At 37.1% G+C, this 63,266-nt stretch overlaps 5 protein-coding genes across 8 annotated transcripts in view; 3 read left to right on the forward strand and 2 right to left on the reverse strand.

The window, feature by feature from the left end:
* wdr4 (WD repeat domain 4) overlaps positions 1–425 on the reverse strand; it is a 9,851-nt gene extending 9,426 nt beyond the window's left edge. The window contains exon 1 of the mRNA XM_046845337.1: positions 310–425. Within this exon, the coding sequence (XP_046701293.1) occupies positions 310–392 (83 nt within the window). The 5' untranslated portion in view covers positions 393–425. The remainder of the gene's footprint in view (positions 1–309) is intronic.
* A 994-nt stretch (positions 426–1,419) lies between these two features.
* On the forward strand, positions 1,420–11,548 carry si:ch211-140m22.7 (uncharacterized protein LOC570370 homolog). The gene is made up of 6 exons (XM_046845889.1): positions 1,420–1,900; positions 2,872–2,971; positions 4,394–6,082; positions 8,522–8,585; positions 9,723–9,847; positions 11,110–11,548. Exons 1-6 carry the CDS (start codon positions 1,856–1,858, stop codon positions 11,139–11,141), a joined length of 2,055 nt encoding a protein of 684 aa, XP_046701845.1. The 5' UTR covers positions 1,420–1,855; the 3' UTR covers positions 11,142–11,548.
* Positions 11,549–30,847: 19,299 nt separating this feature from the next.
* ndufv3 (NADH:ubiquinone oxidoreductase subunit V3) lies at positions 30,848–36,633 on the forward strand. 2 transcript variants are annotated; one of them, XM_046845902.1, is made up of 4 exons: positions 30,848–30,933; positions 31,693–31,798; positions 32,644–33,687; positions 36,291–36,633. In XM_046845902.1, the coding sequence occupies exons 1-4, from the start codon at positions 30,889–30,891 to the stop codon at positions 36,464–36,466; spliced, it is 1,371 nt and encodes a 456-aa protein (XP_046701858.1). In that variant the 5' UTR covers positions 30,848–30,888; the 3' UTR covers positions 36,467–36,633. The 2 variants fall into 2 exon arrangements, with proteins under 2 accessions (XP_046701858.1, XP_046701859.1); XM_046845903.1 differs by having other exon boundaries at positions 31,693–31,792.
* Positions 36,634–37,538: 905 nt separating this feature from the next.
* pknox1.1 (pbx/knotted 1 homeobox 1.1) lies at positions 37,539–47,266 on the forward strand. 3 transcript variants are annotated; one of them, XM_046845837.1, is made up of 11 exons: positions 37,539–37,606; positions 39,424–39,521; positions 40,199–40,320; positions 41,273–41,444; positions 42,379–42,549; positions 42,809–42,890; positions 43,408–43,505; positions 43,600–43,731; positions 43,815–43,891; positions 44,576–44,748; positions 45,965–47,266. In XM_046845837.1, exons 2-11 carry the CDS (start codon positions 39,468–39,470, stop codon positions 46,153–46,155), a joined length of 1,272 nt encoding a protein of 423 aa, XP_046701793.1. In that variant the 5' UTR covers positions 37,539–37,606; positions 39,424–39,467; the 3' UTR covers positions 46,156–47,266. The 3 variants fall into 3 exon arrangements, with proteins under 3 accessions (XP_046701793.1, XP_046701791.1, XP_046701792.1); XM_046845835.1 differs by lacking the exon at positions 37,539–37,606 and adding an exon at positions 37,645–39,297; XM_046845836.1 differs by lacking the exon at positions 37,539–37,606 and adding an exon at positions 37,645–37,864.
* Positions 47,267–48,541: 1,275 nt separating this feature from the next.
* Positions 48,542–57,709, reverse strand: tmprss3a (transmembrane serine protease 3a). Its single transcript, XM_046844931.1, is given in 13 exon segments — positions 48,542–48,792; positions 49,563–49,714; positions 50,045–50,187; positions 51,417–51,458; positions 51,461–51,511; positions 51,669–51,838; positions 52,088–52,253; positions 52,914–52,960; positions 54,287–54,415; positions 55,535–55,658; positions 55,751–55,885; positions 57,261–57,501; positions 57,611–57,709. Coding segments are annotated over 13 exon segments (1,515 nt in total). The 3' UTR covers positions 48,542–48,776.
* Between the last annotated feature and the right edge of the window lie 5,557 nt (positions 57,710–63,266).

Genomic DNA, 63,266 nt, shown 5'->3' on the forward strand with positions numbered 1-63,266 from the left:
TTTGAATTTTAAATCGCTCTGCATTTATATACATTGCTCCATTAAAACCTCAACATGTCGTGAACACAATTCTCCACTAAAAAGTGTGGGGGACGAATTTACTTTTTATAAAAAGTCGGGGGACATGTCCCCCGCGTAATCTACGCCCCTGAATATACATAACTCATATCTCATGTCAAAATCAGTCCTGATCATCACCAGGAGGAAGATGAAACCTAATTTATTTCCGACTTGCATAAGTAGATTTTAGGTTCATATTTACACTTTACCCTGAGACTCATATCTGAGACACAATCTGAACAATCAGACCTGTTTTCTTTGATATCCACAGCTAGTAAATAATGTGAGCTGCTCATCACCAGCCATTCTCCCGCACAGCACACAGCAGCCATGATCGCTACTTACTCACGTGGTAAGAGCCGGTCGCATATTTAATACGTCATCCATATGGACTGCGCTGTGATTGGTCAATGATCTTTATCGCTACACTGCTCATTTAATAATAGAATTCATAAACTGAACACTGACAAACATAAAACTATATAACAACTAAGAAAATCGTATGTTTGTGATAAGAATCGAATACAACTGAATAGTCAAACGGAGGAATCATTCGAGATAAATTGCAGGATTTGGGAATAAGGTTAAAAACATTATTTTATTTTGTAAGATGTTTTTTAAATTTGTAAAAAAAAAAATTTTTTTCACTTAAAAAAAATAAAGAAATAAACAAACTAAAGAAGCACCGAACAATCAGAGGTTTTGTTGAAGGAAACAACGCTGCCTCTACAGCGTCACTCGGGTTGCCAGGTCTCTAAATAATTAGTAGAGGCGTATGAATGCCAGTCCAAAACTTTTCAGAGCTGTAAAAAAATTTTATAAAGATCATGAACCTCATCGATACTGATTTCAATTCATGAATTCATTATTTAACAGTGCATGATTATTTTTTTATTATTGTCTATGCCTGAAGTTTCCCACTATTAAAACACATTATGCCACGATTTACAGACTCCGTTGGGATTGCTGTCATAGGAAGATAATTATTCCCTGGTTGGTGTAATCTTGCCAGATATACACCATTTCCACCTGATCATTTGCTGATTCAAAAGATTTAATTTTCTGAAATGTCTGTATGTATTGAGCGATTGTTATATACATATATGGCAACCCTTCAAATATATCCTGTATTGTTATTACATAAGACCTACATATAAAATACTGTTGCTCTCTTTAAATATAAACAGTGAAGCATTATGGTAGTTCATTGGTGTAATTAAGACATTTGAGTGAACTGCATAATCAGTTTGCTTTCATGATTAACAAAATGTAAAAGAAAAAGAAAAAAAGTGCAAAATAAGGGAAGATGAGAAAATAAGGGAAGGTGGGAGGGGTGAAGTAGGATGGGGGCGTTTCCTCTGTTTCTCTAAAGCCCAGGCTCAGGGATTTTTGCTCTGAGTTGACCTGCATTTGATCAGATAATTAAAACAAGTCTTCACTTTTTGTTAGGGGGATTTTTTAGCTGAAGCTTTGACCTGCTTTGATTTATTTTTTTCTTGAAATAAACCTCATATAGGCAGTCGTATAACTCACAGTACTCACAGATTAGTGATCATGCATTCACTTTGACAGGTTTTAAACGTTTTCCTGCATGCAGTTAAAACACAGAATATATTTTATTATTTTATTAGAATTATGTTCTGTGTGCAATGGAAAGAACACTGGGGCATGTATTAATAGGACACAAACACACTGCAACAAGTTTGGCAAGTTTGATGATATTTAAATGCACTTTTGCATAGAAGGGTTTTAAACAGCAAGGCTTATTTTCCACAAGTTTTTAAAGAGCACAAACATGGCGGCTTCCTTGCTCATGTTTGGACGACTGGGATCTCGAAAGGTAACAAACTAAAAATCATTTTTTTTGTTTTTATTTGTTGCTGCGGTTAATCTTAATACAGTTAATACGGTTAAACCAGCCGCAGATTGATAATACCACAGTCAAGTCAGCCGCACTTTATTTTGCTTTGCGCGTCTAATCGTGCACTTACGGTACGGGTGGTGGGCGCGGTTGAAATAGATGTAAATACGCTTCAGAACGGCTTTTCTGTTATAGAAAGGTCATAAAAAGACATAAAAAAAATTAAAATAATGTATTGCTATTTTTCATAAAAAAACCACAATACAATTTCGTATTTATGGTATATATATAATATCAATGCACATATGAAAACACTCTTAAAATATCTTTACTGTATAGTGGTTAAGACTATACAGTAAAATATAAAAGCAAAATCACCTTTATTTTACCTTTATTTAAATGTTTGCTTAATCATTCAATTGATCTTTACTCAGAGTAACCCTGAAAATCACTGAATTCATTTTCAGCTCGTTCTACTGTACAATTTTCAAGAAACATAAACATCACTGCATTTGAATCACAATATTCAAACACTCATAAAATATTTCCTTTTATAGGTTTGATATAGGATCTTTCAAAGAATTCTATATAATAATAAATCATAATAATATATTAATACTTTAAAGAAAAAATATAATCAATAATTATCTGTTAAAACTGTCCATCTGTGTTGTGTCAGTCAGTACCATGGTTTGTCTTGTGTTATACACTGGAATGCATGTTATAAACCCTTTAATGTTACACATCATCATCAACTTCCTAGGACACTTTAATTAAATTGTAAATAAAAGTAAACCTTATAGGTAACCTTAAAGTCCAACCTTTTTATATATATATCGATATGCAAGCTGATCTGTTTCATTCCATTGCCATGATATGAATACAGATCAACAACAAAAATATGTGCAGAATTATCAACTGGAATACACTAATTTCCTTTCTTTTATTAGGTCCTGCAGGCAGACAGCTTGAGTGTATTACAGAAAGCCAGAGCAGTTGCTTTCAGTTCAAAATCCGGGGAAGGCAAAAAGTCTAAAAAGTCCAACACAGGTATGCAGAATGAATGCAGTGTTTTATTTTTTATGTTTTGAACTGTTGGATCACACTGTATTTAACCATCATATCATATGTGTCATTATTGACAATCACAATCCATATTTAGTATGCAGTATTATTATTACTCTACTCGTCTGGAAATACTTTCAGCTAGATACTGGTGCATGGCTGTGGGATTTGTGCCTATTTAAGCATCAGGTGCTGCTTTTGGGAAAGAGTATACCACGTGCACAGTCAACGTTCCAGGTCATGCCTTTATGCAGGACATGTTTTTCACTTTTAACTTGGCAAACCATGTGTTTATATATCTTGATTTGTGCTCAGGGGCATTGTCATGTTAGAACAGGTTTGGGCCTCTGGATTTCTATACAGTTGTGTGCTTCCAACATTGTGTGGACAGATTAAAAAATGAATATGATGGTCAGATGTGTATAAATATAAGGTTTAGGACCAAATAGTGTTCATCTTAACAGCTTATTTAAAGGGTAAATCCAGCACTTCCTATATATAAGAAATAGAAAATGCACATAGAAAAGAAATCAAGATCTGATAAAGACCTGTTTTAAGCTGCTAAATGACTTTAATGGAAACGTTAAAGTAGTTTCACTGAAACGTTGTTTCAAATGAGTTTCTCACTGATTACATTTTTATCGTTTTACAACAAATTCATTATATTTGGACATTTCTTTAAAGATTGAGTAAAAAAAAATTGTATATTTACATTTTTTTTAAGAATATTGCATGATATAGTCCAAAAGATTATTTTAATGAAAAGGCAACAAAGCAGTATTATTTCCTACAACAGTTGTACAATGGCAAAAAATGGTGTTTATGTGTACTACAGTATGGTACCCACTAAAAATGCCATACTATATCAAATAAAAACTGTCTATAGTAAATATCATCTGAAAATCCCTCCAGTATGTTCCTAAGAGTTCAATTCCATTTAATTCACTTCACTTCAGTTTAATTGCATAGTGCATTTAACAGTGGATTTTGTCCCAGAGCATATTTACAGAAGTATATTGATTATACGTTTATCCCTAATGAGCAAACCAGTTGTGACAGTGGTGGTGGTAATAGTGGAATGGCAGTCCACCTAAAACTAGAATGATCAATATTTATATGCAGGACTAAAGAACATCTGAATAAAGAAAGAAAATGAAAGGCAGGATAGATCTAGTTTATTCACTGAGATCAGTTATTCATTGAGAAAGAATAAAAATCTTCTAAAAAGCCTTTAGCACCACAATGTTGATTTTGTTTTTAGTGATTTATAATACATGTTGTACTGTATTTCTTTAAGCACCTACTTCTTTAATGGTTAGAACTAGGAGTTGAAATAATGAATGAAATGTATGAATATAAATAATCTAATCTATCTGTTTGCCTATATGAATTTTTTTTTTGTCACAGGAAAGTCCACATCAAAAACGTACTTTGATATAGATAAACTTATCGAACATAAATCCTATCCAAGAAATACCAAGGAGGCTGTAACACCTGCTGCTGCAGCTTCCGCCACTGCTGGAACTGTGTCTGCAACTGCTGCAGCCGTTCTTCCGCAAACTGCTGAATCCATTACTGCACCTTCTCCAAGTGAAACTGTTTCAGAGGTCTGTCCAGCTGCAGTGGAAACCACACCTATCAATAAGGTTGCTGTTGTTCAACCTGCTATGGAAGCTGGAGCAGCAGTTGAAGAGGTCACAGCCGAAGTTGAAGTAGAAACTTCACCAAGTGCTCAAGCTGCTGTCCCTGTTGCTGGAATTGAACCTGTTGCAGAATCTGACACTCCTTCCCCAGCTAAAGCTAAATCCATTGCAGAAACAACCACAGAAGAACCACAGAATGCTCTCATTGATGCAGCCCATGCAGAAGCTCTTGAAAAAGTCATGGCTCAAGCAGCTCCTGCCATAGTTGTTACAGAAGTTACTGCAGAAGTTCCAGACAGTGCAGCCTGTACAGGGGTTGCTCCTGGAGTTACAGCTGAACCAGCAGCTGCCGCCGCTGCCACTGCTGCCAGAACTGTGTCTGCAACTGCTGCAGCCATTCCTCAGCAAACTGCTGAATCCATTACTGCACCTTTTCCAAGTGAAACTGTTTTAGAGGTCTGTCCAGCTGCAGTGGAAACCACACCTATCAATGAGGTTGCGGTTGCTCAACCTGCTATGGAAGCTGGAGCAGCAGTTCAAGAGGTCACAGCCGAAGCTGAAGTAGAAACTTCACCAAGTACTCAAGCTGCCTTCGTAGCTGGAATTGAACCTGTTGCAGAATCTGACACTCCTTCCACAGCTAAAGCTAAATACATTGCAGAATCAACCACAGAAGAACCACAGAATGCTCTCATTGATGCAGCCCACACAGAAGCTCTTGAAAAAGTCATGGCTCAAGCAGCTCCTGCCAAAGTTGTTACAGAAGTTACTGCAGAAGTTCCAGATGGAGCAGCCTGTACAGGGGTTGCTGCTGGAGTTACAGCTGAACCAGGAACTGCAGGTGTAGCTGCCCCTACAGAGGTTGCCCCGGTATTTACACCTAAAGTAAACCCTGCTACAGCTGCCTCAGAAGCTACCCCAGAAGTTAAGAATGAAACAATCACCAATGAATTTGCCTTAGAATCTAAAATTGAAGCAGCCCACACAGACGTTGTCCCTGTAGATATAGCAGAAATGAGCCCAACAAAAGTTATCCCAGAAGTTAAGATTGAAGCAGCCCCTATTGGCATTGCCCCAGAAGTGGCAGCTGAAGCAGGCTCCACTGACATTGCCCAAGAGGTTACAGCTGAAGCAACCCACACAAAAATTGCAGCTGAAGCTGCACCTTCTGTAGAATCTGAAGCTTCATCTGTTCCAGAATCTGTTATCGAGACTGTCATGGAAGCTGCTGCTGAAGCAATAACCAAAGCCATTGCAGAAACAATCCCTGTCGAAGCTGTTGCTGAAGTAGTGGAAGCAATTGCTGAAACTGTAGCTGAAGTTGTTGCAGAAGCTTCAGTAGAAGATGCCCCTATAGTTATCAGTGAAGATGCCCTTGGAGAAAAGCTGGATGACATTGCCAATGTGATCACAGATCCAGCAGAAACTCCTGTCACAGTGGATGCGCCTGAGGGTAGTCACCACCATCACCTCCTTTTTTGACTGATTCTCAATATTCATAATGAATAAATAGTTTTTTTTTCTTTTTTTAAGTCACTGCTACACAGCATAATTAGATCACATTACATAAAAAACATTCTTGTTTTTTGCCTGGTGTTTGCCTCACTACAATGTTACATTCAGTCTTAGGGTACAAAGCATGAATTTTCATTGCATTTATGTTTTATCACTGCACTTCAAAAGACAGTCCTGTCATCTTACCAAGTGGAAATAACTTGAATATAATCACATTTAGCTAGTATTTTCATTTCCAATATTGCTTCAAATAGTCTTTTTCGAAAAGATAATAAGTATATATTTCTAGAAAGAAGCAAAATTATTTGTCATTAGAGTAAAAAAACAAAAAGCTTAATACTGTCCAGAAAGTGGTTTAATGAGCTAATATTTGGTTTATTTTACTGGTATAATAAGTAATATTAGACTTTTGTCTATTTTTAAAATATTTTGATAAGATTACTTTTTTGCAGCATGACCTGCATTTATTTGTTTAAATGACAAATGACACTCTTTAACGTTCTTTTTTTTTTTTTTTCTTCCTTGTTACTTATGCACATATGCATTTTATTTTCTATATAAAAGCATGCTCCCTATTAAATATTAACATTTTAAAATAAGTATTCATTAAAATAATGCAAAAAGCAAAGAAAAATATGGACAAAAAGGCACAAAGCAATCTTCAGTTCTTAAAGTTTTATGCTATTTGAATAGTCCTTAAGTCTTCACTAAGATTATTTTGAGAGTCACAGGCATGGCCATTTATCATATACAAACCCGATTCCAAAAAAAGTTGGGACACTGTACAAATTGTTAATATTAACAGAATGCATTGATGTGGAAGTTTGAAATTGACATATCAAATGTTTAAACTGAGAAAATGTATAATTTTAACGGAAAAATAAGTTGGTTTTAAATTTAATGGCATCAACACATCTAAAAAAAAGTTGGGACAAGGACATGTTTACCACAGTGTGGCATCCCCTCTTCTTTTTATAACAGTCTGCAAACGTCTGGGACTGAGGAGACAAGTTGCTCAAGTTTAGGAATAGGAATGTTGTCCCATTGTTGTCTAATACAGGCTTCTAGTTGCTCAACTGTCTTAGGTCTTCTTTGTCGCATCTTCCTCTTTATGATGCGCCATTTCAGTACCCGGATCCTTCTTCTACACAGCCATGATGTTGTAATTGATGCAGTATGTGGTCTGGCATTGTCATATTGGAAAATGCAAGGTCTTCCCTGAAAGAGACAACGTCTGGATGGGAGCATATGTTGTTCTAGAACTTGGATTTACCTTTCAGCATTGATGGTGCCTTTCCAGATGTGTAAGCTGCATGCACACATGCACTCATGAAACCCCATACTATCAGAGATGCAGGCTTCTGAACTGAGTGCTGATAACAACTTGGGTTGTCCTTCTCCTCTTTAGTCCAGATGACATGGCGTCCCAGTTTTCCAAAAAGAACTACAAATTTTGATTCGTCTGACCACAGAACAGTTTTCCAGTTTGTGGAAAACTCAGTCCATTTAAAATGAGCCTTGGCCAAGAGAAAACGCCTGCACTTCTGGATCATGTTTAGATATGACTTCTTTTTTGACCTATAGAGTTTTAGCTGGCAACGGCGAATGGCACGGTGGATTGTGTTCACCGACGATGTTTTCTGGATGTATTCCTGAGCCCCTGTTGTAATTTTACATTACCGTAGCATTCCTGTATGTGATGCAGTGCCGTCTAAGGGCCCGAAGATCACGGGCCTCCAGTATGGTTTTCCGGCCTTGACCCTTACGCACAGAGATTGTTCCAGATTCTCTGAATCTTTGGATGATATTATGCACTGTAGATGATGATAACTTCAAACTCTTTGCAATTTTTCTCTGAGAAACTCCTTTCTGATATTGATCCACTATTTTTTGCCACAGCATTGGGGGAATTGATGATCCTCTGCACATCTTGACTTCTGAGAGACACTGCCACCCTTAAAGGCTCTTTTTATTCCCAATCATGTTGCCAATTGACCTAATAAGTTGCAAATTGGTCCTCCAGCTGTTCCTTATATGTACATTTAACTTTTTCGGCCTCTTCATGCTACCTGTCCCAACTTTTTTGGAATGTGTAGCTCTCATAAAATCCTAAATGAGGCAATATTTGGCATGACATTTCAAAATGTCTCACTTTCAACATTTGATATGTTATCTATATTCTATTGTGAATAAAATATAAGTTTATGAGATTTGTAAATTATTGCATTTCTTTTTTTATTCGCAATTTGTACAGTGTCCCAACTTTTTTGGAATCAGGTTTGTATATTAGATAAACAGTAAGCATATTCAGATAATGTTCTGTTTGCAAGAATATGTGATAATTGTTATGCTGATAATTGTCTTTTTTTTCTTTAAGCTGGTTTGGACCCTATTCAGAAACTTTTTTTGGATTCCATTCGCAGCTATTCCGCAAAGAGCATGTAAGTGTGTCTCATTCTGATGATGGTGTGTCCAAATAATCTATTTCCATAGTATTCATACTATTAACTCTAACTATTTAACTCATTATCACAATTTGTGAATTTATTAAAGGGAGTTGATAGCTTAGTGCAGAGGTGTCAAAATCTAATTGTGCCAAACTTAAAAACTGGGATGGTCACGGGCCAAACTCAATATTTATTGAAAGATTGACTGCAATTGTGCATGTTTTACCTTCTCTCCAGATATGTATTGTTGAACCTTTTTATATGGAAACAAACTTTAGTTTTGCGTAAACATTAAATCTGGAACAACCAAAGCATAATATTATAAACACATGAGAAATTACATTCACAGTCAATGCCTTGAAATAGAAATAGTCTTTCTCTTTTTAGATGCAAGTGCATCAGGTCTGGGTTTAGGCTCTGAGCTGAGGAAATCCTCAGGATTGAGTGAAGATGTTCATCAGTGAGACTCCTAAATGGTGTTTTGTTCATCTTCATCAAAGAGAACAGTTTCTCACATAGATATGTGCTGCCGAACATAGAGAGCATTTGAGCAGCTTGGGCACGGAGTTGTTTCAGTGTGTCGGGGAGGAAACATGGAAACTGTGCAGCACACACAGAGTCGTACTTTGACTTAGCGTGTACTGGAGTTCAATCAGCTCCATTTGGAGGTTGGTTGGTGCACTTTACACGTCAACCACAAATGGATTACTGAGCAGTTCAAATCTGCATTTCCCGGTTTCAAAGTCTGTAAATCGCTGGGTAAACTTCAGTGTTTTTCAGTGGTCTCGACTGACGCGCCAACGCACTAAGAAAGCATTCTGGGATATATAGTATTAGCGGTGTATGTGCTATATACTGGCAGGCTAGCTCTAATACACATTTAATATAATCTTGCAGGCCAAATCTAAATCTGGCCCGCGGGCCTGAGTTTGACACCCCTGGTTTAGTGGATAAGGCATTGGTCTTTGGATCTGAAGGACATGAGTTCAAATACAAGCTATGCAAAGATGCCACTTCTGGGCCCCTCAACAAGGCTCTTAACCCAAAAGCTGCTCATTTGTTTGAGTGAGATAAATGCAAGCTGCTATGGATGAGGGATTTTTTAATCTGTGTGTAAAACTGCATGATCAGGGAAATTGGTGGTCCAGTTGATGCAGGTCCGGAATACCACAAGGCTCTGCAAGAGGAAATCAGCAAACTACGAAGATTATATGGTGGTGGAGACCTAGACTCATTCCCAGAGTTTAATTTCCCAGGTGGGTCAGTGATTTATTAAAGTATTACCCTTTACTAAGCTTTATTGTGTTTGTGTTTATCATACACAAATGGATGCACTCAAAAAATACAATTTTGAGTAAATAAATTCTGTTATTGCTTCTATGAATAGTGTTCAGTTTCAGTATTACTGAGGTAGACCTTATTCTGTGTGAACCTTACATAAGATTTACCTTCAATAGCCCCAAGCTACTTGCTCATCCCAGTCACAAAGCATTTATGAAAACGATGTTCTTGCTTGAATGAGCTCATACAGTCTAATCAACCATGCGAGTTAACGAATGAGCAAAAGCTACATGATTCAGCACAAGCAACGCTAGTAAACATATCAGAACTTGCGCAATAGTATAACGTATGAAATTATAACTACATCTTTTTTCATTCTCTACATACAACATTGATATTTTCTCTGTGAAAATTCTTTGTATATGTGATGTCTGTGTTTTTCTTAAACAAAGCTTGGGACTTCACCAATGAATTCCAAAGGCAGACATGAGACACCTTATAGACACATGACACAGCCATTTTATTGACCTTGTAAAAAGTTAAATCTCCACATAAGGTGGTTACTGAAAAAATATTAGCCAAAAAATACAGCATGCCAAAAAGAAGGGATACCTTTGGCATGCTACATGTATAAAAGTTTTTCACTTGAGCTTAAACACATAAATAACCTTTCTTGTACTTGAGTGTCGATGCTATTTTTGTTCAATTATATTGATGGATCAATAAAGACCTCTCTAACTACAAAACAACTCCATAATTTTACAAACTCAAAAACACTATGTTTGGTTTGTTTTAGTTTAATTTTAAATAACAAAGATATAGAGTAGTAATGTTTTGATAGTTGATCTGTAGTGAAACAAAATTTTAGGTTCCCTGGTGGTCTAGTGGTTAGGATGCAGCGCTCTCACCGCTGCGGCCCGGGTTCTTGCGGATCATGAATATGGATGATCTGCTGTGGCGACCCCTAATGGGAGAAGCCAAAAGAAAGTTATTACTTAGAAAAGGACTTAAGCCTAGTCCACCACTACTAAGATCCATGTACATTTTCAAAGTGGTAAATTACATATAAATAAAGATAAAACTGCACTGCTTATTTTTAGAAGAATCAGCTATACCTGTATTAAATATAAACACAAAGCTAACCATCATGTTTAATGACCACATTTAGTAAAAAAGCCTGAGCCCAGTGTCAGTGTTAAGCAAGCCTTTAATTATTATAACTTCGTTTTTCTTACAGAACCAAAGCTGGATGAATTTTCTTCCGAATGAAACAACGAGTTCACACTCTTTTGCCTCAGCCTGGGACTAATACGATAACTTTGTTCTTGTTTGCTCTTTTTCGCAATATATTTTTATTTGACTGTGAAGCCTTTTCAACTTTCAGATAAAAAGCATCTATTTGTAATTCAATTTGTAATTTTTTTTGCAGAATTTTTTTTATTCACTCTCAATACCTAGTTTAATAATATAGTTTACTTTACTTCTGGTTCTGATAGATTTGTTTGTGAGCATTTGTCACATTATTTGATAATTAGCACCTGTATAAAAACCTACACTTAAACTTTACACTGTTTTATTGTATGTCATACAAGGTTGATTTGTTCACAGTCTTTTGCTTTCCTCATTTATGCAATGTGTATTTGTGTGTGAACTTTAAATAAAATTTCGTATCAGAATGCCATCATTTAAGTATAGTCTTTGCCATTGGCTCCAGTAAGCTTTTGTTGCTGGGTCTTAGGGCGATACATCTTCCCAGGAGGGTCGTCCCTCGCCTTCCTGTATAGGAGCTATATCAGCATCCGCTGCTTGAGCAAAACGCAGTTCTTCAGCAGTCCACCCAGAGAATGTAGAAATACTGGTGGTGATGGCAGGCTGCACTACCCCCACTGCACAAAACTCCGGGGTAACAGCTGTAGGTACATTATTTACCAGTTCAAAGTCAAAATCACACTGGTCTGCCTGGTGACAGATCTGAGGGATACTAGAGATTGGATTCTTGAGGTTGCATGGGCAAGTTGTACGGCATCGCCTCCGCGAAAGTACGTCAGCGTTGTCATGACAGCGGCCAGGGCAGGGGACAACTCTGAAGACATACTCCCACAAGCTTCTCAAGCCACCTGGCCAACTGTCCCATGACCTCTTCAACTGCTGCTCCAGCTTCCATAGCAGGTTGAACAACAGCAACTTCATTGATAGGTGTGGTTTCCACTGCAGCTGGACAGACCTCTGCAACAGTTTCACTTGGAGAAGGTGCAGTAATGGATTCAGCAGTTTGCGGAAGAACGGCTGCAGCAGTTGCAGACACAGTTCCAGCAGCGGCGGCAGATGTGGCAGCAGGTGATGCAGCCTCCTTGGTATTTCTTGGATAGGATTTATGTTCGATAAGTTTATCTATATCAAAGTACGTTTTTGATGTGGACTTTCCAAAAAGGAAGGCATATAGGCAAATAGATAGATTAGATTATTTATGTTCATGCATTTCACTCCCTAGGTTTAACCACTAAAGAAGCCCAATATTGAGTAAATTAAACAAATTAAAAAAGGATTAGTCAAAGTGTTGGTGTAAATGCTTACAGTACAAATATATTATAAATCACTGAAAACAAAATCAACATTGTAGTGCTAAAGGCTTTTTAGAAGAGTTTTATTCTTACTCAATGAATAACTGATCTCAGTGAATAAACTAGATCTATCCTGCCTTTCCTTTTCTTTATTCAGATGTTCTTTAGTCCTGCATATAAATATTGATCATTCTAGTTTTAGGTGGACTGCCATTCCACTATTACCACCACCACTGTCACCACTGGTTTGCCTAATTAGGGATAAACGTATAATCAATATACTCTGGGACAAAATCCACTGTTAAATGCACTATGCAATTAAACTGAAATGAAGTGAATTGAATAGAATTGAACTCTTAGGAACATACTGGAGGGATTTCCAGATGATATTTACTATAGACAGTTTTTATTTGACATAGTATGGCATTTTTAGTGGGTGCCATACTGTAGTACACATACACATCATTTTTGCCATTGTACAACTGTTGTAGGAAATAATACTGCTTTGTTGCCTTTTCTTTAAATAATCAAAAGGACTATATCATGCAATATTCTTGAAAATTTTAATTATAAAAATTTTTGTACTCAATCTTTAAAGAAATGTCCAAATATATTGAATTTTTTATCAAAACGACAGAAATGTAATCAGTGAGAAACTCATTTGAAACAACGTTTCAGTGAAACTTCTTTAACATTTCTTTTAAAGCCATTTAGCAGCTTAAAACAGGTCTTTATCTGATCTTGATTTCTTGTATGAATATGTGCATTTTCCATTTCTTATATATAGGAAGTGCTGGAATTACCCTTTAAATAAGCTGTTAAGATGAACACTATTTGGTCCTAAATCTTATATTTATACACATCTGACCATCATATTCATTTTTTAATCTGTCCACACAATGTTGGAAGCACACAACTGTATAGAAATTCAGAGGCCCAAATCTGTTCCAGCATGACAATGCCCCTGAGCACAAATCAAGATACTGTGCATGTGGCATACTCTTTCCCAAAAGCAGCACCTGATGCTTGAATAGGCACAAATCCCACAGCCATGCACCAGTATCTAGCTGAAAGTATTTCCAGACGAGTAGAGTAATAATAATACTGCATACTAAATATGGATTGTGATTGTCAATAATGACACATATGATACGATGGTTAAATACAGTGTGATCCAACAGTTCAAGACATAAAAAATAAAACACTGCATTCATTCTGCATACCTGTGTTGGACTTTTTAGACTTTTTGCCTTCCCTGGATTTTTAAATGAAAGCAACTGCTCTGGCTTTCTGTAATACACTCAAGCTGTCTGCCTGCAGGACCTAATAAAAGAAAGGAAATTAGTGTATTCCAGTTGATAATTCTGCACATATTTTTGTTGTTGATCTGTATTCATATAATGGCAATGGACTGAAACAGATCAGCTTGCATATCGATATATATAAAAGGTTGGACTTTAAGGTTACCTATAAGGTTTACGTCTATTTACAATTTAATTGAAGTATTCTAGGAAGTTAAAACTGAGGACACACCAATCCCACTGTTTTCTTTGTTGACTAATAAGTCAATTTACTTTTTTAAACTGATAACACATCCTTGATACTGGACCATACCTGTATTCACATTTACCCACTCAAAACAAGCATCTGTCACCAAATGATGTGTAACATTAAAGGATTTATAAAATGCATTCCAGTGTATAACACAAGACAAACCAACCAACAAAACAGTAAAAAAAAAAAAAAAGGGTTTTAACATCAAGACTTGGTGTATAATGCTGTGTATCTGCTTTAGAGTTTCTACTGGTGTTGAATTGGATTTTTAGTCCATGAAGTGTTTATACCATGAAAGTGAATGGTACTGACTGACACAACACAGATGGACAGTTTTGATCTAATAATTATTGATTATATTTTTTCTTTAAATTATTAAAATAGTATTATTATTTATGATTATATAGAATTATTTGAAAGATTGAGCAAACCTTTAAAAGAAAATGTTTTATGAGTGTTTAAATATGGCGATTCAAATGCAGTGATGTTTATGTTTCTTAAAAATTGTACAGTAGAACGAGCTGAAAATTAATTGAGTGATAGTCAGGGTCAATCTGAGTCAGTGTCAGCGCCAGAGAATACAGAATGAGGGGGCCTTATGAAGATGATGAGAGGAAGAAGTACATTTTTGAAGAACAAAGTCCTTCCATTGGGCGCTGAAACCACGCCTGCAAAAATGACCTCTTTTTAGTACCAAACACGCGTGTTGGATACGCACTTAGTACGACTTGCATAGGTCCATCTATCCCCAAATCATCCGGGCAGGTGGCATCATTCTGGCTAGAACCAGTAGCTCTGACATCACCGAGTCCTATCACCTGGGCGATGACATTCTCATCAGCGGTGTTAGTCATACTTGAACTGAGCCGATCAACAGTTTTCTCTGTTGAGGTGGAGAACCATTTTCTTATATCCATTGTTAAAGATTTTTTAATTAAAATAGTGTTATGGTAAATGTTTTAGACAAACTTTAGAATAACGATTTCACTGACCATTTAGCCTACTGATTTACGTTACTGATGTAGTGGCAGCGTGTATGTAATTGGCTGATGTTATCACTGCATTATGGGTTAGTAATTTTTTTTTTTTATTTATTTACGTATACTCTTCATTCTTTACAGCGGTATTCAATTTTATTAAGATTAGCTGCAGCAACAATAAAAACAAAAAATGTGATTTTTAGTTTGTTACCTTTCGAGATCCCAGTCGTCCAATTCTGAGCAAGGAAGCCGCCATGTTGGTGGTGTCAGAAAAGAAAAACTCTTTATATAGAAATTTCAAGATGCCGGAGAACACATCTGAAAAGTCAGACAGTCACATGAGACTAAAACATCCTCAAGGTAAAAAATTTTATAAAATGTCATTTTTGATTCTTGTTAAGTTATGCATAATAGTGTTGTATGATTAAGACCCGAGCTTTGGTTTGGCTTGCATTTTAGATTTTTTCCAGCTATTTGGGGTTAGGAAGAACCAATAATTATAATAACCAAATATTTTTTGAACATGAAAAAAAATTATGTCCACTTATGTGGACACTCGGTCTGTATCTACAGAAAACAATCAAGACACCATTGTGTAACAAAGTGCAAATATAATTTATTTACAGTCTGAGCACTGTGCCTGAACATTTTTCGTTGTTACTGTCCCAAATCCCTTTCAGTAAGCAGGCCCACATGTTGCTATGAGACACACTTATCACAGCAAACAGCGAGAGCAACCAATCCATTTAGTAGTGGGGTGGAAAATGAACATATACATGACAGTAGAATTAATACATGGAGCTATGCGCACAGTACACCAGAATATTTAATTTACCCACACTCAACATGCACAGTTAATAGCCAAACGGATGCTTCAAGGCACACCCACAAGAAACCGCCAGCCCTGTAAATATCATGTCCATGCGGCTCAGTCATCTGTCATCAGGCAGTGAAGAGGAGTGCAATAGGCATAGTGAAAGGGTTACCATACTGCAACCAGGTCAATTTGATGGCTCTACCTCATGGAGAGAGTTCCTAAACCGCTTTGAGGATTGTGCGAGAGCTAATCATTGGTCCGAAAGGACTATGACTGTGCAGATGAGGTTTTGTCTGGTAGGTGCCACAGGTGCAGTGATCCACAAGAATCCCCGTTCCGGCCGTTGGAATCATGGCCGCATAGTAGAGGAAGTTGAGGCTGCATATGGTCCCTCGTCCGAACAAGCTGCTGCCTTTGAAATAGAGTTAAGGCAGAGGGTCCGCAAAGCAGGTGAGCCACTCCATGTGCTGATGGATCACATTTATAAAAAAGTCTACATTGCTTATGCAGACCGCTCTGAAAGAGAACAAGACTCTATTAGTGTTGAGGTGTTCACTAATGCCATGGGAGATGCTGATATTGTGCAAAGACTGCTGGAAGAGCGACCACGTACTCTGGCCCGCGCCTATGAAATACACAAGAGTTATAGAACTCGAGCAGCTGCAGTGTGTGAATGTCCAGACCAGGGTGGGGGTGACGAGGAAGATGCAATGCTGTCAATCCCTGTGTGGAGGGAGAAAAACCACTCAAAAGCAGAATTCAAACCTCACCCACAATAATTTATGAGGAGGGGTAAAATTAATTGGGAAGAGATTATCTGTCACAACTGCCAAGGCATTGGTCATATGAGGCGGAACTGTCCTTCGTCCAGGCTCAACCTGGAAAGTATGACTCCAACCCTTCCTCTGCCTTTCGGGACCCAGCCTGCTTCCACAGTTTTCAGAGTCAAGGGGAGTGAGCCGGAGATGTGTATCCATATGCTGTTGTATGACATGGAAATATGAGCCCTGTTGGACAGTGGTGCCAGTAGGAACCTGTTACCTCAGATTTGCTATGAGGCCATCGATGCTGAAACTATCCACTGTACAGGCCCTGCAAGGAATAAATCCTGCAAATGTTGATGTCTTTGGGGAAGTGGACGTTCCAGTGCACGTTGGAGCCCACACAGTCAGTGTTGATTTCATTGTAGCAGATGTAGCCAAGGGCACTAAATCCAAATCAAATCAAATCAAATCAAATCAAATCAAATTTTATTTGTCACATACACATACATACATGCCCCATTCTGGGGCATCCTTTCTTGGGCATGTCTTGACTTCAGCAGTCAGAAGATTGTATTGTTCGCTGAGCAGATTCCGTATTTCAACCAAAAGAACAAGCCCAGGGTGCACATGGTCCGCATAGCATGCACAGCTGTCCTTGAAGCAGGACGTGAATACATCGTTCCAGGCAATTCACATTTCCGGGGGCAAGTACAAGGCAACATACTGCTGAGTCCGACTAAAGGCTTCACGGAGAAGCACCAGGTGATGGTGACACGGATTATAATTGATGCCAAACTAAGTAATCGAGTGCTCGTGAGACTGTATAACCCAGGTACCATTGCTGTGAAGGTGAGGACAGAAGTAATTGCTTGGAATCTTTCAACCTGCCCATGTGGTCCAGGCCAAAACTACTATGCCACCCTTGGTGGGTCTATTCCCCTTTGTCCCAAGTCACTTACAGTCACTGTTTGCAGAAAGTACAGTGGATCTGAGGAAGACAGAACAGCATGAGCTCGCAAAGCTGCTCCAAACTTACGGTGATGTTTTCTCCACTGGACCCACAGACATTGGACGCACAAACCTAGTGCAACATGATATTCAGATCTGGCCTAACCCACCTGTGAAACAGCAACCACTTGAATGGCTTTTGAGAAACAACAAAGTGCCATCGAACAGATTAAACAGTATTTGGAGGCTGGCCTAGCCTCCCAAAGTAATAGCTGCTGGGCTTCACCCATTGTAATTGTGCAAAAAACGTACCAGGCACTAAATGAGTGCACTATAAAAGACGCTTACCCACTCCCAAGGATCCAAGACACACTAGATACACTCTACACAGCAAGGTGTTTTAGCACATTGGACCTTGTTTCCGGGTACTGGCAAGTGGAGTTGACCCCACAGGCGAGACAAGCAGCTGCGTTCCTAATGGATCGTGTTTTGACGGATGCGGTGGGATACCTACCTGGATGACATCTTTGTGCTAGGCAAGGATGTAAAGGAAGTGCTCCAGTGCTTGGTGCAGGAACCCGAAATTGAAACCCTCAAACTGTTGTCTCTTGTGGTCTACCTGGGCCACATCATCTAAGAGCAGGGGATAGCCACTGACCCCGAGAAAGTGCGAAAAATTAGAGAATTGCCACAGCCCACAAGTGTTCTTATGGAAAACCTAAAACCACATCTGCTTATGAATAACATTTTTTAAATGTATCAGTCAGGATTTCGGCCTCATCATAGCACAGAGACGGCGCTAGTTAAGGTGGTAAATGACCTGTTATTGGCCTCTGATCAGGGTTTTGTCTCCTTACTTGTTTTGCTCGACCTTAGTGCAGCTTTTGACACCATTGATCACACTATACTGCTTGCTAGACTTGAGAATGTTGTAGGAATAAAGGAACAGCTCTCTCTTGGCTCAGGTCTTATTTGACTGATCGCTATCAGTTTGTGGATGTAAATGGTGAGTTCTCCACGCCTATGAGGTAAAGTTTGGTGTTCCTCAAGGATCTGTCTTAGGCCCACTGCTTTTCTCTTTATATATGCTGCCTCTTGGTGAAATTATTCATAAACATGGGATTCGCTTCCATTGCTATGCTGATGACACACAGCTGTATATTTCAGCAAAGCCAGATGAGAGAGATCAGCTTAACAATGTTGAGAAGTGTGTAAAGGACATTAGACAGTGGATGCTTAATAACTTTCTTCTGCTCAACTCAGATAAGACGGAAGTACTTTTACTAGGACCACATGCAGCTAGAAGTAAACTTTCCGATTACGTAGCATCTCTGGATGGTGTTTCTGTTTCAGCATGTACGGCTGTCAAAGACCTTGGTGTGATTATTGACCCGAGTCTTTCCTTTGAGTCTCACGTGAATAATATCACCAGAATCGCCTTCTTTCACCTTAGAAATATTGCTAAGATTAGAAATATGATGTCGTTACAGGATGCAGAAAAACTGGTTCATGCTTTTGTTACTTCTAGATTAGACTACTGTAACGCTTTACTGTCTGGGTGTGCGAGTAAGTGCATCAATAAGCTTCAGTTAGTCCAGAATGCAGCAGCAAGGGTCCTCACTAGATCTAGGAAATATGACCACATCACCCCTGTTTTAATCAGTCTACACTGGCTCCCAATCAAATCTCGCATTGATTATAAAATATTACTACTGACGATAAAGCACTCAATGGTCTCGCACCGCAGTATCTGAGTGAACTTCTGTACCAGTATGATCCTCCACGCCTACTTAGATCAAAAGGTGCTGGCTATCTGTTGGTTCCTCAAATAATGAAGACTACAGCAGGGGGCAGATCTTTCTCTTATAAAGCCCCACAGTTATGGAACAGCCTTCCAATCAGTGTTCGGGACTCAGACACAGTCTCAGTGTTCAAGTCGAGGTTGAAAACGTATTTATTTAGTCAAGCCTTTTATCAGTAGATTTCTTAGGTAAAGGCACAGATCTGGAGGAACATGGATATAGAGTGTTTGGTGAACTGGTATATTTGTATGCTGTCGTCCCTCACATTCACACGCTCACTCAGGTTTGTTGACGGTGGTGTGGTGGGTCGCCTCTTATCCCAGAGATCCCTCATGTCTGTGTTACCTTCTGGTTCTCCTTTTAGTTATGCTGCCATAGCGAGTCTTGCCGGAGTCCAAACTGCACAGTGACATTAACTTTCATACACCAATAGTTACACTTAATAATCCATATCCTTCTCTTCCCGTCACCCTCTCTCTCTCTCTCTCTCTCTCTCTCTCTCTCTCTTCGGTCGAGTTAAACATGCTCCTGAGGCTCCAGTGACCAGTGTTCCTGCCCCTCTCCTCCTTGGATCTTCACACTTCTGTGCAGCTCGGGACGGTCTCTTAATTCGGAGTAGAACGGGTGCTTTGAGGACGGATTGGACTGTAGTTGGTGTCGGCGGTCTGCTGCACTGACTCGGAGTGCAGTTTGCTTCTGATCATCATCACTGTACCCCACAACATTGTATATCTGCTTCAAATGGACATTTGGTGCAACCCAGATGAGGATGGGTTCCCTCTTGAGTCTGGTTCCTCTCAAGGTTTCTTCCTTATGCCATCTCGGGGAGTTTTTCCTTGCCACAGTTGCTCATCAGGGACAAACATACTTACAAAGAACATATTTATGTTTAATCACCACATTATCTGTGTAAAGCTGCTTTGAGACAATGTTCATTGTTAAAAGCGCTATACAAATAAAAATGAATTGAATTGAATTGAATTGAATTGTTCACGAAGTCTGTCAGTTTGTGGGGCTCGCATCCTACTACAGACGTTTTGTCAAAGACCTCACTGCAGTTGCAAAGCCCCTTTATAACCTGTTGAGAAAACATGCTTGATTTCACTTGACCCCTGAGAGCCAACAGGCCTTTGATGAGTTAAAGGAGCTGCTCACTACTACCCCCATCCTTGGCTACCCAATGGACAGTGGTAACCTTGTTCTTGACACAGATGCCAGCAACTTCGGAATTGGAGCTGTGCTTTCTCAACTGCAGAAAGGTGAGGAACGTGTGCTAGCATATGCCTTAGAATCTAAAATTGAAGCAGCCCACACAGATGTTGTCCCTGTACATATGGAAGAAATGAGCCCAACTTGAGTTATTCCAGAAGTTAAGATTGAAGCAGCCCCTATTGGCGTTGCCCCAGAAGTTGCAGCTAAAGCAGGCTCCACTGACATTGCCCCAGAGGTTAAAGCTGAAACAACCCACACAAAAATTGCTGAAGCTGAAGCTGAAGCTGCACCTTCTGTAGAATCTGAAGCTTCACCTGTTCCAGAATCAGTTATCGAGACTGTAATGGAAGCTGCTGCTGAAGCAATAACCAAAGCCATTGCAGAAACAATCCCTGGCGACGCCGTGGCTGAAGTAAAAACTGTAGCTGAAGTTGTTGCAGAAGCTTCAGTAGAAGATGCCCCTGTAGTTATCAGTGAAGATGCCCTTTGGAGAAAAGCTGGATGACATTGCCACTGTGATTACAGATCCAGCAGAAACTCCTGTCACAGTAGATGCACCTGAGGGTAGTCACCACCATCACCTCCTTTTTTGACTGCTTCTCAATATTCATAATGAATAAATAGACATATTTTACTTTATTTAAGTCACTGCTACACAGCATAATTAGATCACATTACATAAGTACATTATTGGTTTTTGCCTGGTGTTTGCCTCACTACAATGTTACATTCAGTCTTAGGGTACAAAGCATGAATTTTCATTGCATTTATGTTTTATCACTGCACTTCAAAAGACAGTCCTGTAATTATAGCAAGTGGAAATAACTTGAATATAATCACATTTAGCTAGTATTTACATTTCCAATACTGCTTCAAATAGTCTTTTTCTAAAAGATAAGCATATATTTCTAGAAAGAAGCAAATGTGTTCGTCATCATAGTAAAAAGAACAAAAAGCTTGATACTGTCCAGAAACTGGTTTAATGTTGCAGCGTGACCTCCAAGATTTGCATTTATTTGTTTAAATGACAAATCTTAAATGACAAAGTTACTTTTTTTTTTCTTCCTTGTTACGTATGCACATTATTTTCTACAATAAAACATGCTCCCTATTAAAAAGTAACATTTTAATATAAATATTCATTAAAATATAGCAAAAAGAAAAATATGGAGAAAAGGCACAAAGCAATCTTCAGTTTCTAAAAGCTTTTATGCTATTTGAATAGTCCTCAAGTCTTCAATAATATTATTTTGTGCGTCACATGCATGGACATTTATCATATATATTAGATAAACAGTAAGCATATTCAGATAATGTTTTGTTTGCAAAAATATGTGACAATTGTTATGCTGATAATTGTCTTTTTTTTTTTTTTAAGCTGGTTTGGACCCTATTCAGAAACTCTTTTTGGATTCCATTTGCAGCAATTCTGCAATGACCATATAAGTGTGTTTTATTCTGATGAAGGTGTGTCCAAATAATCTATTTTCAAAGTATTCATACCATTAAATATAAATATTTCATTCATTATCACAATTTGTGAAATTAAAAAAGGGAGTGTCAAACTCAAATTCACAGTGGGCCAAAATTCAAAACTGGGACCAAGTCGTAGGCCAAACTCAATATTTATTGAAAAATTGACTGCAATTGTGCATGTTTTACCTTCTCTCCAGATATGAATGAGATGTTGAACCTTTTCATATGGAAACAAACTTTAGTTTTGCGTAAACATTAAATCTGGAACAACCAAAACGTAATAATATAAACACATGAGAAATTACATTTTAAATAAAACACACATCAGTAGTATTCGTTTATTATTATTTCTCTCTTTCTCTCAATCTATAGCCTTTCGAGTCCCTTTTTAATGTAAATCTTTTTTCCCAGGCCAACAACGAAACAACCAAAAATAATAATAATTTCCTTTAATTAAATTAAGGCAACCTTTCAACTATTAACAGTTCATGCCTTGAAATAGAAAAAGTGCATAAAGACAACACTAATTCAAGCTCAGTTTGCTACACTCTGATTTACTCTGACTGGTTGAAGTCAGATACCTGCATCTCTTCTTCGATGCAAGTGCATCAATGTCTGGGTTTAGGCTCTGAGCTGTGGAAATCCTCAGGATTAAGTGAAGATGTTCATCAGTGAGACGACTCCTGAGCGGTGTATTGTTCATCTTCATCAAAGAGAACAGTTGCTCACATAGATATGTGCTGCCGAACATAAAGAGCATTTGAGCAGCTTGGGCACGGAGTTGGGGCAGTGTGTCGGGGAGGAAACATGGAAGCTGTGCAGCACCCACAAAGTCGTACTTTGACTTGAGCTTGTCACTACACTGAAGTTCAATCAGCTCCATTTGGAGTTTGGTTGGTGCACTTTACACGTCAACCACAAACGGATTACTGAGCAGTTCAAATCTGCATTTCTGGGCTTCAAAGTCTGTAAATCTCTGGGTAAACTTCAGTGTTTTTCAGTGGTCTCGACTGATGCGCCAACGCACTTAAAAAGCATTCTGGGATTTGTAGTATTAGCGGAGTATGCGCTATATACTGGCGGGCTAGCTTTAATACACATTTAATATGATCTCACGGGCCAAATATCATTACACAATTGGATTTTCCCCGTGGGCCTGAGTTTGACACCCCTGGCTTAGTGGATAAGGCATTGGACTTTGGATCTGAAGGACATGAGTTAAAATACAAGCCATGGAAACATGCCACTTCTGGGCCCCTCAACAAGGCCCATAACCCCAATAGCTGCTCAGTTGTATGAGAGATAAATGCAAGCTGCTACAGATGAGGGATTTGTTTAATCTGTGTGTGTATAAAACTGTATGATCAGGGAAATTGGTGGTCCAGTTTATGCAGGCCCGGAATACCACAATGCTCTGCAAGAGGAAATCAACAAACTACAAAGATTATATGGTGGTGGAGACCTAGACTCATTCCCAGAGTTTAATTTCCCAGGTGGGTCAGTGATTTATTAAAGTATTACCCTTTACTAAGCTTTGTATGTTTATCATACACAAATGGATGCACGCAAAAAAATACTACAAAAAATTGATCATTATTTTGAGTGTACAAATTGTGAATAAATTCTGTTATTGCTGTTTAAACTTCTATGAATGGTGTTCAGTTCCCATTTCAGTATTACTGAGGTAGACCTTATTCTTTGTGAACCTTACATAAGATTGACCTTCAATAGCCCCAAGCTACTTGCTCATCCCAGTCAAAAAGCATTTATGAAAACGATGTTCTTGCTTGAATGAGCTCATACAGTCTGATCAACCATGCGAGTTAACGAATGAGCAAAAGCTACATGATTCAGCACAAGCAACACTAGTAAACATATCAGAACTTACACAATAGTATAACATATGAAATTATAACTACATCTTTTTTCATTCTCTACATATAACATTGAAATTTCTCTGTGAAAATTCTTTGTATATGTGATGTCTGTGTTTTTCTTTAACAAAGCTTGGGACTTCACCAATGAATTCCAAAGGCAGACATGAGACACCTTATAGACACATGACACAGCCATTTTATTGACCTGGTAAAAAGGAAAAAATAAGAGAAAAATCATAGTAAAAAATACAACATGCCAAAAAGAAGGGATACCTTTGGCATGCTACATGTCTAAAAGTTTTTCACTTGAGCTTGAACACATAAATAACCTTTCTTGTACTTGAGTGTCGATGCTATTTTTGTTCAATTATATTGATGGATCAATAATGACCTCTCTAACTGCAAAACAAATTCATAATTTTACAAACTCAGAAAACACTACGTTTGGTTTGTTTTAGTTTAAAGTTAAATAACATAAGGATATAGAGTAGTGATGTTTTGATAGTTGATATGTAGTGAATCAAAATTTTAGGTTCCCTGGTGGTCTAGTGGTTAGGATGCGGCGCTCTCACCGCTGCGGCCCGGGTTCGAGCCCCGGTCAGGGAACTGACCCCATTAGGGTTGCACAAGCCAGTGCACTCTAAGTGCTGGTCCCAATCCCAGATAAATGGGGAAGGTTGCATTAGGAACGGCATCCAACGTAAAACATGTGCCAAATCAAACATGCGGCTCATGAATACGAATGATCTGCTGTGGTGACCCCTAATGGGAGAAGCAGAAAGAAAGTTATTACTTAGAAAAGGACTTAAGCCTAATCCACCACTACTAAGATCCATGTACATTTTTAAAGTGGTAAATTACATTAAAATAAAGATAAAACTCCACTGCTTATTTTTAGAAGAATCAGCTATACATGAAATAAATATAAACACAAAGCTAACCATCATGTTTAATGACCAGATTTAGTCAAAAACGCTTGAGCCCAGTGTCAGTGTCAAGCAAGCCTTTAATTATTATAACTTTTTTTCTTACAGAACCAAAGCTGGATGAATTTTCTTCCGAATGAAACAACGTGTTCACTCTTTTATGCCTCAATCACAAATACGATAACTTTGTTCTTGTTTGCTCTTTTTTGCAATTTATTTTTATTTAACTGTGAAGCCTTTTCATCTTTTAGATAATAAGCATCTATTTGTAATTAAAAAAGGAAAAAAAAAAAAAATAATATATATATATATATATATTTTTTTTTTTTTTTTTGCAGAGTTTTCTTAATTCTCTCTCAATACCTAGTTTAATGATATAGTTTACTTTACTTCTGGTTCTGATAGATTTGTTTGTGAGCATTAGTCAAATTTTTTGATAATTAGCACCTGTATAAAAACCTACAGTTGAACTTTACACTGTTTTATTGTATGTCATACAAGGTTGACTTGTTCACAGTCTTTTGCTTTCCTTATTTATGCAATGTGTATGCTATTGTTTTCTATATTGTTTGTATAGTCTTTGCCATTGGCTCCAGTAAGCTTTTGTTGCTGGGTCTTAGGGCGATACATCTTCCCAGAAGGGTCATCCCTCGCCTTCCTGTATCCACCTCTGGATAGGAGCTATATTAGTATCCGCTGCTTGAGCAAAACGCAGTTCTTCAGCAGTCAACCCAGAGAATGTAGAAATACTGGCGGTGATGGCAGGCTGCACTACCCCCACTGCACAAAACTCCGGGGTAACTTCTGTAGGTACATTATTTACCAGTTCAAAGTCAAAATCACACTGGACTGCCTGGTGACAGAGCTGAGGGCTACTAGAGATCGAATTCTTCTCTAGCAGTGGCCAGGGCGATGGACAACTCTGAAGTCATACTCCCCAAGCTTCTCAAGCCACCTGGCCAACTGTCCCTCTGGTTCTCTCATCCTCAGCAGCTACTGAAGGCTACTATGGTCTGTGCATATGGTGAAGGATCTGCCAAACAGGTACTGACAGAAGTGTGCTGTGAAATCCACTACATCTTAGACTTCTCTTCGTGTGGTGAAGTAAAGAGCAGAAGGAGTGGCAGATTCTGCAACAGGTTCAATTCCAGCTAAGAAAGCAGCTGGAGTACTTGGTGAAGTTTCTACTTCAACTTCGGCTGTGACCTCTTCAACTGCTGCCCCAGCTTCCATAGCAGGTTGAACAACAGCAACCTCATTGATAGGTGTGGTTTCCACTGCAGCCGGACAGACCTCTGCAACAGTTTCACTTGGAGAAGGTGCAGTAATGGCTTTATCAATTTGCTGAGGAATGGCTGCAGCAGTTGCAGACACAGTTCCAGCAGCGGCGGAAGCTGCAGCAGCAGGTGTTACAGCCTCCTTGGTATTTCTTGGATAGGATTTATGTTCGATAAGTTTATCTACTGTATATCAAAGTACATTTTTGACATGGACTTTCCTGTGACAAAAAGGAAGGCATATAGGCAAACAGATAGATTAGATTATTTATATTCATGCATTTCACTCCCTAGTTCTAACCACTAAAGAAGCACAATATTTACTTAATATTGTGCTTCTTTAGTGGTTAGAACTAGGGAGTACAAATGTATTATAAATCACTGAAAACAAAATCAACATTGTGGTGCTAAAGGTTTTTTAGAAGATTTTTATTCCTTCTCAAATCAAATCAAATCAAATTTTATTTGTCACATACACATACATAGAGGGTACGACATGCAGTGAAATGCTTATTACGACGGTCCGGCATGAGGGAATAGGATGGGGAGAAAACTAATACAAAGAAAAAGAAGACTGATAAATTATAAAAACTATATAAAATAAAATATAAGAATATATAAGATATAAAGATAGATATATCTGTGAGAGAAAAATATGTATATACAAAAAATGCTAATGGCAGTAAACAGTGAAACAGTAGACAACAGTAAACAATAAACAATAAACTATTTAAAGTGGTTTCTTAACGAATAACTGATCTCAGTGAATAAACTAGATCTATCATGCCTTTCCTTTTCTTTCTTTATTCAGATGTTCTTTAGTCCTGCATATAAATATTGATCATTCTAGTTTTAGGTGGACTGCCATTCCACTATTACCACCACCACTGTCACAACTGGTTTGCTCATTAGGGATAAACGTATAATCAATATACTTCTGTAAATATGCTCTGGGACAAAATCCACTGTTAAATGCACTATGCAATTAAACTGAAGTGAAGTGAATTAAATGGAATTGAACTCTTAGGAACATACTGGAGGGATTTTCAGATGATATGTACTATAGACAGTTTTTATTTGACATAGTATGCCATTTTTAGTTGGTGCCATACTGTAGTACACATACACACCATTTTTTGCCATTGTACAACTGTTGTAGGAAATAATACTGCTTTGTTGCCTTTTCTTTAAAATAATCTTTTAACTATATCATGCAATATTCTTAAAAAAAATTTAATTAAAAAATTTTTTTTCTCAATCTTTAAAGAAATGTCCAAATATAATGAATTTGTTGTTAAAACGATAAAAATGTAATCAGTGAGAAACTCATTTGAAACAACTTTTCTTCTTTAACATTTCCATTAAAGTCATTTAGCAGATTAAAACAGGTCTTTATCAGATCTTGATTTCTTTTCTATGTGCATTTTCTATTTCTTATATATAGGAAGTGCTGGATTTACCCTTTAAATAAGCTGTTAAGATGAACACTATTTGGTCCTAAACCTTATGTTTATACACATCTGACCATCATATTCATATTTTAATCTGTCCACACAATGTTGGAAGCACACAACTGTATAGAAATCCAGAGGCCCAAACCTGTTCCAACATGACAATGCCCTGAGCACAAATCAAGATACATAAACACATGGTTTGCCAAGTTAAAAGTGGACAAACATGTCCTGCATAAAGGCATGACCTGGAACGTTGACTGTGCACGTGGCATACTTTTTCCCAAAAGCAGCACCTGATGCTTGAATAGGCACAAATCCCACAGCCATGCACCAGTATCTAGCTGAAAGTATTTCCATACGAGTAGAGTAATTATTAATATCACTTTTTAGACTTTTTGCCTTCCCTGGATTTTGAACTGAAAGCAACTGCTCTGGCTTTCTGTAATACACTCAAGCTGTCTGCCTGCAGGACCTAATAAAAGAAAGGAAATTAGTGTATTCCAGTTCATAATCCTGCACATATTTTTGTTGTTGATCTGTATTCATATCATGGCAATGGAATGAACCAGATCAGCTTGCATATCTATGGTTATAAGGTTGGACTTTAAGGTTAACTATAAGGTTTACTTTTATTTACAATTTAATTAAAGTATCCTAGGAAGTTAAAACTGAGGACACACCAATCCCACTGTTTCCTTTGTTGACTAATGAGTCAATTTATTTTTTAAACTGATAACACATTCTTGATACTGGACCATACCTGTATTCACATTTACCCACTCAAAACAAGCATCTGTCACCAAATGATGTGTAACATTAGAGGGTTTATAACACCAACCAACAAAACAGTAAAAAAAAGAAGGGTTTTAACATCAAGACTTGGTGTATAATGCTGTGTATCTGCATCAGGGTTAACACTGGTGTTGAATTGGATTTTTAGTTGACTGAAGGGTTTATACCACGAAAGTGTATGGTACTGACTGACACAGTTTGAACAGATACTTATTCATTATATTTTTTCTTTAAATTGTTAGATTAATTGACTGAATTAGCAAACATATAAAGGAAGGTGTGAAAATTTTTTTTTTGTTTGTTACCTTCAAGATCCCAATGGTCCAATTCTGAGCAAGGAAGCCAGCATGTTTGTGCTCTTTAATATGGCATGAAAATTTTACACATTTTTTGTAATTTCCTTTCTTTTTTGATTTACTATGCTGCTTAACTTGAGGTGAACATATGTGAACAATAGGACTTAGCTTCATTAAAAATGTAAAAATAATAGCAAAAAATTTAACTGTGAAAACATACATTTACAGTAGTTTACAACAGTATAAATTAACATTGCATGTGTGATAAATAACTTTACATTGATTTTTATTTTATTTTTAAAAAAAGTGTCAACACCAGGACCAAGCTTTCAAGGACAACCCAAGCAAGGTCGAAGAGTGCGCTGAAGGGCTGCTCAACTGACCTCAAACCTAGCCCAGTTTGAGCCTGAGGAGGAAACTGAGCAGGACAGAGAAGGCTGGACCACACTGGACTATGTAAACCAGTATATTGATAAAGATTTAATGAAACTGATTGTATACTGCTCCAATGCAACAACACTAGCTAGGAGTGGGTACCCATTCAGCACATCAGTTGACGAAATGTTTCATTTTTTTGGTGCCTCAATTTTGATGTCCTGTGTCCCGTACCCACAAATAAGGATGTACTGGTCCAGCGCGTTAAGATTCCCAGCAATCACAGAAAGATTCACACGTGTCAGATTTTACAAACTGAGGCAATCAATAAAGGTGGTCATTGCTGACATTCCAAAAGACCTGAGGGAATGCAACAAATTCTGGAAGGTGAGGCCTTTTTTTGACCGCATTCTTAAAGGCTGCAGGTCTCAGACAAGACCCGAGAGCATTTCTATTGGTGAGCAAATGATATCATTTACAGGAGCCTGTCCATTTCGACAATATCTGCCAATGATGCCCAATTCAGTTGGCATGAAAAACTTTGTTTGTGCTTCACCAGAAGGCATTATGCTCCACTTTGAATTATATCAGGGTGCAGATGCACAGGTCCAGGAACCAGGTGAACTGGGTTTGGGAGGTTTGGTCATTGATCGTCTGTCTGAAACTCTCCATCCTGGTACAAAAGTGTACTGCAATCGTTTCTTTACATCCATCAAAACTGTAGATCAAATTTTTTCCTGCTCTGAAGGGAACATTGCTCGGCTTTCCTGTTTTGCTGTGGACATCGCTATGTCTCCCTGCTCTGATAAGAATGTCACTCAGCTTTTATGTCCTGCTGAAAACATCATCATGCCCTACAGCAATGCAGGAGGGACCCATGGATCCCAGCTTCATCATTGATGTCCTTCACTTTGCTGGACATCACTGTGCCTTTCTGCTGGGCTGAGGACGTCACTCCACAATCTCATTTAGCTAAGAATGTCAAAATACCATCCTGCTTGGGTGAGGATGTCGCTGTACCTTTCCAAATTTTAGATTTCTGCATAGTATCATTAAAATCACTAGTAACATGAAAATTATGAGTGAGAAAGGAAACGCTTACACTTTTTTCAAACACAATTTCTGTTGAAAAAAAATATATATATGGCTTGGTCTGAACTGGTGAAGTTTTTCCAGTTTCCTTAGTACCACATTTACAGCTTTATAATTACCTGATATAACGTATTGTATTTCAGGTATAGGTTATTATATAACCTTACCTAATTTGTCTAGAATGCCCCCCCTCCCCTTGCCATATTTCAGCACTTATTCGTTTACAAAGAAGGTCTACCAGTTTAACCAGGTTGGCCCATGTTTTGACAACTTTATAGCTCAGATATAGATCAATACAGTTAGAGTTGGTGTACAATTAGAATCTGGCTCATCTTTATCCCATGCACAGTATGTGTATGTCTATTTGTAAACCCCATCTGGTGTAATTTTCTGACCAAAGGACAAGTGTTAGCTGGATATTTTAGATGACAGTAAAGTGCTGTTGTAAATGATTCACTTGTTTGTGTCTGACTATACACTGTACATATGTAGAAACTGCACATACGTGGTACATTTATTTGGGAAACTATAAATAAAATAAAGATAATAATAATAATAAAGCCAATCTAAAATGGTGCGCAGTGAACGTGAGTAAACTCAAGATTACTAATATTCTGTCATTCAGATGTCATTGGTTTGTCTTAACAGTATTGACCATTGTAGTATTAATGAAAACACTAGACTTTATGTGATTGAACAACAACAAAAAAAAACTCGATTGAATTAATAAATACGAAGAGTTTATTTTGATTCCCGGAACGCTTCACATGAAGTTCGTATTTCTGCACGTGCAATAATATCAGAAGCACAAAGATGGCGACCTCCCTGCTTAGGTTAGGACGACTCGGATTATTGAAGGTAAACTTAGAAAATAAATAAAACAGTAGATCGGAGTGTAACATGAATACACTCAGTGAAGTGCAGTGAAGGTTCTACCCGAACCATTGTCAATTGTTTTTTAATTGAAATTAATAAACGGTCTTCTTTAATCTCATCAGGAGAGTTATATAATCGGTTACAGTAGCTGTTGGATCATTAATATTTAACGGAACCTTTAACCTTTTAACTTTTATAACGGGATCATTTTATACATGACATCTTGTTCATTTCTTCCTGTGATAAAAAAAAAAATCTGTCTGTCATCCATTATTTTATCTATTCAGTCTGTATGTATGTATGTATGTATGTATGTATGTATGTGTATGTGTATGTATGTATGTATGTATGTATGTATGTATGTATGTATGTATATATGTGTATGTATGTATGTATGTATGTATGTATGTATGTATGTCCAGTGCTGTTTGGCACTATTATACGAACAGCAGCTGATAGATTATATTTTGGAAGAACAATTTATGCATTTTCAGTCACTTTTAAAATCAATTTCAATGCTTTTCTGGTGGCTAATGATAACCAGTATTGGTCAGCACTTAATAATATACTTAATATACTTATCTAATATACCTATCTATAAAATGTCTTTTCGTGACTGTTTTTATCTTTTTGGTATGCACTCTGTATTGGGCTGAATTCTAGAACATAAGAAAATGGTTTACATCTTCTTACATATATTTAAATCTCTGAAAAAATATATCATTTCTTTCTTTTATTCAGTGCCATCGTCAGGATGGCTGGGGCTCTCTGAGAACCCCACTCACAGCGGCTTTCTGCACTAAAGCGGATGCACCCAAGAAAGCGGCAAAGAAAGCGCAGAGTAAGAGTAAGAGCATGACGTTTCTATTTAAAGCTGTGTCTTGATTAACAGTTATTTCTCGCTGATATTTTTACACTGACTTTTATTCCATGCTTTGTCTGCTTAACATGGACACGCAAACATGTTTTCTTTATATCTGGTTTTTTTTTTGTTTTTTGTGGCTCATGCATATGACTGCAAGTTATGTGTGGCCTCTTGTGTCATATTTAGTGTGCAGAGTATGGTAATGTGTTGAAACAACATGTTGTAATTTTAAGGTATACAATCAGAAAAATTATTGCTTGCTTTGTGTTAGTAGCCAAAGAACATACATGTGCTTCTCCTATTTTGTGAATTTGCTTTCATGGCACAAAAGACATAATATAATGTCTAACACTTATTAACATTTTCTTGTAACCCACTCACTCTTGCAACTCAAATTATACATTATATAACAAATTCAAAGGAGCAGTTTGTGTTTAGTAACATATTTAGTAATACTGAATCGCGAAGGTAGATTGTGTGATTTGCAATATTAACACCCAGATACTCAAATATGTAATCTTACTTTACTTTGGGTTTCTTTTAAAAAAAGCTTTCTGGTCTGGACATTTAGTAAGTCATTAGTTTCAGCAGACAGGTTATGGGCAATTTTTTTATTTCAAGTGCAATTCATGTCACATGCACCAGAGTGCCCTTTACAAGCAAAGGTTACACACTGCTCCTTTTAACAATGCCATGCTGTATTTGAGATGTTTTTTTTTTTTTTTTACATTGGTCTTGGCAAAGATTTGGCTTCCAGGATTCAAAATTTCTTGCTTGTGTCACACGTAAACAGCTTACACTATTTATCCCATTTGCCGTTTTCTCAGCCTCAGAGGCCCCTGACGAGAGGGCGGCTCTGCTAGCCTACAAGACCGCTGTTGCCTTCCCTACTAGAATTTCCACTCCAGGATTTCTCAGTCATGGTGTTGCACTAGGTGAACATGAGCAAAGCACAGATCCCGTGACAGGTGAGAGTGCAGCACCTTCCAGCCACCCGGCCGCTGGTGCCGAACCCACTCCCACAACACCTCAGGTGTCATCTGAGGCTTCGATTGAAGAAACCGTCAATGCTGTCGATGCCAAACAAACTGAATCCACCAAAGATGAACCTGAAAGCGGTGCTGTTGGTGCAGGAGACACTACTCTAATTACAGAAACTGCTACTGAAAAAGAGGTAATAAGCTCAACTCGGGCCGATATGGAAGCACCAAAATCTAAAGTCGCACCAAAAGATGATGACACTACATCCTCCTCGTCCTCTTCCAGTGATTCGGATTCTGACTCCGACTCGGATGATGAAAAACCCGACAAGACTGAGGAGATCGCATCAGTGGTCCAGACTAAACATAAAGCAGGACAAAAAGGAATGCCCTCGGCTGGGAGTGAAGCGTCTTCCTTAGACATGAAGATTGGAGCGGGTCCTGAAAGAGAAACTAAAGAACCAATTAAAGGACAACCTGAAGTCACCAAAATTATGAGTAAACCTACACCTGAAGAAGTGCTCGCACCAAGCACATCAGTATCATCAGAAGAGGTCATTGACCCTGCTCCTGTCATATGCACAGCTGAGAGCGTTAAAGTTCAATCAGAAAGCATACCAGTAAAAGAAGCAGGTGTGGAGGTGAAGTCTTCAGAAGTTTCTGATGCCTTGTCTGAACCTGCCACTAAAGCAGCCCAGGACATATCTGCTAAACCCACACTGGATGTCGTCCTTGATTCTGCTACCGAAATGGCTTCTGAACCTGAGACTAAAGCTGCGCCAGAACCGGCCAAGTGTGTAGATGCTGCCGAAGAGTTAGTCGACTCCGCTCCTATAATTACTGACGCAGAAGAAGTCAGAGCCAAACCTGAAGCAACAGCTGCACATGAGGGTACACACTATCATCCACATTACCCTTTAAATCCTTTTCACCCCTCCGAGCGGGCTTCTCACCACACGTTTTTGTCTTTTATTATTTGGAAAATCATTAAATGGAAATGTCTTGCTAATGTCCCAGATTAGTATTTCTATTCCTCAAGTTCTCTATTGCTTTCTACTACCAATTCAGTCTCAATCGAATGAGAATGCACTGTTTTTAACAGATACTTCACCCGGCCAGCATGGGTTTCCTTGCATGACTTTGGGTGCTCATGTCTAGACTGAAAATTCTGATTTGTTTTCCTTTGTTCTAAACCATACATCCATTCAATTTTCCCTCTGCACCTGCTTACCTGGTACTATTTTGCGCTTTGCGTCTTTTTTTGTATGCATCGTAGTTACACAAGTTACATAGCTGGGATCTTTCTCAACCTTGGTATTTCTCAACTTTCTATTATGTACTGTATTCTAAAGCAGCAGTCAAAGGCATTTTATAGAGATTTATTATTCACTAAACTGACACTTTATTAAAATACTGAACTTTGACCTACCTGGGAATACCCTCAAATGTAAAAGGACTGTCCTTTTATACCTTAAACGTACACTGCAGCATAACGGAACATATCTTTTACTAGGATTTTTGGTTTATTTTTCTTCCCTTCTTTTAGATATTGACAGACAGAGGTTTGTACTAATAGTTGAGTGCAGATGTCTGTATACTTTTTGTAAAGTAGAAGTCAAATTAGGGCTGTCAAAAAATAACTCATAACGCAAATTTATTTTAATGGCACTAATTTTATTAACGCGTGATTAATAAAGCATTTCTGTTTTTCCATTTTAAAGAAAAATATTAATAGATAAATATAAAAGAGGAAAAATATAAACTTTCAACACAGCACACGTTTATTAACGACGTCCATTTTCTGCTCAGATATAAACAAACAAACAAATAAATAAGTTGCAAATCAGCACCGAATCTGCCATAATGCACACATCCGGCAATTAAAACCGTTCGTGTGGAAACAAAGGAAAAGTTCCATTTGGCGTCCTGATGATTTACGTCATTTAAAACACCATAATTACTTTAAAACATTTACAATATTTTGTCTTCACGCTCTATGTTGAGTTAGGTTTCACTTATAATAAACATACATTTGCATAAAGCATCAATATTTCTCCACGCACATGCTGATAAGAGTATTAAAAACTTGACAATGATTAATTTAAGGTACATTTACAACAGAAATGTTTGCAAATGTATGTGCAATTTAGTTGCGATTAATCCTGAGTTAATTAATGACAATCATGTGATTAATCGCAATTGAATATTATAATAATAGATATAGAAATATAATAATATAATAATTGACAGCCCTAAATTAAACATATTACCATGAAAACCCATCATTTTAACAAATGTAAACGTTTTTAGGTTGGTTTATGTAAATCTGCTGCTGTTCTTACAAGAATTCTTTATGATATAAGAAAATTTCATTTAAAGTAACAAACACATTAAGACACTGGGATGGTGTTCTTTTAGTCAAACTAAATAAATGGTGTTAGAAACATGCACACAAACACTGAAATTTGGAGGATACAAACTTTGCTCTACGTTATTTAATATTGTTTTTTTTTTGTTGTCTGTGTATATTCTAATGTAAATCGCCTTTAACTTGTGCCTGTTGATGTTAATTGTAGATACTGTTCTTATTAACATGGTAATTAGTGTTACAGTGTCAGACGTCACAAGGGGACGGTGATGGTTGAAGTTGCCACTTGCTGATTTCTCACCTTTTCTTTTCCTGTGTGTCTAATTATCATCTGATGCCTTCATCTAAGTGACCCATGCAGCCCCACCCTTCACCAGCCTTTTGCTGTCCCTTCATTTGATTCTTCTAATCAGTCTTGAATGTCTTACAGTTTATGTCCCAGTTTATATAAAGGCCATGTCAGTTCTTAAGCCACTCAAAGTTGTGCATTAGTTTGAGTAGATTTACTTTAAAAAGGTTTAAATTAAAATAAAAACCAAATGTTTAAAGTGTCTTTTACAACCGATCCTTTTTATTTATTTATTTATTTATTTAAATGTTTATTTATTTATTTATTTATTTTTTTTTATCTAAACTTATTTATTCACTATGCATTTTTAATTGATTTATGTAATGGAAAAATCACTTAATAAAGCTTAAATAATAGAAGCTGGCAGTTGCCTGTAGGTCTGCAGATCACACACGAGGCCTTGGGCCATTCACACTCCTTTCAGTTTGATGTATGTGACAAAGGGGGCCAGTCGAGGTTCAACCGACATGGAAAAGAGTAAGAAGTAGCTACTGTAAAACAATGCTGGAAGAAGTGTGAATATTCCCATCAAAAGTCCCTTTCAAGTCAGGATGTAAAAAGTGTTAAGACAAATGTCAGATGGTTCTAACAAGCCAGAGGGGAAAAACTTGTAAGGATTGTACTTTGCTGTAAATGTAGACGTGTAAAAATATAGTTATGTCAACATTTATAGATATAATGATTGTGTATTTTAACCACATGGTGTCTATGGTGAATTATATATGGTAATCAGTTTTGCATATCTAATTTGAACTCTTTCATGCCTGCCTTTTGTAGAAACTGCAGCAGCTCCAGCAGCTCCAGCACCCGAACCTGAGCCATTTGACAACACCACATACAAGAACCTGCAACATCATAATTACAACACTTACACATTTGTGGATATGGATGTGGAGATGGCCAAGCACCGTCTGCCCCAGCCCTCTACAGGGAGACACTCACCCAGGGACTGATCTCTCACTCCCTCAGGGGGCCTGTGATCTCCTTCCTGTTCTCTACAGTGATTAGCATCCTACTGCTTTTGCTTGATGCTGGTTTGTCGGTCAGATGGTTGACCACTGTGAGGCTTTCTGTTGAAATGCTTGTAATTTCATTAAAATATATTAATTGATGAATGGTGTACCCGAGAATTGTGTGCTTTTTGTTTTGGGAAAAATAACATCATATACCAATTTAATTGATTAGTTTCTTTCTCCAAATATTTCAATAAATGCACTTTAAAGACAGTGTAAAATGGAGCAATATTTTCTTTCAGATTTTCTTTGGGCCATGAATATATGGAAATATCTTGTTTAAACCAGAAGGATTGGAGAAAATATAGGTACAGTATAGTTGAATAGATGTTTAAAGTCATATCGCAAAAAAATGTATGTCTGGTTAAAGTGATTACATCTTGAGGAACTGATGGAATTGATTTTAAGGCATTTAATTTTAAAATAAATTTGATAGTCCAGATTTATATATAACCATTATCTAGTTATTTAAATATTAGACTCAGTGATATTAATTTGATTTATTTTATTAATTTTTTTGACCCATTGTGCTGCGTAGGTTTCCTGCAAGTTCTTTTTTTTCTTTTCTACAACTTTCACCATAACGTGCCAGGTATTGGATTAAGATCTTTTCTTTATTTTTACGTTTCTGGCTGGATTTCTGCTTCATGCTCAGTGATCCTGGGATGAGGATCCAAGTCAATCTCTCTATTCAAACAACCCTGATCAGGATACAGTGTATTAACGAAAACAAGGAAGTTCATTCAAGTGATCAGACAAAAAAAGAAAAAGAAAAACACCTTAAGACACCAATGAGAAATATAACACAAAATCAAACACGATAATGAGACCCCGATTTGCTGAGAGGGTTTTACCTTCAGCGGTAATCTCCGCCCCTCCTATGAATATGCACAAGGAAGCGGCCTGCGTGCCCTCTACGCGATGACGCCTCGCACAGCAAAAATAGCCGGCGGTCTCCGCCCACCTTATGAATATTCATATACGGGTCGCCGTGCGTGCGCTTACGCGATGACGCAGGCCGGACACAGCGGATCCCGATTGCTGCAGCCGCTTGTCAGTGTGATGAAGATTGGCACTCAGGTAAGCTGTCACTCAAAACTCTCGCCTTTTTCCTCTTTACCTATCAATCAAAACAATGCGAGCGGCGCGCTGAAATGCCGCGGCCTGTGTATCTTACACGGGCTTGGGCGACGTTCTGTTTGGGTTTTTGTGGGAGTTTGATTTTTTTTGCGTTGGGAAAAAAACTAGTGTACCGCCTGTCAACCATGTAAAGGACAGAAAGTCATAAAATATGTGCTTTTTGATGAGAGAGGAGGATTTTATTTACAAGAGCCATGAGTGAGATTAAGCCCAGGCCCAGCTTTAAGAGCACACACACTCACACACACACTTTTTCTCGATATACAGCGCGTGGAATTGATTTTTTAAAAATGATTTCTGATCATTATATAATTAATTTTATTATTATTACTACTACTGCAGCGTTCAGATGTCCATCTAGTAGTGTCATTAATTATACTTGTATCATGATTTGACTTTATGATGTTATAATAATATTTATAATTAAACACTACTCTTGTGATCGATGTTAGTAGTATTTTATTAAACACACTTTGTACGCACTGAATTACAGCATTCCTATATAATTAGCGGGTTAGCTAACTTAGCCTTGTTAGCAAGTTGTAGCAAAATAGAAGCTAATTAGCATCTGCGAGCTAGCCTTTCTTTATTTTGGGGGGACATTTTATGGCGTGTAAATGAAAAATAAAACTGCTGGATACATACAAAACTATATTATTGTGATTTTTGAATGCATGAAACAAAGCGAATTTAAATGGAGTTTTATGTGTAACGCTAGCGCGCTAGCGGAGATGTAGGCCAGGCTAGTTTATAGTGCGGTGTAATGGGCGCACCTTTTTGTGTTTTTTTTGTGGATTTTTGCAAAATTCAGACTGTGTTGAAAATAGTTACGTTTGAAGTTCTGGATTTGAAAACACAAAAAAACAACAAAAAGAAACTATTTCATTAAGCTTTCATTAAGGCCTGGTTGGTTTCTAAGGTACAATGCTAGCGCTTCTGCTAATGTGGCTCTGCGTGGTGGAAAAGTCACTCCGTCTGTCATCATTTAATAATTGGGTTGAAATGCTTTAACACTGCAACATGGGTAGAAAAAGAAGAAATACACCAAGATTTGCTAAACAAAAAACTAACTTTAAAACGTTCCCCGACAACACAATTGTCATTCAATATTTGTATTGCTGTTTCCCCCCGAACAGATTTACTGTCTGTACAGTTCCATGACTGCAGCTGAAGAAGCACAACGAAACTCAAAACTACTATAAGTGGAAATAAATTTGACAGAAAGCCTAAAACACAAAGTTTTGGAAGCATTAAAGCATGTCTAAGTGTATTTGTTGACAAAAAATGAAATTCCCTCTCAACAAATTTGAAGTTTTCTCAATTGTGATTTTTTTTTGTGGCAGTGACTGTATCATAAAATCAGCCAAAAAATGTAGTCAAGTTTAAAATTCCTGATCCTGGATTACATGTGCCTGGGTCATTCAACGTTTTTCCTTTTCTAACACATCTATTTTGACTCAAAAACTTGTCTGTAAGCCAGCAATCCACTGAACCACTGATCCACTGATTTCAAATCCCAAGATCACTAAACTGTCACTGTTGGTCCCCTCAGAAAGGCTCTTTAACACCAACTGCTCAGTTGTATAAATAAGATAAAAGAAGTGTCTGCCAAATGGCATCAATTTTAAATGGTATGGTGCAAGGGTGGAGCAAAGAGAGTAACATTGTGTACTACAGTGTATACCTACAATTTAAAATGTTATAAAAGTCATAATAATGATAATACTGATATGCATTTGTTTGCTAACACCTTTCAGCCTGCCCATATAATGCTCCAGTGTTGGCATCGGTTACAGTGAACATGATGGCAGGCCAGCCTGTGTCAATGCACAAATACGAGGAGCGAGTTCAACAGGTGAGTCAGACGTGTTTACGGTCAGAAGCGATGTTCACATGAAGATTCTTGTCCGACCCTTTTTATTTGACTTGAGTACAACAAAGCACAATGATGCTTGAGCTTTCGAACTTTTTTTTAACACAGTCAGCAAGAACAAATCGTGAAATTTTCGCTGAAATCTACAAGTTTTTTAAAAGTTACAATAGTTACATGCATTGGGGGAAAAAATAAAAAATTTAAGTGTTAACTCTTGGTTTTTTCCTCTTTTTTCAGTAGTTTTTTTTTATAACAGCAGTTTTAACAATTTTAACATTTAATCACAAGTTATATCAGTGCATGCCTTCTAATAGATTATTGTATAGTAACTCACATTGGGAGGGATTTAAAGCGTGTGCAATTTTTTGATGTGGTAGAGATTTCTGAGAAGAGTTTTGTGGAAGGAGTCTCCAATTTAGTTTCCGAATTGTTTTCAGAATGAAGGGTTTTGCCGTAATATTTTGTTCATTTAAGAAAGAGAAATTAAGAGACTGCAACAGTATTTTTGGGTTGATAGTATCTGAGCACATCTCACCACCCTGTTGTTGACTAATTTCCCTTAGCAGCATGGCCCCAAATGATTTATTCCTCACAAAGAACACACTGAACCATTTTGAACAATGTCCAGGATTTACAGTAACTTGTGGTTTACATTGTAGGGGGTCGAGCAGACAGAAAATGACCCAGAAAAGAGTTTTGCAGACACCGGAATGGGGAGAACCTGCAGCAATGCTCTTGCTGCGTCCAATCGCATGGATGCAGATAAAGCTTCCATATACAGGTAAGAGTAAGGAGGTCTGCATATGCTACAGGTACTAAGTTGCACTTACTGATTCATAATACTCCTAATAAATGTATTTCCTGCAGGTTCTTCTTTTTATTCAATTTATTTTATTTTGTTTTAATACAGCATTTACAAAATAAACAAAAATAAACAGTCTAGTGCAACATGGCTTGTAAAGATAAAGCATAGACTGATCTGTACTACAAACAGACAAGGGATTTTTTTAATTTATTTTTTTACATGATCAATGTGAAGCATCTCACAGCTCTCTTTTCTTTAAAAATAGATGTTACTGACAAATGTACATGTTTATTCACACGTTTACAGCAATTCATACATTGGTGTATAGATTGTTTCCTTGATTATGCAGAGATATTTGGCATGACTTAGAGCAGGTCTGAGTTTCTCAAATGCATCACAGCAAACTAATACACTGTATGGCCAAAAATATGTCCACACTCGAACTTTTTACCCACTTGTGCTGTTTAAAATATAAAACAATTTCAAATCATTGACAATAATTTGGAGTTGAGCCTCTTTTAAACACTTTCCAATACATTCTGAAATGTGGGTATTTGAGCTCAGAACATTAGCTGCTTGAATACTTTTGACCATGTGACAGCCCATGAAACTCTCAAGTTAAAATCATGCAAACCTAACCTCCACAATGATGGAACTGTACTGAATGGACATTCGGTGTCACCCAGATGAGAATAGGTTCCCCTTTGAGTTTGGTTCCTCTCAAAGCTTCTTCCTAATTCCACCTCAGGGAGATTTCCGTTCACTGTCAATATTTCTTAATGTAACACACACATTATCTATTATAATTGAGTAGGGCTGTGAATATTCAGCTAGAAAATCAGCCCCTATTTTCTTTATGCTGAAACCAGTTGTTCCTACACATTTGTTCATCACTAATCCCCATGTGTTGTTTTCTTCTGTCCTGCAGGCACCCGCTTTTCCCTCTCCTAACCCTTCTGTTCGAGAAGTGTGAGCAGTCTACTCAGAGCTCAGATTGTGTCACGTCAGCAAGCTTTGATATCGATATCCAGAATTTTGTACGCAACCAAGAAAAGGAGGCCAAGGCTTTCTTCAGCGAAGACACTGAGCTTGACAGTTTGGTGAGAATCCCTGTAGTAAAATACACATGAAAACTGTTCATAATAATTATCATTAATATTTCATGTACACTTCATTTTAAGGAAGCAAAAGGCACAGTGTGAGCAGCACAATCAAGCACAATGTGAAATGATGCCAGCTCATAGTTAAGATCATTGGAATATTATTCGCTGTTTCAAAGTTGCCATATCGCATTATCAGAATCAGTTGTTCTGCGATTGATGTAAAATCGCGTCTACATGCAGTGAAATGCTTTTTACAACTGTCCAAAATTTAAACATTAAAAATTAATTTGGAGCAGGGAAGTCTGGAGATTTATTCCAGGTGAAAGAAATAATGAACCAACATGGCTCCCATTTTTTTTTATACTTCAACACCATGAAATCCTGTCTGGACTGTGGCTAACAAGGACCAAGTTTACCGTACAATAAGACTAAGATCTGAAGCAAACCCTCAAGCTCTGTAAGCAGAGCTGATAAAGCTGATCACTTTATTTCTTTTCATTGCGTGTCACTGGTGTATAATTTTCTAGTTTACAAAGCTAACGTGGATGAGACAGAGGGAGTCAGTGATGTAAACATGACTGAGAACATATACATTTCTGATCACCTGATCATTATCTTTACTCTGCTTGTGTTCTATATGGTGGATGTTCAGCCTGGATACATTCATGGGATAACAAAATGTGAAATTATTTTGTATTAATATATAATGACATGGTGTCCAGTTACCAGTGTGGCACTAAAACAGTTAGTAGTAATGGATACTTTTTTACTTGAGTACATGTCAGAGCTAAAAACTTTCTTTACTTTAACTTGAGTGAAAAAATGTAGTCAGTACTACAGCTTTCTACAAAAGACCTGTTGGTGGTGTAAATCTGAGAAATATTGATAACGTTGTGACACTGATGTTATAATCTTGTTCTTGCCTGATCAGATGGTGAAGGCCATTCAGGTTCTCCGGATTCACCTGCTGGAGTTGGAGAAGGTCAGCGACCTGTGTAAAGACTTCTGCAGCCGCTACATCTCCTGCCTCAGGAGCAAGATGAACAGCGAGACCCTGCTCAGTGGAGAAACCGATGGCCCTTACTCTCCCCTACACACTCCAGTAAACATATTTTCCAACCTGTAGCTGTAGTGTGATTAAAGGCTGGCTTATTTTGTGATACTTTTAGTGCAACCAACGTTATCATATTTATTACAAAGAATGAAATAAACCCATGAAACTGATGCAAAAAGTGTGTGTCAAATGTAAACCATTTCGAATATCTTCTAACAAGATATAAGTATAATTAAGCTGGAGTATAAAGTTAATCCAAAAACCAACTATGTTAAAATAATGTTGTTTTGTTTTTGTTTTTTTACAGGATTCCCAGGGCTCTGTGGTTTCTTACTCACCTATGCAACAGGGAAACCTTTCAACAATCACTCAGTCCCAAATGGTGTCAGGTACAATGTATTTGTCAGTTTTCACACCCCCGACACACACATACTGTTTGCACACATTAAGCACAGACTTACACACAGTAATAAAGCTGGCACTAATATAAGCACATCGTAAAAAGCAGTGCAAATAAAAGCCATCTGGGAGAACTGGGAAAACACTTGCATTAGGTAGCGAGTATTATCTATTTGTACTGAATTCATCTTAACATGTAGTGAGTTTTAACGCACGACTTTATAAATGATGCTGTTGCCCAGTGAGAGAAAAATAATTCTTGATAGTTCACTATTTGTTGCATACCACATTCCCTAAAAATGTCATGACGAATAGTTTTTTAAAGTAATGACAAAAGTAAATCATGTAACTCTCACATATACACACACAAAAGGCATAACATGGCTTTTCTGCTATGGAGCTATCGTCATCGAGAAGATTTGTCTCTAAATGTTGACTAGTGCTGTAAAAAATATCTGAAAATTTTCCTCCATTATTTATTTGTGTTATTTGTTGTATATGTTTAAGGAGGTGCAGTGTATCAACCGGTCACAGTAGTCACACCCCAAGGTCATGTCATGGCTCAGGCCATTTCACCGAGCAAGATACACCTTCAGAACAGCCAGGTGTGGACCTCATTTATGTTAACAGCCTACAGCTTTAAAGTAGTCCCACACAATTTCACATTGACACGCTCACCTGTTCCGCTTTTTCTCTAAGCATTTACAGCTGCAGATGAATCAGGATTTTGGTTTCTTCAGTAACGAAGACAGCTCCTCTAAAAACAAGCGTGGCGTACTCCCCAAACAGGCCACCAACGTCATGCGCTCATGGCTCTTCCAACACATTGCGGTGAGTTTGTCATCCAGATGCTGATGCTAAGTTTGTTAATATTTTTCAAGCCCTCGTTTGACAGCGGCTATTATCTCTCACAGCACCCGTATCCTACCGAAGATGAGAAGAAACAGATCGCTCATCAAACCAATCTCACTCTGCTACAGGTCAACAACTGGTATGTTACTCCGTTCCACCGGACACACGGTGTTTGTCTTTATTTCTGTCTGCATCACATTAGATTTAGAGCATACGGTCACATGAATACAATCTGGCTACCAATGTATTTATTACATCAGTGGTCACCAACCCCCGGGTCAATTGGTACCGGCCCGCACAGAAAGAATACATAACTTACATTATTTCCGTTTTATTTATTATCTTATTCTGAATTATTCTTATTATTATTCTTATTCTGTTTTATTTTGGAAAATTAACGTATTCTCTCCACCACATCTGTCTATGACTCTTGATGCATGTGAAGATGCTTGGCCTCGGTCACATGTCTTACCTCCATCTGCTACCTTCTTAAAGGGGCTGCTCTGGCCGCTAACACATAATACATTACCGCTAAATTCAAACCCCCAAGCTAGCAAAATGAACCAGAAACAACATAGTGTATTCACGTTTATTATTATATTTAGAAAATACCAGCTTTTATGCTGGTCATATCATTTTATTTTGTTGTATTAATCCACCACACCTTAAAGGCCGGTCCGTGAAAATATTATTTGACATTAAATCAGTTTGTGGCGCAAAAACATGTTTGGGGACCACTGCATTACATCATAAGTGTTTGGTTTCTACTTTCATGCCTTTTTGTTGATTTATTAAACATGAAATCTCCTCCTCTTTGCTGAAGGTTTATTAATGCACGGAGGCGGATCCTGCAACCCATGTTAGATGCCAGCTCCACAGAGATACCCAAAACCAAGAAAAAGACTCCACAGCCCCGCCCTCTACAGCGCTTTTGGCCTGATTCAATTGCTTCTTCTGTGTCCCAGCAACAGTTTCTGGAACAAAACATGGATGAAGGTATAGACCATGAATAGAATCAGTTTTAATAACCGAAACAGAAAAAAGACGCTGAAGTAGTTCCACAGTTATACAAAATGCTGTACGTGTTTTTTTAATGCACTTTTAATTGACATTTAATGTTAGCTATGCTAAAACCATAAAAGTGCGGTTGTGTCTGTCATTCTCAGACAAGGTAATATCAAAGAAGGCAGGACAATTGAAATACATCAGCACATAAATGTAGTTAAAGTAGGCATAAGTGTCTGATGAAAACAGACACACGAAGAAAACTAAAAATAGACTAGATAATAATGCAATACAAATTATTAGACATATTATAAAGCAATGTACAGTAATAAATATAGCAAGCCAAAACAGCAATAATAATAATAATACAAAGAAAGGAATGGCATGCACATCTTGTGTCTTTCTTCTTCTTCTTCTTCTTTCGGCTGCTCCCGTTTGCGGTCTCCACAGTGGATCATCCATCTCCATACTACTCTGTCCTCTCCTCTTTCAGCACAACTACCTGCATGTCTTCCCTCACCACATCCATAAACCTCCTCCTTGCTCTTCATCTTTCCTCCTTCCCAGTGGCTCCATCCTCAGCATTCTCCTACAGATATACACCATGTCCCTCCTCTGCACATGTCCAAACCATCTCTATCGGCCTCTCTCTTTGTCCCCCAAAAAACCCTCCTTCATGTGCTGTCACTCTAATAAACCCATTTTTCATCCTGTCCATCATGTGTCTATAAAACCTATATATATTCTTTGCCATCATGGAGTGCTTTACTAAGACAAGAATGATGTGGATGAATAGGTTTAGTGCAAGGCTCAGGACAATTCACTGTGAGAATGTGAAAAATATTTCTGAACCTTAGTCGTCGTCTCGATCCGTTGAACTTGAAAAAGAAAATAGTTCACTCTATTATTAGGATTTTGTGAGTTCCAAAAGGATGAGCATCGTTCCCCTTTACTCATTGTGAGATTCGTCAGTTGCGCATGTGTGAGATTTATGCGGAAGTTGCTGTGATGTGGCACGAACACTGAGTTTGCATAGATTCACACGTATTAGAGGATGCACACGCTAGCTTCGGTGGGAATCGGCAAACAGCTTTTTTTGCATCTAGAACAAAACACAACACGCATCCTCAGTGATGCATATAGATAAACGTTTTTGTGCGTTTGTAACTTCACTGCAATGTAATGTTTGCATTCTCTGTGTTTGTAGTTAACATTGTTACAGTTGGGATGAGCATGGACGGCTACCAAACTCTATCCTCAGACGGAGCTACACTCGCCATGCAGCAAGTCATGATGGGTAATCACAGCGAGGATGAAACAGACATCAGCGACGACGAGGACGACACACACCAGTCATCAGCTAACATGACTGATCTAGGCCTCAATGCCAGTAACTGAGTCTCTCTCTCTCTCTCCCTCTCCCTCTCTCTTTCTCACACACACACACACACACACACACACACACACACAAAAGACTTTATATGGCCCTGACTTTGGCAAATTGATACGCCTGCACTACAGAGAGTTATTAAAAAAAAACAACACCTCTTCATGTGTACACACACACACAGTTGATAGAGAGCATTACATTACATACAAATGTGTTTAATTTATATGGAGATGTTTGTACTGCGTAGATGTCTAGGTGAGTGCACTTTTTTTTTTTTTTTTTTTTTTATAAAGACAGCAAAAAAGATAAATATTTGAATGTCCCCAAGTTTTTGTAACTTACATTCTTTTGAACTTGTTACACAATTCTATGCATTTCTATAATAGCTCATCTGGATGGCTAATTTTTGCAAGTTTGTCCTTATGATTGTGTGACTGTAATGACTGTAATCCCCCCTCATCCTGTTGTCCTCATTCTCTCTCACAACCATGTCATGAGAGCAACAATGAGAAATGCATATTTTTATATATTAAGAACAAAAATGTTTATTTCTCTCTTTTTTTGGTTTTATTTTATTTTACGTTTTATAAGGAATATTTATGTACAAAAAACATGCTAGTTAGTTGCCCAGTTTTCAGGGCTTTGTAACATTTTATAGGAAAACACACAAAAAAAAAATAATTGAAAGGTTTTTGCATACATAAGTTAGCAACAAAACTATGCCTTACATTGTTCTTTTGTAAAATGAACTGAAGCACATGCGTTGTTGAGTAACTGATGAGTGGCTCAGTTCGTTTCAGCCGTGTTTGCTGGAAAGACGGGAATGTACATCATAGTCAGTAGTTAGTATCAGTCCTCAAGCTACATTTAGACGCGTGGTTCTCCGTTTTGCCGCACTGTACATTTTATTCCCTGTACAATTCATCGGCTAATTAACACATCATCAAAATGCCGAGTGAAGGAGAAATATGCCGATCATGCAATCTCTTGTAATGCCATAGAGAGCTGCACATCAAGATCTCCCAGGTTTACAGATACAATTATGGAACTGAAATTCCATTTATAAAACTGTCTCAAAATGTTACTAATAAAAGCATTAAAATCATGTGTTCAATCACATTAATGTGTGCCGTTTGCTTTTTAGCTGCAAAGTGAGATTTAGTGTGACAATTTTCCATTCACTTAAAAATCATAAATCCCTTAAACTAAGCATTAAAGAAAATTGTTCACCCTATTATCAGGATTTGGAAGTTTTCCACTTTCAACCACATTTTCAGTATTTGAAATGGAAGAGGCACTTCTCTAAATGTGTTGCACTGCACCGTGATGCTGCATGAGGAGCAGTTCACAAACAGAGGTAGTTAAATTAAATATTAATTATACAGTGCTTTTTATAATAAGCATGGTCAAAAAGCAGCTTTACAGAAATCTGACTGTATTGTAGATAAAAATGATTTTAATTAAAGTTTAATCCTGTTAAGCCAGAGTGGACCGTGGCAAGGAAAAATATTGGGTGACACCAGATAGTGAGAGAAAATGCTAAATCATTATTCTTTTGTAACTGGGAATTGGTGGCTCAGTGGTTAAGACATTTACTTCTGTCTGAGTTCAAACCCCACCACCACCAAGCTTCCACTGTTGGGCCTTAATCCTCAACCGCTCATCTGTTTAAATGAGTTTATTGCGAGGGCATTCTCCAAATAAAGTCAAACGGTAATCTTTAAAGCTGTGCAGAAGGGAACTTGTAGAAGCATTATTAGAGATTTTACTTTAATCTCTCAAACTTATTAACTGTTTAATGATGAAGACTTTTCTTTGTAGTTATTGTGTACATACTATTACAGTTTTGAACTGTTTGTTGAAACTGTTTATTTAACTATAAACGAGTTAAACATGCCCCAGAGGTTCCAATGACCAGTGTTCCTGTCCTTTTCTATATAAAAATGTTCTTAGTAAGGGCTAAGTTTCAATAATATTTAATTATATCCAAATATTGAATTAATAAATGGTGTATTAATGGCTAAATAAAATCAAATACTTGTGAATGCATGTATAAAGTTAACATCTGTAATTGAACAGAGTCCACTGAAATATTAGTGTGAAGTAGTTGCCTTTCATAAATGATAAACATCTCACTGTTGTCTAAAATTATAGTCTCTAGCTACCATTTCATGTGCACAATCTCAATCCCTTTCATACATTATGTATTAATTAACAAGGATTTTGTACTGCAATTTCCTCAATGCTGGGGAAGATTTATGCCCTACCACACACTAGAGGCTTAGTGAACCTTGCGGACACAATGATATTCAGTCATTAGTGTTGTTTCCGAAACAGTTTATTTCATTTGATAGAAGAATCTGAATATATATATATATAAAAAAATGCTTGCTCTTAAACATTGCAAAATTTTCACCTCAGTATTTCTGTTCGTTCAGGTCAACATTTTGAAATTCGGAAGATTTCTCTCTGTGTTCAATGTAAAGCCGTACGTGGTTATTAAAGCCTGTAGCAAATTCCAGCGCACATTCTAGCATTGATAACACTGTTTGTATTCGATCATTAGACGAGCTGCACAGGATGTAAAATCTGGACTCATTTCAGTTGTCTGAGCTGATTGGAGAAGGATTTAGTGTTTCTTCTCTCTGCAAGGAAATAATAACATTATCTATTATTATGTTAAGTACACTAGTGTTCGGTTGCAACTAATTGTTATATAGTCGATTACTATTTAAATAATAAATTATTCCTATAAATTATTCATTCTTTACTGTCAGAGCTGCTGTCAACACCTTCATACCAATAAGAATAAAACATTTAACGGCTTTTGATATATTTTGATATAATCTTACACTGAGAATAGAAATGATCCCTAAGATCATGTTGTCTCCCTTCATCCAAATGGCTTCACCTGAGTCTCCTCTCTGTTTATAAACATCAGATATGATGGGCTACATATGTTTCTATTTAGCTCCGGTTCACTAATTGGATTGGATGAGCAGTGTTCCAAAAGTGCTTCTATATAGAGTAACCGTACTGGGACTTTTCACTCTGCTCCTCTGTATTTATCGTATGAATTACCACTGCCTAGCTTGAAGCACATTATTAGACATTATCAGCTGACATGACAAATTACTTTTCTATATTTTGAGGAATTTCACTTTGAACTTTAAATCGTCAGATGAATATAAAATGGAAGAAGGGAGAAGCACTTTAAACAGGAATGTATAAGTCAGTATGAGAGCTATAAAGTGGGTGTGGCTTCTTCCGGATTGATTTCTGTTAGTGGAGTAAAAATGTACAGATCATTTGGCCATATTGTGTCTGAAATGTTACTTATGACAGATTTTTATTTCTTCATAAATAGATAGATGTAATGGATATTGATGCTTTTAATTGCTCTTGTTTAACTAACCTCCATTTGCTGATGAATCCAGGTAAGAGCTTGTGTGATGCGGTATACACCCCAGGTTTGTTTCTCTCAGCACAGCCCTGACCCCAGCTTGTTGCTCCCACCAGCTTCCACACAGATGAGTCCTCACAGGCCAGGGGACCACCACTGTCCCCCTGCAAGATATTTACCAGGGAAAAAACAGTTTAGCTAAAGAATGTAGAATATTCCCTCAATAATATTCTCCCTAATAAACATTATACTGAATTCTGAAGAATTTAACCACATATAGAGGTTTAGGTTCATTAAAGAAAAAAATTGTAAAATTGTATATTTAATATCCGATATTTGTTGGATATCAAAGTCATATCTGAATTTTTGTTGTTACTTAATATATGCAACATCAAGACGATATGCGTGCAGATTAACAAACATTAAAACAGAAACTTGTTCACAGTGTACAGAACTTTCTAGGTATTTAAGAATGCATTAGTTTCTGAAATTGCCTGGCAGGAGTCGGTTCCCCCTTCTAGGTAACCAGCGCAGATCATGCCAGGGGAGATGTAGCCTTGATAGACTTCAGGCTGACTGCATGCTTTGGCGGAGATCAGCGGGACCCTCGCAGAATGCAGAGATGAACTTGCTTCACCTGAGTATTAAGTAATCAATGCACTGCATTATAGGATGCACAGATTTGGGACTCTACTTTGCTATATCTCCTGTATATGAGCAGAACAAACTAAACAAAATCCACAATTTTGATAAATTGATAAATTTCAAATATGAAAATTTGATAAATTGATAAATTGCAAATAATTGGCTTAGAAAAGACAGAGTGAGAGGATAGGATTTATGCCAAAGCTGAAAAATCCTGAAGAGAGGTGTAGATTTAAAACACAACCATTTATTTATTTATTTTTAAAAAAATTCCATTTTGTTGTTATTAAAACTTTTCTACATATTGTGGCAAATAAAATCAGATCACTAATGTTGGTCAGTGTTTACATTGAGTTTACATGAAAGATTTCAAAGACCAGTAACATAAATAAATAGAGGTTTTTACTTGCCACATATAAATTGAAGCATCGTGATATTCCTTTTTTTTGCATATTCCTGCTTGTTAGAAATCTTTAGCATTATTATGTTTTACATTGATTACATAACTACAGACCAATGGGTTGTTTGACCACACCATCATTCAAATTTAACTATATTTTTCTATGCTGGATGATAATAACAGATGATTTCATGCATTATGTTGATCTGCTATAAAACACAATCTCATGGTCAAAGCATACTTTAAGACCTTAAACGTAACGATTTTTTGACAAAGTGCTTATGGTTTTGATGTGCCTGGGTGTCCATTATGCCTATGTAAAGATCTGTAAACAAAAGCAGACAGTCTAGCAGTTGTTTTAATGTAAGAACTTTTCAGGAGCTCATATTACCTTATTGTTATTTTTTGAGGATAATCAAATATCAGGTCCAACAGTGAATTTTCTCACATTCAAAATGTTATGCATATATATATATATATATATATATATATATATATATATATATATATATATATACAATAATTACATACGGTATAAACAATATTTTCTTGCACTGGAGATGTGTACATGTGTAAAACATACACAGCATTGTGGCATAAAAATTCTTGTAAACACTGAAGTGCAACTAAATGCATTCATTAAAAAAGATGAACCCTATATATAATTCCAGAATTTAAATATGAACATTATTCCTTTTGCAAATTTCCACACAGTGCATGTTATTGTTTGCCCATTAAGTGTTTGAATGTCTGTGTGACTTCCAACAATGTTTTCAGAAAAAAAGAAAATTATAGTTATTATACTGGGTCCATGGACTCACCTCCATCATCTGTGGCTCCCCATCCTGAAATCCAGCATATCTTCCATCCTCAAACTCCTCTCCAAAGTTTGGCAGGCAGATGGGCTCAATATAGCCTGAGAAGAGGAAGAACAACAACAACTGATAAAAACATGGAAAAGCCTTCAATAACCATTAAAATAAATCATGCACACCATGCACAGTGACACCATAAGTAAACTTTACTGTTATAACTGATATTTTACCAGACTGGTCAGTATTAATACAAATTACCATTGAAGGTAAGTGGCTGTGACAGTTTCAGCAGGGCAATGTCATAGTCCAGACCTTTTGGCCTATAGCGGCCATGATAAATAATTTTCTCCACAGCGAGATACTTAGCTCCAGTAGATGGTTGCTCTGTGAGTCCAGCGAGCACCGTCCAAAGAGGGGGGAATGCAAAACTGAGATAGACAAAACAAGACAAAAATATTCTCAGAAAAAGGTGTGTAGATAAAAGGCTATAGTAAAAGTCAAATAATTTTCTTTCAGAAAGAACAATTTAGATGTAGGCATAGCAATTTATTTCTACACTAATCATAGTTTCAGTTAAAAGTCCTCACAAGGATAGCAAAGTGTGTGTGTGTGTGTGTGTGTGTGTGTGTGTGTGTGTGTGTGTGTGTGTGTGTGTGTGTGTGTGCATGCACACTTACCCATACACACAGTGTGCAGCTGTTAATATCCACCGAGCTCCTATAATAGATCCTCCACACAGGTGCTCATTCTGGAATTGAAGACTCACTTGCCACGGAAACTGACCTTCTTGAGACAGATTTCCCCCAACTATACGTGCACTGTACTGAGGCCGGGAGCCACACTCTACACACACACACACACACACACACACACACACACACACTCAAAGTAACTAATGTTTATTCAAATTTTTACAACTATTTTGTGTGTGTGTGTGTGTGTGTGTGTGTGTGTGTGTGTGTGTGTGTGTGTGTGTGTGTGTGAGGGAGAAAGAGAGAGAGAGAGCGATCTATCATGCACATAACTTTTTGTTTCCTGTTGTTCACTTTAGTATTTTACATTTTTCCAAATGTTCTACAAGAAACGTGTATCCTTAAACTGGATCCTTAGCATTAAGCTGATTTTGGACTTATTTAAAAATAATTTTTTAAAATAATTTTTTTACATGTTTTGTTAAACTTTGTAGTGACAGCCTCTGTTGTCACAGGTTTTCCATAATTAAAAATTAAGATGATATCCCACTGTGACTGTCATATATTGCAAGGTTAACATAGTCTACAGGATCCTTTAGGTTTCTTGATAGTTCCCATGAAATTGTGTTATTAAATATAACACTCCTACATAATATAAAAAACAAACAAACAAAAAATTATATATATATATATATATATATATATATATATATATATATATATATATATATATATATATATATAGAGAGAGAGAGAGAGAGAGAGAGAGAGAGAGAGAGAGAGAGAGAGAGAGATAGATGTATATACACACCCAAGCATCTTAAAGTTATGATTTTGCCTGATGTACATTCAGTTTTACTAAAAAAAGAAAGAAAAGGGTCAATTTACAATTTATAAAATAAAATAATAAATAGTAACTACAAATTACCTAGTAACTACAGTAAAACAAATAGTGTAAATATGTAGAATAGTAGAATATGTATATATCCTTCTAAAATTAAATGATGAAGAAACATGAAGGGATGTGATGTTTAAGAAAATAATCAAAGTCTGACTGGTGTCATGTGGCCCTGATAAATTATTATTATACTGCAGATTTTCTGTAGCCAACAAATAGCTGGTTTTCAAAAACATTATTTATTAAAGAATGATGTAATATCCTGTTTATATTTACATTCCATGTTGTGAAATGTCCATAAAACAAGTTATATCAGGCACAAGTAGCTGCTTCCTCATAAACTAATGCTTTAATGATTAGTCTTATAATTCATTGATTATTTATGGCACATCCACTAGACCTGTCTCTATGAATGATCTGCTAACATACTGTTGAATTAAAAAAGAAGCATTATAAGCACATCAATGCACTGTATTTACATTTATATTAATAGCATTTGGCAGACGCTCTTTTTCAGATCTATGTGCAGTTATTTTATTTATAAAACTGAGATGTTGCATTATAATGGCCTTGCCAGGTTAAACAACCTTGACTTGAATTAATGCTGTTGCTTGAAAAAACTAAGCAAGGTTGTGCACAAACCTTTGGTCTGACGTGCATGACTGTCTGCCTGTGTGTTTCTGTGTAGTGATGGAAAGCTGCCAAAATGCATTTTTTATATGGAGGGAAAGTGCTGCGTTTTAAATTACACATGAAGAAATGTGAGCCCACAGAAAGCAAAGACCATTTAACTCTTTAAAGCGTAGTTGATAGGAACCTCTCTGAATGGTACTAAAGTAGTGTTTATAGTCTAACGCTAATTATGGCTCATTTGTTCTCTTTTTATCTTTATACACAGTTTGGTGTAAGTATCCACCCTTCCCCCTTGAACCTCTTTTCTTGTATTTTGTTGTGTTAGAAAATGAAAATGAAAGTCCAATCAAATTTGACTGGATCATAAAACTACACAAAATATTTCACAATGTTGAATTTGGGAAAATCAGTATAGTTTGTTAAATTCTTTCTAGTTAAATTCAGTTTAGTTATTTAAAGGTTGTTCAAGGGGGATGAAGACTTAAACAACTCTTAAGCAACTTCTCTTAGTATTTTGTGAGTTGTACAATTCCTGGATATGGTCTGAATTCTAAATCTGCTGTGAAAAGTGTTAGTCAGTCACTCAAATGATCCCAGTCTGTTCATTGCCTCATATATAAAAATATATTGTACTCATAAAAACTGTTTCACACCTCAGAGTGGTTATGTTGTGTATTTTGATCGGATGCAGGGGATTCAGCTGGCTTGGGATGATAGACACTAGATTGTCCTGAAGGTCTTGTTCAATCGAGGTGAGAAGAAGGGAACCAGACTCCACATAACTACAAGAGGCAAGAATAATAGGTAACACAACAGGTGTAAAAATCTTGTAAAAATATAGTTTATTAGTAAAAACATACTAAAGATAAGCAAAACCAATTGAATCGTTTATAAGTTTCTTTTGGTGTAAATTCAGTGCTATAAAAAATAAGACCAGAGTTCTCTTTAGAGATTTCACAGCTATATAAATGTCTATAAGGAAAGTGTGACATCTTATTTGCAGTTGTGCATCCACCTTGAGTATCAGAGTGATATATCATATAAGGATTATCCACAGATAAATTCAGGTGTAAATGTATTGAACACATGCACATTATGCAGACTTTCAATTTCAAGAGATCTGATATGTATTTCAGATGGACATTACTTATGTGTATAGAAACACATACATGTATCTCCAAACCGCATATGAGTGAAACACTCCCAAAATATTACAAGCTAATAAAAACTGTATATATCCATCATCCACACTAAAAAAAAAAAACCAATGAAAAAAGCTTCTAGTTGATGAATGGCCTATTGGTCTCTTTTGGAAATTTGGAAAATGGTATTACAAATATTTTCTGTGAAACTATAAAGCATGTATTAGTTCCATAACATTAATGGAAAGAAATATCAATATTGCAAGTTTGCATGAATGTTAACATTTAAATACAAGTCTATAAATGCAATGTAAAATCAAGATTCAATCCAAATACAAGAAGCATAAAATAACCAGGTAAAAACAGGGTCTAAAGGGTCAGCATAAATGTCTTACCTATATCTTTTTGTCAATTTGGACAGATTTGCAGGGATAAAGTAATTGATCAAGCTTCCAATAGTGTCTTAGAGTCAGAGAGAGGAAAGTGGTAGCACTCATTAGGCTTTTGAGAGCTCATGTATGAGCCAGTGGGTAGTTAGACCATTCTTTAGAGTGTTTAGCTGCTCTGTAATGTTGTATCAGCTCGGACAAGTTCTGTCTTAAAGAAAGCCCATGCTAGACTGTGTTATTGTGTAATAGACGCGCGCTAACCAATAGGTGGGAATTTGAAAATCCAGAGGAAGCTTCATTTCTAACCTCCCCAGCCACAACAATGTAACCCCAGATCTCACTTACAGCTTTTCTCGTACTGCAGTTTTACCTGGAGTATCCCAGCTGTTTGCAGGCAGAGAAGCCCAGATCAGAGTCCCATGTTTCAGAACACACAGTGCTCCAGACTCCTCCACTTAACACCTGCAGCACTGAACGCTTTCCACTCACACGCACTACCCAACAGAGAAGGAATGTTTACCATGGCTATTACCATTCAACATTTTCTATTCCTGTTTTGCTTCAGAAATGCTTATAGATTAGTCACCGAGAGCAGCATTGTACGCACCACAGCTGAGCTCGTCCTCGCCATGTTCACAGTCTATATGTCCATCACACTGTGCTGAGATGCTGACACAGTGAGATGAGCTGCACCGGAACTTCCCTCTACAGCTTAGACCCACTGAGACATGAGAAAAATGTGGAGATAGGGGACATATTAGACAATATTACATATTATATTTCACCTGAATACCGAATACTAAGCACTACTGCTATATTTAGAAACACTGGCCTTGGGCTCATCCCAGGAATCTTTTTCTGAATATAGCTAGGATGACTATTTACATAAATGAATGGATGCAATACTGTGAGTAATAATATGGATCCACTTTTACATGACACAATGAATGTGTAATAATCTCATGTAGAATTAAGCTATTGCATTATTTACTGGCATCCATACATCACTAGTCAGACGATACAGATATCTGAGACCACAGGATTGAATCAGCCTATTCAACCATAGTTCCGGTCATCTCAAAGTTTTTGATCCGTGGCCATCAGGTTGTGCAATATAATCATAGCTGTTAATTATTTACAACAGCCACAGCCAGTAGGTGCTACTGGACAGGCCAAGGAGTCACACACTCACCTCCCAGACCAATGGCAAAGATAAGGGTAACAATGAGCAACACACAGACTCCAATTAAAAGTTCCATTCTTCGTGCAAATAAACGACTTCTGAGTGTTTTGTCTTCTGCTTGATCACCTTTGAGGGGTGGAGATTAGAAAGGGTAGAGATCATGAGCATACTACTGTGAGCATATATACATTTGGCATTACAGTTCTCCTGCACTCTTTAAATAAAATAAAAAAACCTGTTATTTGGCCATGTATAACAGTGTTTTTCTATCAGAGGATGTTCCAACACAAAAATTCCTTTAGTCAGCAAATGTCCCTTATATCTCTGTAATGTAAATGTATACTTTAAAGAGTTTCAAAGAGGGCAGAAATACCAGAGCAACTGAAAGAAACAAGGACTGAATAAGGATTGGACTCCGGTGACCAAAAGGTGTGATTTTATTATTGTTTTTTTTTATAACCATGTTTTTTTAGAGGTTTGAAAGATGTTTTCATATCTGCTACATATATCTGCTATATGCTACAGTATATTCACACATGCATTGATACAAATACAAAGTCTACAATATGAGTATCTTCTACTGATAACTTTTATCAGTATGTGGTAAAACTGGTAGTTAATAATGCAAAAAGTTGCTCCATATTTGCATAAAATGATTGATCTCTGGTTGTTTTGCTGATGTGAGTAGTTGTGTATGTAAAAAATAGCTTTCAAAAAAGAAGTAAGGGAAGCAAGCTAATGGTATGAGAAATGTCATTTCTTTGTGTTCTTAATATTTTGGTGTCCATATGAGTAAATAAGTAAATAAGGATATAAAAAATGAAACGAATTTGAACTGCCCTGTGTTTGTCCCATGATATTTAATGTTTTCAACAATCAATGAAAATACTTGGTTCCTTTTGCTTTTACTTACCTGACAGAAATGGTTGGACTTTAGTAACAGGCATTCCTGAACTTGGACATTGGACTTGGACATTGTTGGAAGGTTCTGTCTGCTCTGCACTCTCAGAGCCTGGGTTATCGATGATGTTTTCTTCATTTTGGCTCTCAAGTGGAGGAGTGGAAGCAGAAAGATCATGATCTCCAACAGATAGATGATCTCCAACAGATACCACCTCTAATTTAGCATTTTCCATTTCTTGAATCTTGCCAACCTGTTAAAAGAATCAGTATTTTATGGCATGGCTATTGATGGAGGGATGGACTTAGATATGTAACCGTCAGAGTGTACATAAGAATAGTTATGATCGACCAGACTCTCACGTGTTCGTGTGAGACTCCAGTCTCTCCTCCACCTGTTAGTGGAGCCTCTAGAACCTCATCCTCAAGCTCGATTCTGACATCCACCTCTGGGTCAGCCATTAACGTTTTCACATAGCTTTTCACAAAGCCATTAGGACTAAATGTGAAAGAAGATGGTAAAGAAAATTTTATGTTAACAGACACACAATGACAAAGAACTGCCAGATAAAAGAACAAAAAAATATTGTTATATTTCTGCTTTTAAGTCATACATATATACAAATATTTTATTATTTCTGCTTTTAAATCATAAATTATCTTTGCACAAAGAAATATATATTGGGTTTGTCAGAATTGTATCATGCATACTGGGATATGAGATGTCATAGCACTGGTTACATTTGGGAAAAAGAACGTAGTGCAAAGTAATATCTTAGCAAATAAGAATTTTAAATAAGGGCAAATGTGTACAATATTTGTATATTATAAAATGATCATAAAGCATATATTGTATAACATATTTAACATTATACTGTGACTATTATCAGATTTTCTTAGATATGAGAATGAGCTGGCAGTAGAACAGGACCATTTAGGCTATTTTCATGAGGGTTTTATTTTTTTGCCACCGATGACAACAGAACTATTTTAAGATCCTTAGTCTTACTTACCCCGAAAATGTTATAGTATCCTCATGCTTTGTTCATCCACATGTTCAAGCACTACTCTGTGTCTTTCCCAATAACTAGACATATCTTTCTCTCTCTCGCTCTCTCGTGCTCTCGTTCTCACTCTCTCTCTCTTTCTCTCTCTCTCTCTCTCTCTCTATTTCAAAGGGATAGGGGGATACCTGAGCAGGTGAGGACTGAGAAGTTGTGTCGCTCTGAGTAGAGATCAGATGACCTCATCATCTCACTGGATACATAATCAGGTTACAGAGGGACATGCATACCTTAAAAGGCACTGGGATGCTTCGACAGGAAAAATAAGCAAAAAAAAAAAAGAATCCAGCCCATCTTTAGTCTGTATCCTTTATCGAAAAATAGATTAGATAGATAGAAACAGTTTAGTACCAAAAATTTCTGAAAATGTGGGGATGTGGAAATGTGCAGGAGGAATGAAAGTAAATACAGTGAGGAAAATAAGTATTTGAACACCCAGCTATTTTGCAAGTTCTCCCACTTAGAAATCATGGAGGGGTCTGAAATTGTCATCGTAGGTGCATGTCCACTGTGAGAGACATAATCTAAAAAATCACAATGTATGATTTTTTAACTATTTATTTGTATAATACAGCTGCAAATAAGTATTTGAACACCTGAGAAAGTCAATGTTAATATTTGGTACAGTAGCCTTTGTTTGCAATTACAGAGTTCAAACGCACACACTGCAGGAGGGATTTTGGCCCACTCCTCCACACAGATCTTCTCTAGATCAGTCAGGTTTCTGGCCTGTCGCTGATAAACACGGAGTTCGAGCTCCCTCCAAAGATTCTCTATTGGGTTTAGGTCTGGAGACTGGCTAGGCCATGCCAGAACCCTGAAATGCTTCTTGCAGAGCCACTCCTTGGTTATCCTGGCCGTGTGCTTCGGGTCATTGTCATGTTGGAAGACCCAGCCTCGACCCATCTTCAATGCTCTAACTGAGGGAAGGAGGTTGTTCCCCAAAATCTCGCAATACATGGCCCCGGTCATCCTCTCCTTAATACAGTGCAGTCGCCCTGTCCCATGTGCAGAAAAACACCCCCAAAGCATGATGCTACCACCTCCATGCTTCACAGTAGGGATGTGTTCTTGGGATGGTACTCATCATTCTTCTTCCTCCAAACACGTTTAGTGGAATTATGACCCAAAAGTTCTATTTTGGTCTCATCTGACCACATGACTTTCTCCCATGACTCCTCTGGATCATCCAAATGGTCATTGGCAAACTTTAGACGTGCCTGGACATGTGCTGGTTTAAGCAGGGAACCTTCCGTGCCATGCATGATTTCAAACCATGACGTCTTAGTGTATTACCAACAGTAACCTTGGAAACGGTGGTCCCAGCTCTTTTCAGGTCATTGACCAGCTCCTCCCGTGTAGCTTTGGGCTGATTTCTCATCTTCCTTAGGATCATTGAGACCCCACAAGGTGAGATCTTGCATGGAGCCCCAGTCCGAGGGAGATTGACAGTCATGTTTAGCTTCTTCCATTTTCTAATGATTGCTCCAACAGTGGACCTTTTTTCACCAAGCTGCTTGGCAATTTCCCCGTAGCCCTTTCCAGCCTTGTGGAGGTGTACAATTTTGTCTCTAGTGTCTTTGGACAGCTCTTTGGTCTTGGCCATGTTAGTAGTTGGATTCTTACTGATTGTATGGGGTGGACAGGTGTCTTTATGCAGCTAACGACCTCAAACAGGTGCATCTGATTTAGGATAATAAATGTAGTGGAGGTGGACATTTTAAAGGCAGAGTAACAGGTCTTTGATGGTCAGAATTCTAGCTGATAGACAGGTGTTCAAATACTTATTTGCAGCTGTATCATACACATAAATAGTTTAAAAATCATACATTGTGATTTCTGGATTTTTTAGATAATCTAAAAAAATCCAGAAATCACAATGTATGATTTTAAACTATTTATGTGTATGATACAGCTGCAAATAAGTATTTGAACACCTGTCTATCACAGTGGACATGCAACTACGATGACAATTTCAGACCCCTTCATGATTTCTAAGTGGGAGAACTTGCAAAATAGCAGGGTGTTCAAATACTTATTTGCCTCACTGTATGTGTATATATATATATATATATATATATATATATATATATATATATATATATATATATATATATATATATATATATATATATATATATAAGACAATGTCTGTTGTGAAAAGCGCTTTAAAAAACTTGACTCTCACTCTCTCTCTCTCTCTCTCTCTCTCTCTCTCTCTCTCTATATATATATATATATATATATATATATATATATATATATATATATATATATATATATATATATATGGCCTGGAATGCTAGGGACTCCTATATAGGTCACAAAGGACACAGTTGTTCTGTCCTTTTTAGTTTAAAAATAAAAGAGTAGGAGCATGAGAGCATATACCATGCTCATATACAATGAACAAAAATGCTAAATTCACTTTTAAACCACACTTTATTTTCATTGCTACAACCATCTGGGAATGATGATCACTGGTTCATGAAATAAATGTGCAGCACACAGATCTATATGAGGATAAATGATCAGCTGTTTTGTCTGAGCTCCTGTCATAGGAGAGGCAGTGGGTGGTTAATGTCTCTATCTGCACCCTGATTGCCTTTCATGCCTTATTAAGGTCAGCCAGAGTAATCCCACAAAAGGAGCATGGACTATTACATATAGAACATTTATATTAACATTTATTTACATGATATAAAAGTATACATATAAATACATAAATAATATACATATAAAATACCAGCTTTAGAGCATAATATATACAATCAAACACTGTCTTGAGTTTTTGCGATATTGAAAATATTGATATATAAAAATATTATATTCACAGCAATTTATCCTCTGTAGTAAGTGCTTTATTCAGCTCAATATTGTGATGGACCCAGAGCCTATTCTTAAATCATTGGCTGTACACTGTGAATGTACCCTGGATAGGACATAAGTCAATTTCTTGGAACCAATATTGTATATTAGTATGGCCTCCATGGTTTCCACTTGTTTGTCCAGCATATCACTTTGATGTTGTAAGTGATGCACACACACCCAGCCATGATGTAAAAGAAAACATTGACAGGGTCTATGGTGGTTGCTACTTAATGTGCTGAGGTTGTTTAGCTCATTGTAACTTTGCGAGGCAGGAAGTGGCTGCTAAGATGGTATGGACCGACCAAGTCACCTCTCCTGATGTGTCCTCGGTGGGACAGGGCTAGATATAGGCCAGGATAAGCTGCAGATGAATATGTTGTGTAGTGGTTTTCTTCTAAGTGCTCCTTAAACAGACAATCTGGAGAAAACTGTGTCTGTGGATGAGAACGTTTTCAGCTGTTGAGTTACTTTTTATGGATTCGTGCACAGGCATGTAGAATTTCAAATACGATTCTAAAACTACTTGACAAAGGTACTGTAATACATTAAGATGGTGAAACATTTTGAACATTGTAGTTATTGTTTTCTTTAAGAAATATTGTTAGTTACGAATAAGGATTGATATCCTCCAATTTTCCCCTAATTTTATATTATCACCATCCACTCCTCCAGCTCTCCCATACCATATGATAGATAAAAACCAGGGAGAGTGAAGGCTAACATGTACTTCCATAAAGAAGGCTATCCACATGTATATCATGCAACACATGCAATCATGCAATACACTTTGACTGTAAATCTGATTGACAGGAAATAGAGAGAGAGAGAGAGAGAGAGAGAGAGAGAGAGAGAGAGAGATTGCATCCCCACTCTGCCCTCAATACACAGGTAGTGTGGTGTTGTAACATTGTGGGAAAATATATTTCACCTTTCCTCGTGCAATTCCTTCTTTATTCATACATAAATACAGTTTGCTCTTTATGCCACGAATGCCCACTACTCCAGGCTTCACTGCAAACACCTTCAACCAACCTGACAGAGAAAAACAGCATAGGTCTCCAAAAACGCAATTATATTCACTATCTGTGTTTGTCTTTGAATTTCTGAATAATCACTATGGATTTTGATAAATAATTCCACACTTAAATACAAACAAGATGTACCTACTTTGCTCAGACGGTTCATGCACACCCCTAACATTTCCATTGGGTTGAATCTGCAGATGATAACCAATTCCAACACGGCAGTACAAAAGCTGGTACGTTTTGACCATTCCAGTTGAATAAGCATCTGTTGGAAAATGTTAAAAATTATTATAGACAGTGTGTTGTACATATAAATGACTTTGGTCAGGATAAATACATTCTTTTTTTAATGATTGAAAATTTCAGGATCAGTTGTAAAAAAAGGGAAAAAAAGGAATATATGAATATATTCATTACATTTTACCATTACCATTTTACATTTTATTATATATGAGATTGATTTAGTATTCATTACTGCCATACATTTTACCATGAAAATTTATAGAGGAGCTTATCTGTACTTGGTACATTAATTATTAGCTTTACTGTCATTTTTAGCTCTTTAAATCCAATATTTGCTTATAACTGTAGACAAATAAATGGCTATACCAATACGGTATACAACCACAAACTCATTTAATCTCTGACACACTCCTGCTATCAGTGTATGGTTTGGGGAATACGTCATACCCATGTCCTTGTGTCTATAATGATTATGTTTTTAAACAGGCAAAATAAATATCACATGGTGAAGCTTTGGTTCTGTGTGAGAGTCACACAGATCAGAGCTTTATCTTTGTCACACACTTTTAGCATCTGTTCTGCCTGGTGAGAAGTAAGACTAAAACAGCGCCTTAAAGCTTCAGACTCACAGCAAACAAAAAAGCCTCAGACTGTGATGAACCCACTTGCATTTGCAAACGTACATTACATAATCTCTTATATTGTGCTGTTATTAAAGGTGTACAGTAAATGTAGTGTCTGTTTTTAGTATATAATTACACCATGACTGTAGCTGCATTGTCTCATTTATGTTAGTATCCAACATATCATAATAAA

This window comes from Silurus meridionalis, chromosome 3 (genome assembly GCF_014805685.1).
Source record: "Silurus meridionalis isolate SWU-2019-XX chromosome 3, ASM1480568v1, whole genome shotgun sequence".
Lineage (NCBI taxonomy): Eukaryota > Metazoa > Chordata > Actinopteri > Siluriformes > Siluridae > Silurus > Silurus meridionalis.

Excerpts from the sequence above, each read along its gene's own strand:
- si:ch211-140m22.7 (XM_046845889.1), top strand. The coding sequence starts at position 1,856 with ATGGCGGCTTCCTTGCTCATGTTTGGACGACTGGGATCTCGAAAG. Across the intron at positions 2,972-4,393 it reads GTCTAAAAAGTCCAACACAG|GAAAGTCCACATCAAAAACG; the intron begins GTATGCAGAATG and ends TTTTTGTCACAG. Across the intron at positions 6,083-8,521 it reads CACAGTGGATGCGCCTGAGG|CTGGTTTGGACCCTATTCAG; the intron begins GTAGTCACCACC and ends TTTTTCTTTAAG.
- ndufv3 (XM_046845902.1), top strand. The coding sequence starts at position 30,889 with ATGGCGACCTCCCTGCTTAGGTTAGGACGACTCGGATTATTGAAG. Across the intron at positions 30,934-31,692 it reads GACGACTCGGATTATTGAAG|TGCCATCGTCAGGATGGCTG; the intron begins GTAAACTTAGAA and ends TCTTTTATTCAG. Across the intron at positions 31,799-32,643 it reads AAAGAAAGCGCAGAGTAAGA|CCTCAGAGGCCCCTGACGAG; the intron begins GTAAGAGCATGA and ends CCGTTTTCTCAG.
- pknox1.1 (XM_046845835.1), top strand. Across the intron at positions 43,506-43,599 it reads TACACCTTCAGAACAGCCAG|CATTTACAGCTGCAGATGAA; the intron begins GTGTGGACCTCA and ends TTTTTCTCTAAG. Across the intron at positions 43,732-43,814 it reads GGCTCTTCCAACACATTGCG|CACCCGTATCCTACCGAAGA; the intron begins GTGAGTTTGTCA and ends TATCTCTCACAG.